Source organism: Streptopelia decaocto (assembly GCF_964273445.1).
Source record: "Streptopelia decaocto genome assembly, chromosome: 6".
Classification (NCBI taxonomy): domain Eukaryota; kingdom Metazoa; phylum Chordata; class Aves; order Columbiformes; family Columbidae; genus Streptopelia; species Streptopelia decaocto.
Window position 1 is genome coordinate 65,018,175 of NC_138660.1, and position 72,089 is coordinate 65,090,263.

A 72,089-nucleotide genomic window follows, 5' to 3' on the forward strand; every position below is an offset into this window, starting at 1 on the left:
CTGTACGTTTGGCCTGGGGATTCCCTTCCATTTCACTGTAAAAGGAACAAACTTATTTCCTAAAAAAAATAAAAAAGGAATCCACAAAGTACCTCTTTTTTTAAGGAACGAGTTCCGCTCAGCACTGGTCAGGAGCACATTTCCCAAAAGTAGCTGGCACGAGACCTCGCATGACAGAACATGGTGGCACGGCGCTATAGAAAAGCAAAACAAAACCACGCTTTGAAGCCGAGTTATGTATGTCCGCTGGTTGGACAGTCGCTTCTTTATAGCCTGAATAAGCGCTTACAGAGGAAATACTGAGTCTGAAGGAGGGCTGCAGCTACCGAGCAACAGCACATCTGTTAAAAGTGCGAGCGGTGACGTGGTTCGTGCTCAACGTCTAGAGGATAATACAGGAAACCTAAAATTGGTTTCTGGTGAGCCGTTCTTACGGCAGCAAAAACGTAGTTCAGATGAAGTGAACTCTGAGATTGCGCTGAGCACCATGAGAAAGAATGAGGTTGGTAAGGAAACATCAAAACCTGTGTGCTCGGTGAGAGCCTACAGCTTTGTTAGTGGCGCGATAAAACCATCCTGGATAGTTGTGTGCATGTGTCACCAAACCACCCGCAGCCACAGCCCATAGACCCAATCCTGCTGGGGAGGGCTATTTTGTCACCAGAGTGTTTGTGGCTGGCGGGGCTCAAAGAGGTCCATCTCCTGGTGCTTTTAGGATTTTGGGTACCTGTGGTGCACAGCTGAGAGCTTGTTGTCACTGATGCTTAAGGGTAAGATTATGGAGAGTTTCCAACCCATCCATCTGACATTTCTGAGCTCCTGTCCTTAAAAGCCCTTTAACTGCAGAAAAAAAAAGAGTGCTATGAATAGCTTTTGAGAAGTTATTTTACCTTTCAGGCTAAAATATCGATTGGGCAAGAAAAAATCAACCTAAGGTGTCTATTGGGTTATGTTTAGTGACACATTAAAACTACCTGAGCACATTTTCAGGTGTGTTTTCTAGTAGGTGATGTGTATGAAATGAGGTTTTCTATGTGTATGTACAATTATATGATTGAGTAATTGAACTCGGTCAAATTTTGCTCAAATTTGACCCATGGCCAGCAGACACCATCAGTTTCAAGAAATAATACATTAGGTAGAGAGATTTGAATTGACATCCTTGCATGCCATAACTGTGAGCTTCTTACTAGGTACCTGAAAGTCCATTTCTGGAAGCAAGAGGAAGGAGAAAGATGCATTAGAAATTGCCCAACAGTAAGAAAATCCTTAATTTAAATGTTTGCGTGGCTTCTCCTAAGTCTAGTAAGTTATAGGGCCGAACTTTGTCCCGTGTGGGAGTTTTCTACTAATCACAGTCCAGGGAAGGATGCCCAGCCAGCTCTAGATAAGCACGATAAGCAGAGGATTAGATCTGGGGGCTAATTTCCATGTAACTGTCTTTTCCCATAGAGGCAAAGGGTTCCTGCAAGGAGTTGCATCTGTCTGAGCCAGACTTCACAAACACACTTGCATCCTGTAAGTTTTACTGCCAAGTCACTCTACCTTAAATCACTTGAAAATAGGGTTTGAAGTGTAATTCACGTTGGATCCTGGCAAAACCAGGAATGAAGATGTAAGAAGTGTAATGGTTTGGTTCCTGAGAGAAAAGGCAGGGGAAGGCGAGGGGGTACTTCACAGCCACGTGACAGTTTCTCCATGTGGGAAAAATGTCTTCCTGACTCTTAAATAGCAAATTGCAAAATCCCCAAGCATTTCAGGGAGATCAGTCATAGCGAAAAACAACATAAAAGGCTGGGGAAGGAAAGTCTGAGGCTTTAGGAGCAATACACAGGCAAAACAGGGGAGCTGCTCAGGGCAAGGGGTGCAAGGGCAAGCATGAACCCCTGAATTTCCTCATCACCAATAAAAGGCTAAAAACTGCAAAAGCATCTCCCAGCCCAAGCAGGCAAGAGGACCCTGACATCATTTCCCATCCACCACGCAGCCAAGTGAGGAGAAAATCAATTGCTTTGGATAGGAGGCACAATAAGACATGAAATACAAGTGTGTCTTTCGTAGAATTTGTACGCCATAAAAAGTATTTTAATAACATGTGGTGCAGGGGCGTGTTGAAGCTTAATTAATTAATCCTTGCAAAAGACTCAGAAATTCTGGGATCAAAGGTGTTGCAGGAGTGCAAAATGCCATTATTATACCTATAAACGTGTGCTTGTTAACTTAAATGCTGTTTATTTATTGCCGCTATATACTTGTATAGCAGTATATATCAAGTATATTACGAACATTTTAAAAGTACACTTTTTCATCACATAAAGCTGTCCCCGTCTCAGTCCCCCTGCGCACCGGCCGTTGCGGTGTAGCGGTGGTTGGCAGGTGCTGCTGATAACGAACACATAATTGACCCCAATAATGCCTCAGTTTTGTTGTGGGTTTTTTTGGTTTGGGTTTTTTTCATGTGTCTGTGGTGTTTTCCACTCTGTAATATCTACATGGATGCTGCGACACAAGAAGCAGAGATTACACACAGCAGCCAATAGCCATGACTGAAGCCTAAGAAATTAACTTAATTTCAGCATGGTATGTGGCTGCAGTTTTCTGTTTCCTCTCTCTTCCTTTCTGTCCTAACATCTGTCCTCCACAATAAAATATATCAGGTTTAGGTGGGTCTATTCCATGGATATCTTGACTAGATTCATTGAATCGAGGTCTCCCGACCGCCTGGAGTTTGTTTGTTTGTTCCTTCTTCACTTTGTAGCCATTTATAAATAATAGAAACCATAAGCAATGCTGTGTTCCCACTAATTCAAAATTTAGCATTGGCGGTTGTTTACAAATCAGAGGAGCAAAACACATGCATCTTCAGTTAGAATGCAAGGTCTTTTTTATCTCTGTGTTGGAGTATATAGTAAAATTGTTCTTTCCCTAAGAATTATTTCAGCTTTTGTTAAATGTTTGGCTTTACAGCTTCCCATAGTTATATGGAATCTTCTTCTGACTTATACTGGAAGACAAAAAAAAAGTTTAGAAATACACTTTCTGCGATCCACAGCACCGTTATTTAGACTAAATTTGTAAATTCTGTGCAGATGACAATAGCATCTTCCTAGATCTTTTTAAATATGGATGAAATATGAGTTTTCTTTCAAGGTACAAAATGTCATTAAGGGCTCAGGTGGTTAAAATCAACATGAAAAATACATGCTGCATTTTCCCCCCTTAAATGCAATAATGTAATCAGATTTCAAGTCATCTTACCTACCTCACTTACAGCTTTATGGAGATTAATTAGTTTTTAGCCCCCAGTCACATGATCTTTTCTGACTGCCATTTAGCTACATTTGCTATCTGACTTGAACCTGTAAGCTGTCTCCAGCCCCAGAGGACAGATTAAATTTTAGTATTGGTTGCCTTCTTCCTTTGATTTAAAGGTAGATAGTTATAGCCATAGTTCAATTACTCTTTGTTGTTAATTAGCCATGTGTTGTCATCATTTCTTTGGAAAAGGCACGTGTTTGAAGGAGGAGAAGAAAAACGACTCGAAAGCTGGAGACAACTTCTTTAGTGTGGCTGAGCTAAAAAGGTCTTTTTTCCTGATCAGGTGCCGAGCCATAAAACTGCTTTTAATTCCCATCTATATCACCTCTTGCTGCTTTGTGTATGCCTGGCTTTTATGCACAGCTAATCGATAAGGTTACCTTCCCATTGCAGTAAAACAAGCTGGGCAGAAAGGAGGAGAGGAGATATTTCAGCTTCTCTTCCTCAAGCGGGAGAGGTGCGAGTTTGTGCATGGCTGCGACTTGGCTTTTGTTTTCTAGATTTTCTCCTTAAATTAACTTAAATACTTATTCTATAATGTGATTTTATGTAAAGGGGACGTTTTATTCCTTGTTGAGAATGATTCTCAAGGCCATTTAATATCTAAATAAATTTTCTTCTCCTCCCCTGTATAGATGCAATAAATGTACAGTGGATAAAACAGTGTGTAGACAAAATCTTGCCCTTAATTCTGGGTATCCTGTTTACTTTAAATAAACCCTCCTTTCTCAAGATAGAAGAGAGTGTTTTGGCCCATACTGTGAAAAGACAAGAAACAGGTTAAAAATAGAAGGATTTAATTTTTTTTTTTATTGCTGTTTGTGATTAAAAATAGAAAAGTAAATGATAAAGGGATCTGACTAGTGTTGTTGATTAGGATGGTGTATACCTGGGCTCCTCAGCAGCATATTACAAAAGATCAAAGGGATCTCTGCTTCACATAAATAAACCAGTTCTCGCCGTAAAGGCACAGGCTGCGTGGCTTTTCCTCAGGTGAGAGCTGGGAGCAAGTTAAGATAATGAAAGTGTTATCTGTTACACGTTGAGAAAGCTTTGGAGCCAACACCGTTGAAGCCTTTATACGGACGTTCCATGTGGCTGCCTATTCGCCATTTGTTTCCTAAATTTTCCGTAATTTGCTCTGCAGCGAGCGTTCACCTTGGTTAAATAGGGCTCCGCTCAGCAATATTCAGCAGAACCGCGGCGTTTCCTGGCTCCGGCCACAAAGGCTCCACAGGATTTTCGCTGCTCAGGTGTTGCAAAGTCTAATCCTTATTCAGGAACCAAAACGATCCACTTTCCTTGCCTGCGGTGCTTGGATCCCTGCCTTTGGCAGTAGCCCCAGACTCCTGCAGAAGATGAAGACATCCCTCCATGCCTATAGATGGAAAGGCGCCAACATGGATGCCATCAGAAGGACGCAGCTGAGCATATGCTGAGAAAATTGTGGCATCCATACTGTACATGGGGAAGGGCTGACTGAACACACCAGTTTGTTGAAGCTTATGGCCCTGAAAAGGAAACATAGGTTTCCTGTAAATGTCATTCAGGGATATGCTAACTGTTATTTCCTGGCGCTGGATCATGATGCTTTCAACACATTCTGTTCATCTACCTCTGCTGCCTGCCTGGCTGCGCACAGCGATAGCTCTCCTGTCTTCTCACCTTTCCCTCCTCCCTGTGTGAGGCTAAGGTAAGAGAGACTCAGGCAAAGTGAAAAAAAAATGGCTTGGGGATGGAGCACCAAGGGAAAAAGAAAATGACAAAAACTATAAAAGGGATGGTTTGGTGTTGCGTGCCTTCCCGTGGCTGCCACCGGTGCAGGACAAGTATGTAACTGGTGTGTTTGGGCTCCATTACTTTGACTCCATTATGAGTGAACTGGTCCCCTGGTGCCATTCTGCCATGGCATTTCATTTGTACAGATTGCTTTCAGCCTTAGTGCCTACGCTGTGGCTGCTCCGCTCTACAGTCTTAAAAGGTTTCCCTAAGTACCTTCTGCAATATGAGTTGTCTCTTCGGCTGCCTGCATTCCTCATCTCCCTCCCTTCCTCCATCCTTCAGGTACCATGTTTTGGAGCGGAAGTGTCAGCGAGTGAGATGGTGCATCGAGGAGAACTGCATCTCTGTGGGAGAGACGGATGCTCAGCATCGCACCCTCCACCTTCAGTTGGTACCCAGGCCGTGTTGCACCATCCCTCCAGTGCAAAGCAATTAAAGGAAAAGAGGTAAACGCTTACAAATCCATCAGTTTAGGCTGTTGAGGGCATTATTCCAAGCCAGGAGCATAGACCCTGAGCTTTTGTTCTGGTGATAAAGAGGATATGTTATCTCTATTCCAGCTCTGAGCTGTATAATGTGCCGCTGAAAAGCAAGTTTCTCTGCCTAGTGAATAAGGATCATTGTTTCGGGGATAATGAGGCTCCACTCCCTTTTGGCTCCCTCTGAAAGACCACAGCACTGGCGAAGAAACGGTGCCACGGGTCCGCCAAGTGTCTGCTGAATGCAGCGGTGACAGGCGCGATTTTCACAGTTATCATTAAATGGCATGTGAGGGATTTTGTGCGCCATGTTATACTGTATCAACCCACGATAAACAAGCAACTGGCTACGGGACTGCAACCTCCCACCATCCACCCTTTGCCATAACGCTATTGTGTTGGCTTGATTAGATTTCCACCCCCTCCCCCTCCCTGCGCAAGTCAAGAAAGGAAAGAAAATAAAAATGGCATATTATACATACAAATAAAAACAGAGTGAAAAAGTAGATTACAGTTGGGTAGCAGTATGCTAATTTACTTTGCACAATTGGAGTAAGTAGGGCTTTTATTAACACGATGAGGAAGTCATGATAACACAAACCCAAGCAGATGCTCAAATCATGTCAGTGAAATCAGGGAAACTCTGGCCAAAGCTCCAGGTAAAATATAGGGAAGTTGTATTGTCTGAAAATTTGACATCTCTTTTTACCTGCCTGAGCATGAATCTAAGTACTTTTACTTAGGGCTGTCTGTGTTTGGGAAGCTCAGACCTAATTGCTGACATGTCACATTCAGTTAGAATAAGGAACAGATAAAAGTATTTTTATCATGATTACTTTCAAGAGATATTTTCGTGAAGAAAAAGAAAAAAATAAAGAAGTCGTGGGTTTATGAAGGAAAAGTACTCTGATTTAAAATAGAAAGCGTGACTGGAGAGACCACAGTAAGACCCCCTGTGGTGCTGGGCAGAAGGTGAGGAACAAGGTGACAATATAATTTTGGGTGGTGGTTCTCTAGACCAATTAAACAGAGAAAATGTTGGAAATGCATGAAAAAAAATAATGCAGTCAAAGGAAAAAATAGCAGTATCGATTTCTGTGGGGAGCACAAGCCCAGGGAAAAGTCAGGTTTGTTTGGGTCTGGAGGCCTATGGGGTCATCAGTGGCCACCCCAGGGGGACACAACCTGAGGGGGACAAACCACTCTACGTGTGTTCCTTGACTCACCCTGTAGTTTGGGGTGACGGTTTTGGGTTACCTTACCCATCCTCCTGTTTCTTTTTTGATGCTAGATGCTCAAAATTTTTTGCGGATGGGGTCTCTTTGAAGTCTTGTCTTTTCTCCCATTGCCTGGAATGCAAACAGCAACAAATAGGCAAAAAGCCAAAGGCAGGCAGATTTAAACCAAATGGGTTTACTTTACAACTGGCTCTGAGTGCGACCAGGTTTATTGGGAATGGAAACATCTCTAAGGGGAACAGCAATGCTTAATGCAAGGATCCAGAAGAATCGTTGCCATAAGGATGCCTCTTCCAGCCATTTTGAGATGCAGAAAAAAGCACAAAATTCACTGTGTCACCCACTAGGAATGATTGCTGGTGTAGGATGCATTATTTGATACCTGTTATTTACTAATGCAGTTGAACTAAAGACCTAGGCACTACTGGAACTAGTTCACGAATATTTATTGCACCAAATCCAATCTATAATATAGTGTCAGCCTTGTACCAAAGCAGGACGCAGTAGTATTTATGATTATTAGTACAATATTGAATCATCCTGAACCAATTACTGGTCCAATTACTGTGTCATTATTATCTTCTGAATAGGGCTTGATTTGTCTGTGATAAATATGATGCAATTAAACTACCTTTTTACATAATAAAACACTGCAGGTGTTTATTCTTAAGGGTTTACGGATACCAACAACCAATAGATTTAATTAAAAAAATCCTTGAAATAAATGTGAATTTCATTAAATTGTTCTAACACTGGTGAGTATTTTAAGACTATATACCAAAAGATTCTCTCTCTATAATCTGTCTTAAAAGCTATGCTAAGTTCACAAAAACAATTACTTCAGCTTTTTAATGTTTCAATAATAATAATATTTCTTTAAAGAATGTGTTGTAATTGGTCTGTAATAGTATAACTTAAGAAAAAAAAAAAAGTACATGGGTCAAATTGGTGTTATTGTTGGGTCAAAGTGAGGGATAAATGTGTGCTGGCCTAATGAAAAATCTTATTAAATTCAGATTCTTTGCTCAATAATTTAAAATTTTATCTTACTTTTTTTTTGTACTACAGCCATAAACATAATATTGACTCAACTCCAGTTTGATACTAGCACTAGATACAGAACTACGGTGTGCTGGCGTTACATCATAACAAGAAAAGATCATTAATGTGAAATCCTACCTGTGGTAAGTAGCTATAGCTTTAGCTATAAACCAGCCTAAGTCAATACAGTATAAATGTGTATGAAACCCATTGCTGGGCTGTTTCATGCTGGTTTTCAGAAAGGCAAATTGGGAATTTCTTCAGCTGCTGGCCCTCCCCATTGTGCAAGGTTCAAACAAATGGTGATGCCAATATTGCATTTCTCTATCCTTTCTCCCATGAATGCAGGGTATATGCTGTATATGTTGGATTTGTCTTTTCTTTTTGCTACGTAGATTGCAGTAGCATACAATATCAGGAGAAATAGTAGGGCTTCTGGACATAGGCCAGATGTTTAGCGCTGGAAGTTTTTCTTGATTTGGGGCAGAGAAGTCTCAGGGTTTCTTTTAACAACACATCCATCTGAATCCAGGACAAGAGCTCATAATCCAATTTCCCAAATACAGTTAGGGAAGGTTGAAGCAGAGTTGAGCTCCAGAACATGGTGATGCTGATCCTCACCAAACCAGGCTCATGGACCCACAGCTCCACAGCGGCAAAGCCCCCAGGTCTCCAGGCTCACGTCCCGCTCCAAAATAAGTCATTCATTTGCAGAAAGTTTCCTTTCATATCAAAATCTTATTTGATCATTATCAGCTAGATACTTTTACATACATTTTCAGTTATCTGCATTCTTTCAGCTGAATTCATTATAAGGAATAGCTGTGAGATGCTTTAGGCCATGGGATCACTCTTGATGGCCTAATGCTTAACAGGAGGGCTAATCATAGAATCATAGAACGGTTTGGGTTGAAGGGACCTTCCCAGCTCCCCCAGTGCCCCCCCTGCCATGAGCAGGGACATCTGCACCAGCTCAGGTTGCTCAGAGCCCTGTCCAGCCTGGCCTGGGATGTCTCCAGGGATGGTTCATCCACCACCTCTCTGGCCAACCTGGGCCAGGCTCTCACCATCCTCATGGTGAAGAATTTCTTCCTCATGTCCAGCCTGAATCTCCCCTCTTTTAGTTTAAAACTATTACCCCTTGTCCTACCATTACAAGTCCTGCTAAAAAGTCTGTCCCCATCTTTCTTATTGGTCCCTTTTGTGTAGGGACAGGCCACAATAAGGTCTCCCTGGAGCTTCTCTTCTCCAGGCTGAACACCCCAACTCTCTCAGCCTGTCCTCACAGCAGAGCTGTTCCATCTCTCCGATCATTTTTGTGGCCTCCTATGAACCCTCTCCAATAGGTCCTTGTTTTTCCTGTACTGTCTTTCCCAGTGTCTGTGTCTGTTGAGCAGCATTTCCCTACATCTTTCATTGGTGGCCGGGCAGGATACCCACTCCTGCCACCCACCCCACACCCGTGGGACCTGCCTTAGTGCCTCTGCCTGTTCCCTCCCATCCATCTTCCCTATGGCACGGGGCAGGCTGAATGATAAAACAAAGCTTTTGCAAAAAATTTATTAAGCAAGACATAAGGTCAGGCTTTTAGTTGCAAGGCTGGAAACTAAAGGTTACAAGCAAAACAAATATAAACACAATTCCAGTTTAAGCTTAAACAACTGGATTCCTTTTCAATTGCTTAGTCCGGTTTCTCAGATCCTGAAGACATACTGCAGCTGTCAGGATTTGAAGCATCCTAACTTCTGCCCTAAATCCTGATCCTATGGTCAGGCACAGGCAGCCTGGTTTCCATCCTCCTCCTCCTCTGGCTGTAGCTCTTGGGGCATGTTCACACTCTTTTGGTCTGTGATGAGACCTATTTCTTGTGAAGTGACCCTGCTGTAGACACGTCACGTAGCCGGCATGCCCTTCCTCCTCCTCCCTATCACCTCTTTGATCTGCTTTGCTGCTTTTCACCAGCGCCAGAGCAGATCTATGTGCTTCAAGCCTTGGTGCGCAGCGCAGGAGCATCACAGGGCTGCAGGGCTTTGAAATGCTCATAAGGGTGTTGGGGGATGCTGATGCCTTCAGTTCCACTTCTGTTCCTCATTCCCACCCCAGAGGTTGCCCACTGACTGTCCTCACCCATCCTTTCTTCCTAACATCCAGGAATGGAGTAACTCCTACAGCACTGTTCTTGTTCACTGTGTAGGATCCATCCACTGCACTGCCCCTCCTGCTTAGGGCTCTTTGCACCAAAACCAGGAGAAGGGCTGAAGTTTAGTAACATTTTTTACTTGTTTGCAAACTAAAGTCAAGACTGATTAGGCCTTCTGATCATAGGAGCAATCAAAGGTCAGCTTTGTGCCTAGCGTAAATCAGGGATGTTGCCCTCCCTTTGATGATGATGCTCTAATTTATATTAGTCGCAGCCCTACATGGAAGCATGGCTCAATAAACACTAAACATAAACACATTGAGAAGGAGAGTCAAATTATGGGTGGCAAAAAATAGATAAACCCCAAATGATAATCTGAAGGAAGCATCCTGTATAGCTAATTCTGATAACTATTTCAAAGCAGCCAATACATTTGGGTTTCTACCACGATCTCTCTGCCATCAGGAGTGGGTTCCTGTATTGGTATTCAGCATCAGTGTCTGAGGACTTTATCCCTGAGATGCCTTGTGTTTGCCACACAGCACTGGGTAGCACAACAGGTCTCAAAGAAAAGAAGTATTAATGGATGGATAATTGCCCACCTTGTAAAAAATTTACTGGGAACTTGATACTTTTATCATTTGTCACAAACAACTCCACGGTGTAATAATGTAGGAAGTATCGCTGGTACTATAAAAAAAGCGATGGTGCAAATAACACTTCTCTTTTGCTGAATAGCGCTAAATAGCAGGGAGTTCCCATTTCTTCATTGTCAGAATTTCAATAATTGTAGATGTACATTTGCAGGGATCAATTGATAATTTGAAACACACGCCATCAATATTTCATTTTCTCTATGTTTTTAAACGAAAGAAAGAAGCCCAATTTCATAGTGTTAAGATTAAAAAAAAAAATCTCATTTTGTTTCCTTGTCTACTGTTAAGGAAGAAAACTCATTTCTTGCAGCATAGAGGGATATTAATGAATGCAAAGAGCATTTTCCATATTGCAAAATAAAATTTACTGTTCTAACCAAAGATATTTTATATAAATTAAGAGTTTGTTTAAAAAAATCGAAAATGGGAACTCAATTCTAGACAATTCTTAATTTAAACTAAGTGTTAAAATAAAAGCAATAACACTGAGAATAAATTAATGCACTACAATTAACTATATTTACAATAAGTGGTTTGGTTGGAAACACCTATTCCCTACACTGATAAAATAAAACCTGCATTCTGCAAAAGCTGAAATAAGTTAAATGAAGATGCTTTTAACAAGGTTATTACTTAAGCAGTGACAGGTTTACAGATTTTAGCACCATTGGGTTTTCACAGGAGCTACAGCAAGTGCTAAAATAACACACACCTTCAGGTTCATTAAATTCACCAGTATGATGAAATAACTGATATTTTTCTGTATTACTATAGTGCCTCAAAGAACTGACTATAAATAAGATACACTAATAACAACTGTTTGCAGTGCTAAAACAATAAAATAATTCTTCCAGGCTTATATGCAAAGGAAGAAATAAGTGTAAGGCAGACTGTTAGCGTAGTTATATCTGGTGGCTTTTATTCTACTGGTACCATGCCACTGGCCATTTATTTATCATAGAAATGCCCTATAAAACGTTTTATCATTCATTGTGGCAGGAAGAAACTTGTTTAAAGGCTACATGAAGTGTGGGCTCCCATCCCGATACATTTACTTTCTAATCTGGTGTTTGCTGAAGCATTTCTGAAGGCTAGCTTATGCAAAGAACTGGTTTTTGTAAAAGGAGCATTTCAGATGACAGTAAATCCCACATTATACTCTGTTTTGGAAAGAACGAACGCTGAAAAAAGCAGATTTCTAATAAATCAATGGAGTATGGCCTTTGGAGACCTGGGAGACATATGGACAGTAATAGAGCATCTCAGGTTGTTGCGTGAATGATTCCATCTGGATGAAGGCTCCGAGTAATTCGCCGCCTCCTTCTCCCCTAAAACACCTTCAATCTTACCCGCAGCCCCGATCTCAAATGTCAGACCACCTGGGATCCGCAGCTGTTGGGCTGAAAGCGGAGCTGCCGGGGCAGCCGCGAGCCCCCAGCAGCCGCAGCCCCGCTGCCCTTGGGTGAAAATTGGGGGAATTTGGGCTGCGGGGTCTGTGCCGGGTGTGGGGTTTAATGCTTCTTTCCATTGTATGTGATTAGATATTTTTAATATATATATGTACGTGTGTGTACATATATACACACACATATGCATGCAGGCATATCCACACACACCTAAAGAGTTGGAATAGCTATTTCCAGTGCCTGGTTTTGGTCCCCATAGGGACACTTGGGTGTCCCCACACTGATACAGAGGTAAAGCAGAAGTCACTTCACAGCTGTTAGAAGGTGCAAAACCCACGTAAATAGGGGAATCATCCCCGGGATGTTACAAGCTTGCCTAAATTTTGCTATGCTATATCTTTCCTCTGGATGATTTGCAATTTTGCTCTCTGGAAGCCATAAAATATGTTTCGGCAATAAGTGTGTTTGCACTGATGGGAAGATTTCCTTGCACGGGTTGTAAGCAAGGTTTGGGTGACAGTAATTGTGCTGCAAGGTTTGGGTGATAGTCATTACTCTGCAAGGTGTAAAACCCAGCCACAGGGCTCGATCTATCACACCACAAAGCTGGTGCGTTGTGCAGGGAGTCCGGGAACACAGGACAGGAAAGTAGTGAACTTGCCAATTTCTTGCCCTCTCATGCGATGAGGATTTTGGAGGATGAGTCCCATCTATTTCCCAGAGCTCTAACAATGCACACACAGGAGGTGTGTGAAGTCTCAGCTGCCATCTGAGCTCCAACAGCTCCCAACACCTAAAAGTACAAGGAGAAAAGAAAACAAACCTCACGTAACACCAGATTGCGTATCTTCTATCAGTGGCTCCATCCTTTCTTGCCAACCTAAACTAATTCTTCGTGTTTGAAGGCTGTTTGCTATCATCAAAAAAACACCTAAACTATCTGTAATCTACTGGTTTTGCTCACACCATAGGGATGTGTCGTGCTCCAGAGGCACCGCTGAGCAAACAGGCTGCTGGACACACATTTCAGATGAGCAGGATGAGAACAGCGTGTTGCACCTACGCAAAAACCTTTTAATTTCTCCACATACTTCATAAACCCCTTGGAACATCTCTCTGAGAAGAGCAATATGACCATTTTATTGGTGAATAAACAGTCACAGCTCTACTAAATGACTTCTTTGGCCTCAGGCACAAAATAGCTGTGGCTGACCCATGAGGGGAAAAAAATGTTTTTCATGAGAATTTCTTTATTTCAGGATTTCTCCTCCCACCTCAATTTTACGTAGCCTGCACTTACTGATCTTTTAAGTTATTAATTTATTTAGATTTTTTTGTAAACTCTGGGAAACTCGGGGAACGAGTTGGTTTTGAGTGCCTGGCGGTTGTTAATAATTCATGCTTCATGTGAGAAGAAAATTGATCAGAAGCATCCTGGAGAGACCAATCCATGCTGCCTCTGCGATCAGCTGAGGTACGAACTAAAATACGAGGCACGAACTGAAAGATATCGCTGGGAAAATCTGCGCAGACCCATCACAAGCCAAGTGGCGTGGCTGACGAGGGGCGTCAAAGGGAAGAGCAGCACGGTGTCCTTTGAAGCCCGGTCATGGAGACAAGGATGTAGGGATAATAAAAAATCCTGCAGTGAAAAGTGGTCAAAAGTTCTCACAAGGAGGACGAGAGCAACTCCATTTCCTGAAGGCAGCGCTCCAGATCAAACAGTCCTTTGTGGAAATGTTCAAGTAAAGAAAAACCACCTCATCCTGGGATGAGAATGAGCTCCAACACCTGGGGCTGGATGGGAGGTCAAAGCGGGAGCACTGGGGGATGTTGGTAGATGCTGAGGTTGAAGCTGGGTCGGAGCTGATGAGGTGGAATTGTTCTGTCAACTGTAAGAGTTTATATTTTCTGCTAAAAATATATATATATGTATTCAGAAATTATTCCCAAATGGAATTTGGGAAGCGTTTGCTGAGCTTTAATTTCATCCCGGATCTATTGATTCATTTTCTATTTGTCTGTACTGTTCTTCCACTTAAAGTTACATTAGAAATCACACATATGTGACCTGGAAATACAAGAATTTCAGAGTGTCTAAGGAAATGTGTTTAAGGAAGGTTTTCTGGAGCCCAAGCCTTCACTCGACTTTTCAGCTGGGAATGGATCCTCCTGTCCCTGTGCTGACCACAGAAGAAGGATGAAGGATGGTTGTGAATGAGGGCGGGAAGAGGCACCTGCCATTTCTGGAAGAGTTCTTGTTTCGGGGCACGTTTTGGATAGGTAAGCCATCATGTACTGGTAGAATTTTGTTTCTCTCTTTTTTTTTTTCCTGCATATTTTAATTGCTACACATGAATAAGCATAGAAATTAACTCTAGATGTACTTCTTGTCAGTGTAAGTGTGAGCTATATAGATACATACATGTACAAATTTATGTGTAGTTGTCAGTCTTGGTTTCCTACTTGTTAAGGTAATTGTGTCATCTAAATACTGTCATACTTAGCTCTGGACAGATTCATTAACTGTTCCTATTACCCTGACATGCAAACACCTATTTCATTGAGGTAACTCCAGAGTAAATCCCTTAATTTCCAAGGTTCTTTTGCCATTTTTGCTTGGAAATGACAAGAGCTGCTAATACTCAAAGAAAAATGAGATATCTGACACTGAAAAATATAGTAGGTTTGATTATTATGGTATACCAAGGCAAAATAATTGAATTAGTGTGCTTGTACAAATTATTTTCTCTGTATTGGCCTAAGAACTGACACTGATCACAGTCTATTACTACCGCTTTATCATCTTTAGTATCGTATAGATACATATTTTATCGCTATATATGTATATATGCTTCCAGCATATCAACCTGAGGGAGGACCTCTCTAATAGAAGTTTCAGGCTGCATGTTACTCTCCTCCACATCCAGGTAGAGTGAGAGGAGAGGAAGGAACTATGGATATTCCTACTAACAATCTCTCTATCTATTTATTTTGCAATCAAATTAACAAAAGGAAAAAAAATAATCCTTTGTAATGATACTCCCCTATTCATTACTGAGTAGTTGAACACCATGAGATGTTTGACAGCCTTCATGACAGACGTAACTGAAATGTCGTTTTGTCACCTAGGTAAACAGATTACATTGTGTATAGTTTCTCTGTTTTTTAACATGACACTGATATTTGTGATATCTGGGTACTGTAATTCATACAAACTATTTTTTCTTACCCTACCATGTGGCTGTTTTTAAATAGTGGACTATAATACACATAGCTAGGCCAAAAATGGATTTTCAATTTCCTTGTTACAAGAGAGAAGTCCACTGGCATCCTGAACCAAATATTGCCCAGTATTATTGGGTAGTCTTCAACAACCTGGGGAGAGCACTTTCCTTCTGATCTTGTAACAGATTCACTCCAGAGACTAATTTTCCCCTGCACTGAACTGGAGCACATCTTTTAGGGCACATCAACGCTGAGTGAACCACTGTCTGTGCAATCAGGGCTAATCTAACGGTGGCGTGGTGCAAAAACTTCACTGCCCTGGTCCACGATATACAACGGCTTGGCATAAAACAACTCAGTTTTACATCCTAGAAGCACTACATGCTAACCACGAAAAATTGTTTTGCGCTTAACCCACCTGCGTGAAGCACCGATGAGGGTCACTGCACCCCATGTTTATCTCTCTGTCCCCAAGGTGTTGGACCATGAGGAGCAAAACCAGCCTGGGCACAGGTGACTTGTCAGAGCAATAAACGCCCCCCTGCAGTTTGCTGGTCCTTGGCCTGTCTGTTGAGATGCCAGACGGGGTGCTAAGCGGTTTCTAATGATTTTGCCATTTTGCTGCTGCAAACTGAAGTAAGAGTGGGAACATGTCTGTTTTGGCCAAACAGCAATCAGTGCTTGAAGCCTGGAAGCACCAAAGTACTTTTTGGCCACTGTTGATTCATTTTCTCTAAATTCCAAGGGAGATTTATAATTTTTTCTGTTTTTTTTTTTTTTTTTTCCTTGCAGATTCAGTGTTTTCTGCAGCTTTTGTAGAGTGCCGTGTCCACAGGCACTGTTTTAGCAAAGGCTCTGTGACACGCTCCCATGGAGCCCGCATGAAGACAGGAGCCCAGGCAGAAGGTATGTAACCTTGTTGTCCTTTACATCAGGGTGCTGGGGCTGTCAGCATTGTCAGACAACTATAAATTATGCATCATTGTATCCTGGAAAATCATGCAGAGATCTCCTCTATTCCCAGGTTTTAATTATTTCCATGAAGGTTTATCCTACCTCCGTACACCCGATGCTCAAATATCCTTCAGGAAATGCACCTTGGTCCCTGGATGAGAGTGTGGTAGTCTCTGCAGTGGTTTTGCACAAGCTGTCTAGAAAAGAGACAACGTTTCACTGGCAAGGATTTGTGGGATGAAGGTCTGAGGAAGAGGAACAGTACTTTCCGTTGCATTACTCTACCTCGCAATTCAGCTGGGAGGTTTCATGCATCTCATAAGCTGCTCCGAGCCCCTGCAGTTTGCAAAGCGGAAAAAAAAGAATTGAAGAAGCAAAAATAAATATTAAAGCACGTAAGAATTAAACATCACCTATTCAAATAGCAATTATGCCGTTGAAAACAAGATCACCACACCTGTACAAGAAAAGACAAGCAAGCCCAAAACATCTGTTTGGATCCACCTGCCAAGCACCTGTTTCGCTGTTTCAATGCCATTTGATTGCTGGAGATGTAGAGGCTCTTGTGAGGTAATGAGTGATTTTATATTATGCATGATTGAAAACAGGTGTTCTAATGCTGTACAATTCTATGCATGAATAATTCAGTTTGTTTAGAGCAAGATCTTTCAAAGAAGTATGGTCTTTATTTTTTTATAAATATTAAGGTTATTCTCTGCAATGTATGGTGGCTGGTCTTTTCAGCAGGCTCACTGATGACCATTTTTGTATAATTTTATGGGTAGGAAATAACACTGTGAAAGGTAAAAAAGAAAAAAAAAAATAATTATACCTAAAGCGCACTAGCACTGAAATTGAAAGGTTTCTTTAGCAAGAAGGGGGGAAAAAACCTGTCACTGTTTTAAGGGAGAAAGCCAGATGACTTTTGGCAAAGCCTGCTTCTCAACACTAACAAAACAGCCCAAGAGCTTAATTATATAGAGGGGTGAATGTGCCTGAGGGATAAGTAAGAGCTAGTCCATCTCTTGGTCCGAATTCCAGCTGAGACTGAATATGTTTAAGAATTTGGGTTGTGTTTTTCTCTCTCTCTCTTTTTTCTCACGATTACGAAAGTGTTTCTTGCACAGCTGTATGCTTTGCGCTGGTGGAAGATGCTGTGGACTCAGGCCTTTACCTGCAAACCAGCTCCTGTGTTGGGAACTGTGGGATCATCTCCCAAAGATGAGGAAGATGCAGCAGTCCAAACTAAAGGATGCAGCTAAGCTTGTAGCATCCCCTCTGCTTCTTCCCAAGGTGAGCAACACAGCTGATATGTCCTCGAGGCTGCACCCAGGAGAGTTTTGACATGGGGTGACAAGAACTTAAGCAGCTGAAGGTTTTTCTGCCACAGTGTATATTTTATCCCTCCTTGCTTCCTCAGCTAGGGCTGTAATTTAGTTTAGGAACAAGATTTGTAATTGCTGTCAGTCGTGGTGTTAGTGTTTATTATGGGAAGCTTCTATTGGAAGCAGTACTGGGATCTCCCATGCGCTTCCCAGGGAAGGTCTGTCACTTTGGCCAGTTCCCCCACTTCCATTGCAGCTGCTTCAGCAGCTTCAGTGGCCCATGGTTGATTTGATGCCTGGCTTGAAACAAAAAGCGCTCAGAGCATTGTTAGAGGGTTTATACCTGATGTGCCAGATCCTGCACATCCCAGGACAGGCAAGGTTCAAAGCAGACAAAGAGGATGCCAGCCCTGCCAGGATATTGTGGCAAATAAAATCTTGGTGAGCATGAAGAGAGCAGAGAAAGTGAGAGTGAGCAGAAGCTTTCAGGTCTTCCAAATGGTCATGTAGTGTCCATTGCCATTGATGAGACGATGAAAAGAGTAAAAGCGAAAAAAAGGGAATGGAATTACTGATTTGAAAGGAGGAATGAACAAAGACAAGAGGCTGAAAGCAATTATTAAAGCGTGCTACAGTGCCCTGTGCTAATTAAAAAATGCTCCATAGTGCTAGAACACCAATATTTATAGATGCTGATACACAATCTGAACAGATTTGGATCCAGCAGCAGTAGACGTTGGTGGAGTGGAATTCAGCACATTGTGTGGGGTCAGGCAATAGAAGGAGGAAAACTTGAGAATCCAGAATAGCCAAGTGTGACCCAGGACCTCACTGGGTAAATGGGATAGCTCAAAATCCATGGCCCACTCTGGTCAGGAGACACCAAGTCAGGGTTCATGCAGGACTTAAAATCAATGGGTCTATGAACAAGTCTAGACAAGCGTGCAGATATTTAGGGGTTTAACTGAAGTAGATCTGTCATCTGTCAGTATTTAAAACACAGAACATTACCAAAGATGGTAAATTAGAGTTTATAACATCCTATCCATTCAGCTGCTGCCAAAGTAGCTAAAGTTATCTGACCTGCTTCAGAGACCACAAGAAAAATTCTCGTGTAAGGTGCAAAAGATGCATTGCAGCATTTTACAGAGAGGTAGAGGAACTTGTCTCAGCTCACATGTTAGTTCCCATGACAGGTGAAAGAACGTTTCACCACGCTTTACACAAAACAAGCTGGGGAGGTTTAATAGATGCAGCCCTATTCTGCTCCCTTTAATGCTTTGGAGCCAACGTCCATGCCATCAACAACAGGGTGGTAATCAAAAGGAAGGAAATAAGGGAAGAGATCTCTGAAGGAAGACAAGCAGTAAGGACAAAATACTGTAAAATGTCTAAAGTGTGAGGAAAACGTATGTTGTGTTTTGTTTTCTGAGCTGATTAGGAAGAGGAATACATCCTGGTACTCTGAGTCTCTGCAAGAAGGAAAGCATTTTCTTTTTATTGGGAATTATTGTTCCTCCCTTTAACAAGGAGAAAATAAATGAATTCTCATAATTATAGCATGCTGCTTGGGGGGTAAAAATTAAAAATGATGATGTGGCATCTCTTCAAGGTGCTGCTGCTTGGGCTCCTGAGGGGTTACCTGTCCTGGGGCAGATGATGGGAACTCACAGCTCCCACTGAGCAGCTGCCAGAAAGGCAGCACATTACTGCTCCTTCCTGACTCCTTCCCCATGACAGCAACATGCAAAATATATATTTACCTTATATATATATGTATACACACCTCCTGTGATTTATTAGGTAACTGTTCCCCGCCGTCCTTACCCTCCAACTTATTTGTCTTTGGTTTACTTTCAAGAATTAATCAGGTTCTGATGAACTTACGGGAAATTTTCTGTTGCTGAATGGGAGATGTAATTCCCTGATATTTCTGTCGCTACAGCAGAGGGGACATAACAAGGTCCTTTCTCTAGGTACCAGTAGCCCCATTTCCTAAACCAGCAGCGCACTCCTTCTTATTCACAGTTGCAATCGTGTTGAAACTGTCAAGTGTTGTTTCCACCTCTTTAATTTTCTTCTCGAATGAAATCTTTCACTTCTTTGTATTCAGAGGCTGCTGTGGCCTGGATCTCATCTTGTCTTCTAGTAACATCTTCCAGATTTGTTTTAAACTGATTAGACACTGCTGAAGAATCAGCTTCTCTCCCCCGGACAGTACAAAGCCAAGTGTTGACAGAGCTGGCTCCTGGCCATCAGTTATGTGATGACGCAGCATTGCATCTTTTGACAGCCCCGATTTCGTTTGGGGCGCTCTGAAACGTTCACACACCCCGACGAATTAAAATAAAATAAATCACACAGTGACAAGAGGCTGCAATTAAAAAAAAAGAAGTGTCAGCTTGACCAGAGAGTTCCTTTAATTAAGGGACTTATTCTATACACTGGAGCAAAGAATCTGAAAGTTATTTCTGCCCTTCTCATGTGGCTGCATTTTCCCTCTGAATTTTGATTTTGAAAAACACAAAATGATCCTTTTTATTGGGCTACTGAGAGAAATTATGGGGAATGAGCTGAGTGAATTTAAAATTCTCTCAGTAGGAGTAGGAAAGGAGGGAAATACTCGTCCTTTTGTAATTAAATAGCTTCTAGTGCAGGTTTAGACATAAGGACACTGGTCTTTGCTACCCACCTGGGCACAGGGATGCATTTAAGTCAAGAAGATCGCATGTATTACCACCATGTAGATTCTTTTCTGGATGGACATCATCCCCTTTTTAAGCATGATGAGGAAATACAGAAGGTTACAATACCAAATACTATTTCTGAGATTCATTTGTCCCTGAAGGTCAATAAAGCTCATCAAGAAATACATTGAAATGAAGCAAAGTTAGCTCTAGCGTTTGAGTCTTCCCTCCACAGTGTCCTAAGAGATGTCCTGTGGTTTGACACATAATTAATATGTTTATTTATCTTAGCTTGCTTTTTTTCTTGCTTCTTATTAATGGCTACCACTGTAATAGCCAAATACAAACATTTCATCCTGTTTCGTAAAGACCCCATGGTCTATTTTACTGCAACACTGGTAATTTCCCAGCTCCCAGCAGTGACATGGAGTAGATGCATTGACCAAAAAAAAACCAAAAAAAAATCCAAAATTTTCTCACCACTTTTGCTTGAAGCTGCGTTATGTTTACACACTTGTGGGAAATGTGTCTCTTTTGCCTCTTTCGAGTGTCATGGGAACAGAAACTGAGGTCTGATCCGGTAGCACCGCTCGGTGCTGCCTGGTGCTTCTCGGGGGTCCCATAATCCACCCACAAGGTCATTTCAGTGTGTGACTTAAAGTTATTCGCTGTTTGCCAGTGTCCAACATCCCAAACACGTGGAAAATAAGGCTGGCTCAAGTATTTAAAGCTGACAGATTTTCAGACAAACATAACTAATGTATTTCTATGTTAGTTAATACATTAGTTCAGATTCTTTTTGTTATTTGTCATGTTAAAACATTAAAATGTCCTCATTACTCTAAATGACATAATTTTAAAGTTTTGGGATTCTCAAGGCATATTCGTGAGAATTATTTGCTGTAGCTTATGCCATTTGTAACTCACTTTTTATAGATTTGACCTGTCAGGTAATTTCCACAGTATTGTTTTTGGCTCCTTAATTGGATCCCATCCAAGTTTACAAAGTGCTTCTACAGAGATAATGGAGCACATTCCAGCATCCCATGAAATGTCAGCTATATATCCAGTGTTAGATGTGTAGTGATAACCTGGGTAGAGCTGCCAGATGCTGTAATTTCTTGCATGGGAGTACCAAACACCCTGAAGACACCAAGACAATTCTGCCAAAAGAAAAAGGGGAAAAAACAATAAAAAAAGAGAGTGAGCAAGAGAGAGAAAGTGTCCAAGAACTCCTGTTTGCTGCTCTTGATGCTTTACCTCTATCTCCTTATGCAACACTATTAGTTTACATTGAAGAATGGTAAGTTGATATCAGTAACAAGTTTTCATTGTAAAAAGTACTAAATATTTTTTTGAGGAAATGCATAAATCTAGTAAAAAAATAATTAAAAAAAAAAAGAAGGAATACAAATGTAACTCTTATCTGAGTCCAATCAGCTGAGAAAAGCATGATGATACAATAAGATTTAGCAGAAGCACAAATTGAAAACGGCGAATAATACTTTTTTAGAAGGGGCCTACAGGAATAAGTAGGTCTCAGAGGTATTTGATTTGGAATATGTAATCTTCTCCTTTGAGGATATTTGTGGAAGTTATTCCTGAATGTTCAGAGTTTTCTCTGCTTTTCATTATCTTCCTCTTTTTTTTTTCCTAACAAGGGCCAGAACTGTATGCATGATTTTCTGTGATATATTCACATGGGAGGTATTCTTGAACTGGCCAAGGACACATCGTTTACAAGAAGGTCCTGTCAAGCATCCAAACGTCTTTGCTGAAGCTTCCATTTTAGATGACCCCACAGAATGTGAGAAAGATTTCTTTTAGGGGAATGGCATCTTCTGGCCAGAGTTATGTCCAGAAAGTCTGTGTGCTTAACCCGTCACTGAAATGCCCAGCGCAAATGAATTTAAGGGTGGAGGTAGGAATGACGTATTCGTGTTTTCTCAAGAAAGATGCCAGGAGAGGACTCAAGCCCTTGCTCTGATTTTTTCCGACACGCAGAACTACCTCTCTGGTAAATATGGTTTCTGAGGAGGTCAGTTGGATGTTTGAGCCCTGCAAGCTGGAGAAAACAGAAGAATTTGGGTCATCTTCCTCTCTTAGCTTAAAAATATCTCCTTTGGAAAGTGTATCTCTTCCAATGCAGTCTTTCGGTTGTGAAGGGGGCAAAGTTTATAATTTTGGGTGGAAACCATGTGAAAGTTAGCTGTTTCATCAGGGGCTTGTTTTGACTTTTTTGGATTTGTTCAAACCCAAAAGTCAAAGTGAAACTCGGGGGATGTGAACCCGCTTGAATCAAAACCAAAAAAGCAACGTGCCAGATATCCCATGAACCAAAAACCTCTGGGTTCTCACAGTCCTCATCCAAACAAAAATGCACTAATATAAATCAAACACTGAACCAAATATCCTCTTTTGCTCCTTGTAGCTTTCATGGAAACAACGCAGAATATTAAAAAGATCTGCTCAGTTTTGCAGCAGCAACTACCAAAATATCCTGTGATCATTTGATAGCTGGCAGTTAATATCCTGATCTATTCTCTTTAGTCACTAATCCAATCCTTTCCAACTAACACTCTATGTTGGCATGCACAGCATAACCCCTTAACATCTTCCTCGGTTGTACAATTTCACAGAGAAGACTCTGTGTGCAATTCACAGCCCTTTACATTCTTGCTCGAAGAGCCAAGGAGGGAGATGGAGTTGCAATTATCTGAAAACTGCAAGCAGCGTGATCAGTACAAAGACAGGATGCTTAGCCAGTATATGACAGGCTGGAGTACTGAGAAAATATTTAATGATATTTTTCCCTGTGGTTTACCTTGTTTGAGAACATACCATGGCTCAGAAATGAGAGAAGGGTGGAAAAAAAGGAAAAAAAAAAAAAAAGAAAATCAATGTTTTGCAGTACCATCACTCATCATGTACCAAACAGTTTCTAAAGCCATAAAAAAGTGCTAGTCATGGAAGAACAGCAAAGGTTTCATTTGTAACTAAGACACACTTGTTTGTAATAACATGTGTGCTTTCAAATGTTGCCAAGTCGCTGAGGCTATCTCTATTATATACAAGCGTTAAGTATGTAAGTGTTAAAAAAAACAAGGTAATGTTAAAGAAATGTTAAAAAAAGAAAGTTTGATCAGATGGTTAAAATCCAGTTAAACCAAAGACAACCTGTTTATGACCTTTTTATGCTAAAAGCTAAAAATGTCATTTTTTTTCCACAAGATTAATTACCATCACTCTGGGAGTAGTGAGCTGGACATTATTATATGATGTCAATTAATGATTAAAAAAAAGGTGGTTTGCAAATGTAGCACCATAGTCCCTGGTGCATTACATCATTTCTGAAAGATCTTAACACGTGATAAGCAAAGAACATTTTAACCTAAAAGTCTGAGTGTTACAACCTCCTTTTTGTCGTAACACCCTATGCACAACCTTTTGGCCTAGAAGTCATTTGCAATAAAATTAAGAAGTCAAAAAGAAAAGGAAAAATAACCTCTAAGAATGAGAAGACACCCTCCCGTTCTGCTGTCTTACTGTTAATGCAACAAAATGAGTCACTATATATGTCGGTAAACTTGGTGTTGATCTGAGCGTGTGCACCGTTCTCAGCAAGATCCATCATAAAAATCTCGTGCTTGGAGTCGTAAGGTTGCTGTGATTCAGGTATTATAAACTGTATAATGCAGTTATCTCTGTGAGAGTGCCTTGAAAATTTCATATGCTGAAGAAATTACGACTGCACTTGCCCAGACTCTGCTTTCCCAGATGGGGTGACAATGATCATTTATGTGCCTTACTGAATTCACTGAAATATTTAGAAGGGGTTTAACCTATATTTTTACATCTCCTTCTGTTATAACCATTTTTTTTTTCATCAAGTTTGATTTCTTTGTCAATAACATATATGACCCGACACATTTTCCTAGGAGCTCTTCTCCACTTTTAATATCAAAACACTGAAGAGATTCCTTTGTAAATGAACGATATGCATTTAAAATACCTTTGTAATAATAAATACCACATGAACATATGTATCAAGCAAAGGATTTCAATTCCGATGACACTTGCTTCTCAAGAACAGACATTCTGGAAGAAAAAAATGTTGCCAGCCCCAAATTGATTGACATTTGTTTACTTAACTCTCTCTTCTTGAAAGTCTGCACACCTATTTCAACCTTGAACAGTTTCCAACTGTGGTATACTGGAACATTTTTTCATTTATTAAGTTCAGTGTTGCCAACCCAAACAAAGAGTAATCAGTGATGATCCAAGCAGACCAAGCTGTCTAGCACCATACAATGTATCTGCATGCTAATTTTCAAATTCCCTCACATTTCCAGAGAACTAATGTGATCATTTTCATTCTGTTACAGCAACTCAACAGTTACCAAATCACCATCTGTGTTTTCGTTAACCTGAATCAGATATGAATTCTGTTATTGCAAGGTAGAGCAGCTTGTTTAATGATTCTTAATCTTTTCTTTAATTAAATCATGCAGCCAACCTGAAAAATCTATCTTAATGCAAATTAGGAGCTTTTTTGGCATTCGCTTACAGTAATGCACTAATAAGGTTAATTTATGAAGGTTCTCTTCCAGTCTGTACAGATGATATTTGTTCACTGCATATTTTTAGCATATTGTCCCTTTTTGTAATATTTAAAAAAATAATAGTAAAAAAATGGTTATTTCCACTCGCACAAAAGAGGGAGGCTGTGATCGGCTTATTGTTTATTAGAAATTAGAGCACAGAAAATGAAAATAAGTCTCTCCCTCCTGCAAGTATCAGGCTATGAGGATGCAAAGGCACAATTCAAGGGCCTATTGAATTAAAGGACCTCAGACGAACACTCTCCTTACTTTGGCTGCTGGAGAAAATCAGGCCTCTGTTCAGATAATCATCTTGATGATATCAGGGGAGATAGAGAGTTTTTATCAACCTTTTTTTTTTTTTTCTCATAGGTGTGAATTAATAGTTTAAAGAGTAAATAATTCTTGTGAAATAAGCCTGAATACATTTCTCAGTTGCACAATTGCTTCAGCTCTGGGCTCTGATGATCTCAGTCAAGAAAATCTCTGTCTTTGTGAGCATTCCTCACAACTACAAAATGAGTTGAAATCCATTCAAGTTGCTGAGTAAAGAGCAAACTGTTTTTTTTTTTTAGGTTATTTTTCAACACCCACAAGTAAACGGGGATGGAGACTGAATTTTGACACATGGCCTTTGCTATTTAATTAAAATCACAGAGACTGGCTGGAAGGTTTTCAGCAAAGCAATTTTTTTTTTTTGCATTGGGAGACTGCAGATTCCTGAAATCAGGAGTTCTTTCTTTTCATAGAAATCGGCTTGTTCGGATCAGGAATGATTATTTTCAGTTCTAGGGAAGGACTCCTCCTCTTAGCTAGAAACTGCAAACCATCTTTCCTCTTTTGCAAGAGGATTGCCCAACTGCAGGAACAGCAAGGCTGGGTTTGAGGGAAGGGGAGACCCAGCTCAGCCCTTTCCTTACCCAATCTCGGTGTCGGCCGTGCCTTGCCCTACCTCTTTCTTTTCCCTTTCTGCCTTTCCAGTTGGCCTCGCTCCATGGCTGACTCTATTAACGATTTGCATGGCCCAAGACAGAAGTTTTTGCCCAAGGAACTTACCCGAGCTGTAAATCTCTGTGTTTAATTAAAGTGAATAGCGGGATGGAACGGCTTGGGGACGGATGATCGAGAGAATCTTTCATTCGAGTTCCCTGTAACTGGGGACTGGAAACAATATCTCACACTATTTGTGCAATGATTCCTGGCTTGTTAAGCATTATGGAGTGGTTGCTCTTCTCTGGCTTTAGGAATTTTGCTTTGCCCACTTTCGCATGGGTTTTTGCATCCATAGAAATGGCAATATGGGAGTTTTTCATCTTCCGTTTTCACCCTTCAGTTTAGAAAACTGTTTTTCAGCCATTGGTAGTCCTTTCTGTGCAATATTAACACAGTGAGAATGAAAAGTAATTGTTTTCCTTCCTGCTTAATTGTACCTATGTGTTCTTAAGTATATTACATGCTTCGCTTCATGCTTCACCCACTCTTAAAATACGCAGGTAAATGAGTACCAGCATAAGACTATTTTAATTCGAACCTATTATCCTGTACACAATCTTCTCTACTACTGATATGAAATTCTGGACATTTTCCTGGGGAAAAAAATATAGACAGATCACTTTTTTCTTCTCCCTTCAGCAACACTTAAGAATACCTGATACACCCCTTGGTTCCTTTTGGCAGTGAAGGAGAATGAATATTTGACAGTTTCATCCCAGAAAACAATATTGGGGCAATCTTCGGTGTCTTTTTGTTGTCTGTTTTGTCTTCATTTTTGTTGTTTTGCCTCTATTTCACGGAAGGGTGACCGGTCTCTAGGGGATAGGGCAACACTTGACATTGACAGTGTTTCAGTTACATCACATTACAGCATTTTCTCAGGTATTAGAGCAGCACTGTGCTCAAGCAATAGGACTTACCAAACTACCTCCTAATGAAGGTGCTCTGTAAGGAACCTCAAGATGGGAAACTGAGCTTCTGATTCCTGAAGACCTTTTCTATAAGGCCACTATGAGGAAAAAAAGGGATGAAGACTGTACTATCCAGTGGAGACTTGTCCACCACAGGGGAGGAAATGGAAAGAATATGATCACATTTGACACTAAAAATCTTGCTGGGTTAATTACGACCCACAAAGCAGAGAAATTAAGGCAGGGAGGGCATTCTCATGATGACAACCTTTACCCAGCAGCAAGCTTTGCATTTTCCCAAGGCTGAAGACAATTTAGCCTTGACAAATCCAATCAGTGATATGCAGGCATAACCTCTGGAGATAAGCTCAATTTTTTTAGGATACACAGGGCAAAAGATGGACTGCAGTAGGTCACTGTTAAAATATTCACAATATAGCTTGGCCAGTGCTGAAATGGCACAGTTGGCCTCAAGTCGCATCAAGGTCTCCTGGCATTTGCGTGTTTACCCAATGGCGTTGTGCAGTAAAGTGTTGAGTTCTCCTGAGCATTTTATGTATTTAAGGCAGTAACTTTAAAATAAAGAACTGCAACCTTAGAGGAAAGCTGCTATTTTGAGAATTTTAAAACATTATTGACTCCTGTCAGATCAGTTTCTAGACTTATTGACTCAATAAGTAAATATAGACTGAGAGAAACCGAGGTCAAGTCAATATTTATCTTGCAGATCAATACATTTTGATACTAACCAAAAATTAAGCTCAATAAATGCATATATTATATGCAGTAAGGTTAGAAGAGATCCATTCAGAAAATTTGTCAATTTGAAATTTCCCCATGGAATCCAGCCTTTCAGATTCAATTTCCATTAGAAGGTCTGTCCCTTTAAGGATGTTTAGGTGACAGCAATCACGATCCCCCATCACTCAATCGGGATTTCATCCAGTGGCTGAGGACCAATGAAAGAAAAAGGAAAGAAAAGTGAAGTGAGAAGTTATGGAGGTTGTATGGGGACTAAAGCAAATACGTAATGTGATATACCTAATGTAATATTGTAATGCAAATCTGAAGAAAGGATGGAAGAATGTGGGGGTTGACTTGCAGGAAGATATGGTACCAACTTCTACTAATAAAAAGAGGTCTCAGGAGTTTTTGAATTGTAACAAAGGGGATGCAGCAGCAGTGCATGTTATCACACTTCGCTTCTCAAATGCTGTAGCAGATGTTCTGGTGCTTGGTGGCCCCATGGCTGGGTTGGCCCATGCTGCGTGCATCATCTGGCCCTGTTGGGACATCACAGCTCATCTTCATGGGCTTAGGCCAGTTTGGAGGTCTAGTATCAGAGAACAAATGAGGACAGAGAAAAGGTGATCATCTCTATAGGAGACCTAAGATGACCCTCCTTTGTCCCCCTTGTCCCAGGGCAGGCAGGGTGGCAGAGGAGCGCGCTCTGTGCTACACATTGATCTATTCACCTGCCCAGACCCAGCCGCAATCTGTCCCTGCTCCATCCTTCCAACACACATTTTCCTGAAGATCTTTTAAGCTATGAAACTACCCTTTGGGGAATACACATGCTCTAGTGAAATATGTGTCAGGATATATGTGAAATATTTTCAAGAGACCTTTTTTCTTTTCTTTTTTTTTTTTTTTTTAATTTTTTTATCTTCTTGTTTTTATTTTTTTTCCTCCTTAGGCTTCTGAGCACGACACTGAATGCATTTGCACCCCAGATAACGGCGCTGACCTTACGTTTACATGGCACCTCTCACCCCAAAGGATCTCCCAACGCTTTGCGAATTTAGCACGAGCCGCTCTCCCCGCTCGGAATTCGCTTCACCTTCCTCTGGAGTCCAGCACCTGATTGACACCACACACAACCCTACACAGCGTCCTGGGGAAAGGGAGAGAAGAATATCTTCTCCAGATGAAACTCCAGGAAGAGTTTGGGCTGAATGTAATTACCCGAACTGGAATTTGGCCAGAGCACTGCAGGTACGGTGGATATTTTCCCTGGAAAAGCTGGGAGCGCGTGATCAGGAGGAAAAGGCATAAAAATGATTGAGTGTTTCTTGCCTTTTCAGAAAACATTGTTCTTGTCTTGTGGCTCATCTGGAAAAAATACGTTGGTTAAAAAAACCCCAACAACCTAGGCGGCTATGCAAAAGCCTTCCTTACGGATAATTTTAAAGTGAATGAAGATGATAAAATGACGTACTAATTGGTAAAATATGATTTCATTTGAAATAAAGTGGAGAATCTCACCAAATTTAGCTCCACAAATGTAGCAAAGTATATTTCTCATCCAGCATAAAAAGGTGCCATTTGTTTGATATCAGTTTGATGAATTATTAATTTTATCACAGCTAAGATGACAGCTAATATTAGAACATTGAATTATTAATTTTCAAATGTGGCAATAAAAAAGCAGAACAAACACAACTTGAGACACATTTTAGGTGTGAGTTGACTTGCTTACATAATCCGCTTGAGAAAACAAAGTGGTACAGATGGAGATCTAAATCCTGCCAAGCAACTGCTTTTACCTTCAAACCTCAGGTATGATTTTTCAGCCTTACTTTAGAAATAGTATTCCTGGAGTGTTCTATTGAACTATAGTTATTGGATATTATACACCTCCTGTGCTTGTCAGCCAAAACAGGGTCTCTGTGTAATTTTCTTGGCTGTGGATATAATTTTTAGGGTACTCAGGCCAAGGAATAATAAGAAAGGATGTGTAACCTAGGTAGAGAAGTCATCTTTTTTTTGGGGGGGATGGAGGGGTTATGGGGATGAGCAGGTTGAAAAATAGAAGTTATTTGTAGGGAATAATATTTGGTTTAGTCTTTTGTTCCTCTTCTTTCCTGCTGTTTTTTTTCACCACTGCTTGTCATGTGGCTGAGGGTAAATAAGCACTTCAGGGCTGGTTTCCTTAAAACTGTTTCTATGAGGTTTCAGCCTTAAGAGCCAGCACAGGATTTATCTGGCTCCGCTACTGCCCTACAGGCTAATACTGATTTTCCTGTCAAATGTCTCCTTTGCAAATATTCTTCCTTCCCAACTCTCCCAATGAAGATGGGAGTTTCAAAGTCTTTCTTATTCCATGGCAAAATAGTCAACAAAAGCTTTCCAAATGTCATACCTTTTCTACTTCTTTTTTTTTCTTTCCTTTTTTCCTTCTTGTTTGAGCAGCAGACACTAGTGCAACGCTGCCCCGAGTGTGAACAAGAGCTGAAAACTGAGCACGACTTGTGTACGTCAGGGATGCTGACTGGTAATAGGTGGATTTTTGAGGGCAATATTCCCAAGCAGAAGAAGAGAAACAGCTGTCTGTCCCCAAGGCTCATTGGGAATTAATCCAGCTCAAAGCTGGATTAACTTCTATGTAAAAAAAAAAAAAAAAAAATTAAAGAAATAAAAAGGCTACAAACTTGTATTCCACTGCCACATATGGCGATTATTTAGACTACAAATATCAGGCAGGGCTAGCTGGTTGGGTACTAGAGAGAGACTCATTTAAATCACTTATTTTTATCCTGCTGACAAAATGGGATGGGGGAGAAAAAGCATCTGTCACCCATCTGAGTTTGGAGTGAGACCGTGTTACACTGAGAAGTGCAGGAGGGTGCAGGAAAGTTGCTAATGAGTTACACCCTTGTGCTGAGCCACTGGTTATTGCTGCAACTGGTTAAAGTGGGAGGTGAAGACTCCGAGCTGGATCACAGGTAACCCTAAAGTACAGCTTGAACAGGAGCAAAATGCCTAAAATAAACCTCACTCCCACTGAGGGAACCCGTTTTGCACTTGGATGAATGTTGATTTACTGTGAGTTCATCTGCAAGCTGTTTGCAGGGACGGGTACATTGTAAATATTCAGATGCTTTGCAGGTACAGTTATTACCTATGGTACGGGCGCAATTTGAGTTAAAGATAACGGCTGCTACAGATGTGTGAACACTCATGGTGAAATCAAAATCACTGGATGAAGCTTTTGCTGTAAGTACAGACTTGGGTCAGGAGAGCAGTGTAGGGGAAAGGGACCTGGGGGTCCTGGGGACAGCAGGGTGACCATGAGCCAGCACTGGGCCCTTGTGGCCAGGAAGCCAATGGTACCTGGGGTGGGTTAGAAGGGGGTGGTCAGTAGGTCAGAGAGGTTCTCCTGCCCCTCTGCTCTGCCCTGGGGAGACCACACCTGGAATCTTGTGTCCAGTTGTGGCCCCTCAGTTCCAGCAGGACAGGGAACTGCTGGAGAGAGTCCAGCGCAGCCACCAAGATGCTGCAGGGAGTGGAGCATCTCCCGTGTGAGGAAAGGCTGAGGGAGCTGGGGCTCTGGAGCTGGACAAGAGGAGACTGAGGGGTGACTCATTAATGTTTACAGATGTATAAATGGTGAGTGTCAGGAGGATGGAGCCAGGCTCTTCTCGGTGGCAACCAATGATAGGACAAGGGGTAATGGGTACAAACTGGAACACAGGACGTTCCACTTAAATTTGAGAAGAAACTTGTTCCCAGTGAGGGTGCCAGAGCCTGGCCCAGGCTGCCCAGGGGGGTTGTGGAGTCTCCTTCTCTGCAGACATTCCAACCCGCCTGGACACCTTCCTGTGTAACCTCATCTGGGTGTTCCTGCTCCATGGGGGGATTGCACTGGGTGAGCTTTCCAGGTCCCTTCCAATTCCTGACATTGTGGGATTCTGTGAGGAGGGGAAAGAAGTTTTATTAATGCTCTCCCAAGGAACGGGGTGTATTTTCCAACATCCCTCCTTCATGGAGGTGGTAGAGATGCTCCTTCCTGGGGTTCACTTTTCCATCCATCTCTACTTCATTCTGTTAACTGTGGAAGAAAAAAAAATGCACGTTTTCTTTTCTTTTTTCTTTTCCCCTTTCAGCGGGGCATTCAGTGGTCACGTATCTGCCATAGGAAGAGAAGTCACGGTGGTGTTTCATTCATTCTTGGTTTACATGTTCACACACCAGAAATCCATTTCTTTTCCCCCATGCAAAATCAGTAGAGTTTGTAATAAGTAAAAAAAATCCAGAACACAGTCGGTCATATCAGACTAATTTTCAACCTCTACCTGCCTGTGCTCAGCCGAAACCCCAGGCAGCTCCGCTATGGGTTCGTACACTTTGGTGGGCATTATTTTTACTCAAAATACCAATATCTGCCATAGAGCAACTGTTTCCCTAATAGACCCCAGAATTTTTTTGAGGGTTCTCCTCTCGCTGACCCATCCTAATAGAAAGAGCCAGAAAGAATTAAAAGATACCCTACTCTCGCCACCTTTTAAAGGTGATTCTTAGTATGCGGTTTTGAATTTCTCTGGTTTCACACATTGCTGGTTATGTTGCCTATTATAAAGGATTCAGTAAGACACACTTTCTCCCAGTGGTATTTTATTTTGACACATCTCAAATGAAAATACAGCTCATTATTTTTATACAGAATTCAAATATGTTGTCACCTGGTTTTCATGCATTAAAATACGATTCATTTTTACTATAGGTATATGAAAAAGCAGAATGAGACTGTAATGAGTAATTTATTTATGTATTTTGGGTCATCCAAAAATGGGGTAAATGTCAGGCCTTGTCTACTTTTAAAATCTCTTTGTGTTCAGAATGCAAGTGCTTTCTTGTCTGGTCCTGTTGTAATCTTTATCTTCACGGTTTGGCTCTCAAGAGGCATATTTAAATTGTCATAAATGTAGTAAAACTTTACAGGGAAAAACATTGAGAGACCTTGTTTATTTGAGTTTTTAAAATATTATTTATCATATCCTGTAAAATATCCTGTACCAACCCTCTAGGGACAGGCCAGCCTTTTCAAATCAGTTATAAGCTAAAACCTTGTACAGGATGCAAATTAGGAGCTTGATTAAAAGGGAACTAGTGTTAAGACTGTTTATGGTGAAGTTTCTGTAGGCACAGCAGCAATTAATGTGGGGCCAGCTAAGCAAATCTGTTGTGAACATTTTTGCTGTTTTACTTTCTGCAATATATACACATAAAGCAAGAAATTTTGGCCCAGGTGGGTGTGCCAGTCTGTTGAGATTACCTGATTCAGAAGGTGTTTTAAATTATGGAAACCTCAAGCCATCAATACGTCTCAAAACGTCTCTGGCACATTGAATTTTTTTTTTCCAAAGAATATATATTTTTTGCGAGGTTTCAACAGTATCCAATCCACATCTGAGAAAAGAGTCTGTTTAAGCTTTCGATTAACCAGGGCCAACATTGGAGAGGTGGCCTCTGATCTGCAAGCTTAAATTTCAGTCTTGGAACAGGCTGCAGAGGCTGGATTTAAAGTTTGATTTTTGTTTCATTTGCAGTAGAACGGAAGAGCTGGCAAGCTTAGACACTGCCAGTGCTTTGTGGAAGCCGACATATGAATTTGTTCTACAAATGTGCCAAGGACACACTGATCCAACAGTTAGATCACTTCCAGAAGACACAGAGTTAGATCTCCGAGCTTACTTCCAATTCTTTCTCACTACTACCCATTAAAGGAAAAATTCTGCATAAAGCAAACCAGGTAATTAATTACAGCACTGAGTGATATTCCAAGAAGAGCTCCCATATTCAAATGTAAAAAAATAAATAAACAAATAGACTAAAATATCCCAATCCTTCAAACAAAGAAGGTCACACTCTTCTTTGGGGACTTGAGGTGGCAGATGGATTATGGGTTTGCCAATGAAGGTGGGACAGAAGTAACTGAGATGAGGTTTGGTTCCAGGAGGGCAGAGAAGGAGTGTCCGTGGGAAGGATGGAAGGGACAACGGGGGGACAGAGCTAAGTGAGCACCTTAACTTCACCTGAGAATAGGTAAGGTAGAAAACCTCTTGAGCATTGTGGTGGGTAACTCACACAGATTTATTGCATGGAAGAACCGTTTTAGCTCTGATGTCTTGTTTGTATCTCTAAAAAAAAAGGCTTAATGCTTATGTACCACAACACTCAGTTCCTTTTCTGCACTTTTACTGAAGACACCAACTTTATGGTCTGGTTTCTTAACTCTGATTCTATTCCTGAATCTAACCTGTTGATAGCAAAATATATTGGAAAAAAGAGATCCCGAGGAAAAACACCATAATAAAGGAAATCTAACAATAGTAATGAAATATACCAATAACAGTGATGTGATATCATTTGTTCTTTATTTCTGAATGGATCAGAGGATGCCTGCCTGTCACTGCAAAAGGAAAAGGGTACGAGAATGAACACTGCCAGAAAAAAATACATTGAAAAATTTCTCCTTCTCTGGGATGAATACAGCGGAGTAAAGTGTTCCTGCAAAAAATGAATGATGTGATGATTTTAAATACAGTGTGAGAATGAAAGAAATACGAGCTGTGGAGAGAAACAAAGAGGAAAGCTACAATGCACTCAGCTGGGACGGTGCTTCACATGGCAACAGTTAGAGAGGTGGAGGAAAAAAGAGACCTGCTGTGTTCCGAGCCATTAACATCAGCCATGTCGTAAGTTTTCCTAAAGTGCCATTCATGTCCTGTCCTGTGAGGAACTGAATGAAAGGTATCCTTTAGACATGAAGGGATAACACTCTTGTCCTCATTCATCAGCTCCTTCCTTTTCCTGGTAATGCTTTTCCAGCCCAGTCCCTGTTGTATTTTTCCCTTCCTTCTTTATCATCCACATGACACTACAAATTGTTATAGTCTTCTTATTACGGATTGTTCTATTGCACAATATAGACTTTTCATCAAATCCTATGGTGTTCCTCAAACCTACAATGATACATTCTTCGCTTTCACTCTTTTTTCCTCATACCATGGCAGGTCCAGCTTGCATTTGACATAGCCAGTCTGTGCAATCCTTGTTGCTGGAGAAAAGCTTTGAGTTTATTGACTTGTAGTCCCTTGGTGTTTCATAGCTAATTACACTTTCTTCTGGTTCCTGGTTACTCGTAATGCAGTGGACATTCCACTTTGCATTGTCCCCCACAAATTGGAAAGCCATCTCTCTATGAATGACCAAAGTTTTAATATCACCATAACTAGAGAATAAATTTCCTTTCCCTTAAGCACTTTGTGGAGTAGGATGCTATGAGTTTTCAATTTCAATGTAAGGACAAATCCATGATAGGTTGAATAATGCCAATACCTACTGTTAAGCATTATTTTGCACTGTATGTATTATTTGGATGTATAAGCAACATCTAAACTTATGTGGGTTACGTCATCATTGTAAAATGGGTCTAGGAGTTCTTGGGTTCAGGATCCAGCAGATCAAAGGGGGCTGATGCCATCATAGCACCTACTGCATCCTTAGCCTATAGGGGATCCTATAGGGTCCTTCTTGGCCACCTCTGCATAAGCTTTTGGGGTCATGTTTGCAGGATGGGGTGTTGGTTTTGTGCTTAAATTGTTAAGTAGATGAGCTAGGCTCTGCTGAGCACCAGCCGAGTGGATTTTCTCCTATCTCTTCTTTTTTCAAGTAGGCATGGAGAAAGAATGGCTGGAAGCTGGCCTGCTGCTGGGAGCTCAGGGGACAAGGTAACCATTTTCTTACCATCACCTTATAGCCTCTCTTTCCAAGGACAACAAAAAGCAACAGAAGTGGTAGAGAAGATGAACAATTTTCCCTTCCTTCATGTAAATTCATTTCTTTTTTTTTTTTTTCTTCCCTTTCTTTTACATTTGCAAATGTTTTGAAAATTCATCATCTTCCCAGGTTGATGGCAAGACCCTTGTGACCCAGCTGTGAGTCATGATTCCCAGCTGGGTGCCTCTGAAGAGAGACAAGAAGCTCGGATGTGCCCCCGATCTCCCAGCAGCACGGGCCAGGAACATCTGTCTGCTCCTTCTTTCTCTGCAGATGGTCCCAAGGAGGAGGGAAGCAGGCAAGTAGGAATATGAAAGGCAAAGAATCAACTGGCCGGGTTATACTAGCCAACTTAAATAATTCTTCTTGGCTAATTCTTCTTGGCTGTGGAAACAGCCTTCCCATCCAAATTTGCCTTTTTTTTTTTACTTTCATTTAAAAAAAAAAAAAAATATATATATATATATATATATATATTTTTTTTCCCCCAAACAGGAAAAGTTTATTTCCACTTTTGGGCAGGTTCCTTGGCCAAGGGCCAGTTCTCCCCATTGCCTCTCATGTGCCACTTCCCGGCGCCCCCCAACTGACCTTACAAAGTGCTTTAGGGGACCCAGCTTTCCTGAATAGCAAAATCATAATATGAAGATCAAGCTCGGCTTATTACATATATAATCATAAAAACATTATTCTTCCACTGTTGCCTGTGCCCAGCTTCCTGCCCTACTGCTCTGAGTGCCTCAGCGCTGTCTATAGCTGTTGAGCTGAAGCACCCGAGGATGCTCTGAAGCAGGAATTGAATCTGCAGGATGGTTTTTCCAGACACATTCTTTCTCACCCTCCACAAGATAGTTGATATTCTTCCGGATTTCACTGTTATTATTTGGGTTGCTCTACTTGAGAGCGAAGTGTAGATGAATACCTTGTTCAGCCTCTTCAATCCACTCTAGTTCTATTTTAGCTTGAGAAGCCTGTGCTGCTTCGATGGATGGATGCAGTTCATGCCAACAGCTCAGTCTTTCTGTAAAGTTAAAAATCTCAGGCTGAAAAAATAAATAGAAGTTAAAGCTGCATGATGGGGAGCTGAGTCCTGCAGTCAGGTTCAGGTGATTAAAAAGTGGGTATCTTGATGGGAACTTTCATTCAGAGGAGAAGTGATGAGGTTCACGTAAGCAAAGTAATAAAACAAAGGATGCATAATGATTCAGGAAATCCCACCCACCTTAACAGTTAAACAGACATTCAAAGTCTGAAGCCTGAACTCTCTGCAAAGCCAGTAAGGAAAAGTATGTGATCTTGTTAGTGGGTGTGGGGGAACACTTTTTATTCTGATATAAAATTCATTTTTACTCATTTTTAATGCTCCATACAGTATTTTGAGGCATACACAATTAACAAAAATCTGATTTTTTTTTTTATTCAGGACAAAACAATATTTTCCATAAAAAAGTTTCCATTTTAAATCTGTAAAGTAGAAAATACTTTGAACTCCAACAAATTTTGCAATTAATGTAATTTTGCACAATTTTTTACATAGCCTTAATGACTGACTGCAAGTCTTCTGTCCAAACCCATATAAACGTATTCCCTGTGCCATCCTGTTGCTGTGGAGCAAGTCAAGGGGAAGTGTCATCTACAAGATACGAACAATGAAGGGAGCACCTTGCCACAAAGTCAACTACCCATTTGGAGCGGCCATCGTAAGTGCTTAGGAGCCAGATGTTGGATTTGTGATATTGTGATAATCTAAGGGGAAGCTTGAAATTTATTTATTTATTTATTCTTATTATCTTTTCTTTGTTGTTGTTGGCTTTCTAAGGATTAAGTAGGGTATTTTCAATGTAGTTGAAAGAAGAAAGCTACATCCCCAAAATCCGAATGTTCCTGTTTCCTGTTTGGTTCAAACTCAACCATTTCTCTGTGGATGAAACGTGAAACGGAAAGCCCACTGTGAACCTCAGAATACCCGATTTCAGGTAAAGTACCACTTCAGCTGATCTTTCACAAAATACGCATGCACCTTTTCATCTGTTTCAGCCATGAAACCTATGATGTCTACTTTTTCTTGGCATAGTAATAATTCAATAATTCGATAAGTAAAATTCAGACAACCGCAGCGTAGAAAATGCATTATAGATTCTTTTTTAATATCTTATATCACATGTCTAAACCTGGTTCTGGTGTCCAATGACCAAAACTCCTGCTGACTCGTCACTGGTCTATGTAGATTGAACATGCTCCTCCCTGTGTGTGTCCTTCTCCCCAGTGCCAAAACAAACCCTTCCCCTCTGTATTTTCCTGGTAGTGCAGAGGCCAGGGACTGACAGCCTTTCTGTCAACCCTAAAATCCTCTGTTCCAGTAGGGGAAAATGAAAATAATTGAGAAAACTTCTCATTCAGTTGGGTTGCCAAGCTGGCATCCCAGCAGCCCAAATTCTCTGGGTAAACATGGGCAGAAATGGAGGACAGGAAAAGCTTTGCAAAAATAGTATTATTACAGAATATCTTTATAATACACGTGTTTTACTTAAAGTAATATTTTATAACTGTATCAGCCACTGTACTCACCCAGCAACGTTTGTTATTTATCTGGTTGGACATACTAATTTACTTTTATCATAATACTTGAGAAGTAATTGTCTTACCTCTCTCAGGACATGCTACAGGGTTTATTCTCCCCTTGCTGTCTCAGTAGTTTTACTCATAAATCCTCATGCATTGAGAGCAGAATAGACTTTATACGCCTAGCTATTTCTTATGGTTTCTAAGCTATTATCCCCAAATCCTAATTAACCATTATTAAAAATAATGTGGTCTTTCTAGAGTGTGAGATATAGCAACATGATAAGATACGATGTGAAAGTACCAAGAATCGTATAATGTAATTTTGCAGCTTTACTTTTTCTCTTTTATTAGAGATTTCTAACATAATGCTGCATTTTCATTCAAAGTGACAAGATTCAGTGGTATATATGTTACAAACTGCCAGAACAGAGTCATTGGATTTAGTTTTCTAATAATCAAACCACCGTATAACATGCCTGTACATGTCAGAAACTGAAGAAAGCAAATTTATACACAACAACGTGTATTTTGTGGATAGTGATAACCCACCCAAATCTAATTTAATCAAATATTTAAAGAGGTAATAATTAATTTTTAAAGAATTGAAGTGAACCGTAACTAGGAAGAAATGTTATTGTTTATTTTTAATGCCAGAACAGTATTCCTGATGCATTTTTAATATTTCATTAAGGCAGGAACTTTCATACTATATTTTCTGAAGTTTTTCTCTCTCACTGCTACTTTTTTTTGCTCCTGAACGAAGGTGAAATATAGTAGGAAAAGGTAAAGCTTGAACTGAGACATTCTTTGAGGATCTTTTGTCATAACTAATTAAACACAACCAGAAGTATTTTTAAACAAGCTAAGACTCAGCACCTGGTTGGGAGCTAAGCAAGTGCTTCTTCTTTAAGTCAGTGAATGTGTCCTTTGCATCAAATACTACTTTCCATCCTCTCTTTTGAGCTATTATTTATCATTCCTACTTTTTTTTTTTAGGTGAGATATTTGCAAGAAAGGTTTTTAAAGCCCACCGCTCCCTGTGCCTTTCAAACCTGCTTACCCCTCTGTCTTGGTCTTTTGTTTTTTTGATGAAGTGTCTCTCACATTTTGAGCCTTTTTATACTCCAAACTGTGGAAGGCTGTTTATTGCACTCTGGCTCCAGCCCTAGTTAAAGGTGTGAACTACCAAAGTGGAAGGGGGCACATGCACATTAACACCGCTTCGGAAAACATCGCTTGACAGATGGATGCATGTTAAATGGATGTTTGAAGAAAGGTGTTTGCAATAAGAAAAAAAATATCTCGGGTATGGCATCAGAGCAAGACCACACACAATTTTCCAGCTTTATTTTTGTAATAGACAAGGGTCAAGCTTGTTATAGTCCCTGTGCTTTTCATTGTCACGTAGTTTTCTCTGTTACTTTAAACTTTGAAGTATCGGGGTTCAAATGCCGTCTATAAATAGGTTTATATGAATGCATGCATACACACGTACCTACTTGATATTTCATGGTAATATTTAATATATTGATATTTTGCCAGGGGTTTCCACTGGAGTGTGAGGATCTCAGAAATGGTGGTATATACTGTCAGTTCATTCAGTGAATGGAAATCAACACGGTCCAAGGTGAAGTTGAGTTTCTCCAGTTCCAGTTGCCAGTTCTGGACCTTGAGGGGGATAACAGAGGTGCTCTGAACATCACCCACCTGGACAGCTGGGAACTTGATGTGCAGATCTTCCCTTGCTCGTGAAAAATCTGCCTCTGCACAACTCTAGGTGCTGAAGTGTTTAAATCTGGGTTGAGAATACGTGTCCAAGATTAGGTACAGCCAAGTTCAATGGAAATAACCATCTGGGATTTCCTTGGCACTCTGTCGCTTTTTTCATTTCTTTCCATTTTTTTTTTTTGTTGTTGTTGTAAAACACTTGCTACCTGTAGATTTTTCTTTCCCATTTCTAGACTTCACCTAGTCCAGCGTGCAAGGAGCCAAACGGGGTGTGTGGTGTGGCAGGGAAGAGGAGCTTTACACAAAATCTCTCCTTATTTGATACTAAGTTGATGGAACACATGGCTGTTCCCTGGAGAGATAATAGACTTTCCCAGGCAGAACATTGTCTTGTCTATATTTTTGAACTTTTCCCAAAATACTTCTGGCTCAACCATGTCCAGCCTAGGCAGGGAAATAGTGCATCCCCTGCCTTAGCTGAATTGTTCTTTATGTATGTTTTTGTTTGTTTGTGGGGTTTTGTTGTTCTTGAGCTCATAATTGCTATTTCTATTTGCTTCTTTGCATTTGCAGATATCTGGTCCAGAAATCCATCTATCTGAGGTTATCAAGAGAAAAAAAAAAGAAATACATGAATAAGAGCTATCCACGGTTTACAATTTATAGATTCAAATTTGTTTATAGGAATTTGCAAATTTAAAAGGATATGTGAGAAGACCTTGCAGGCAAAGAACGCACCGAAACTGTCAGGTAATTTATATGCTGTAACTTGTTTGCTCAGCTTTATGGAGACCTCCTTAAAAGTGGTTCTTGTGCTAGACAATAGGTTGTTTATAGCTTCTTAAAATGTCCTGACTCGATGGAAAAGAGGGCAAATTCCTCCTTCACAAATAACATTTGACTTTGAAAGGAGTATTTAGAGCCACAAAACTGGAGTATGAACATTCACACCCACTGTACAAATGGTTTAAAAATCCCGTCCTCTCCCTCAGGCCCAGCTCCAGTAAGCACTTACACACATGCTTAACTTTATGCACACGAGTAATCCCATTGATTTAATGGGATTATTCCCATATGTGTAGTTACACACACATAAGTGTTTGCAGGATTGGGGTCTATTTCTCTCGCAATGATTTGAAACCTATGGAAGAAAATACTGTATGCAAGTTAGATATTATTTAATGGCCACACATTAAGCCTGAATATTTCTGCTGAAATCAATGGGGCTGTGCCAGTTAGTACTGGCTGAGAAACTGCCCTCTTTTGTGTAGAGTGTGCACTCTCTAGATGCAACACATTTGAGGATATAACAGCATAAAAAAGGGAATGGAAAGATAATTAGTAGTAAAAATATCAAAAAAGAAAATTTGCCATGTCTAGAGGATGCTGTATTCCAAATCTTAATTTATAACTTGACTTGCATGTAGAAATTATTCAGCTATGTGCAAGATATGCTCCTCACTATCATAATTTGTAGCTATTTCAGTGATGTAGAAAATGTTTACCTTTTAAATGTGTAAATAGAGAAATCTATATATGCAAATATATAGGAGAAAACTATTTCTAAGCGTCAGAAAACTATTCATATATAAAAATATGGATGCTTGCATGCATGCAAACTTGCATGCACCGGATGAGCACTCCAAAAAGTATAAAATCCAACCAACTTTGGTAAAAATAACTGAACTTAGACTTGGATAGTTTTAATTTGCAATTCTGCAGCCAAGATATTTTTTAAAAATTTAAGGCAAGTAACCATCTGCCATAAATGATAGAAATGGCATATAAATAAAATAGTACTTGTAGTATTCTGATGGAAATTTCATGCCAAATGTATCCACAGCCATGGAAGCAGGAACGCTTTCAGATGTCAGGAACAAAAGCAGACAAAAGGAGTTGGTTTGGCCAGGATGTGTTTTGCTGTGTATGGTGTATCTTGTTGGCTGCCCTGAATAACAACATTATTAAGCAATTTGGGCTGGAACATCATTATGCCCCATGAAGAATTTAAGGAAGATCTTGACTTGAGCGTGTTGCAAGAGGAGTCATGCTGTGCCATTTGGTACAAAACTATCATCATTCTTATGCCACTGGCACACTCGAACACCAAGTGGGATATGCTGGGCATCAATGTTCAAGTTTTTATATAAGGTAACAGCTGCTTTGGTCAGGCAGTTAATTAAATGTGTTAATTTTCCATACAACCAACAGTAGTGACAAGAGATCAGAGTGGGATTTTTTTATGACATTTCAGGGTTCCCTTATGTGATCACGACAGTTGAGTGCTCCCCACATCATCTTTCACATCCCTTCGCTGAGTGATGCTGCCTTTCCCCTTTGGAAACGGCTTCAGGTTTTGATTCTACAAACAGCGCAATGGTTAATGCTTTGGTACCATGTACCGAATGTTGCCAGTTGACCCAACTCCAGTCTTGGAAAGCTGTTTGGAAAGCATCCTGCACTGATGTTGGTTTAGTCAGAAGATGCAGCAATTAATTTACAAGGTAAAAGTATTCCTTATTTTCTCTCTCCTATCTTATATTCCTTATTAGAAATGTTTAATGAGCAGATCTGTAGAATGGAAACAAAATTGGATGATAATTTTTAATAGCTAACGTATTCTTCAGATAAAGAATTACAGAAAATTATTTCCTTGTTCTTGATAGTTTGGTTTGTTGTACAACATTGCAAGATGACAAATTCAGCCTTTTCTGTACATTGTCAGTTTCATAACATGAAAATAACTCAAATGCATCCAGAAAGAGAAGGTAAATGGGGAAGATTCATGAAAAGGACTAGAAGAACATATTTAGAAATAATGGACTGATGAATGTGCTGATTAAATAATAGAAATGAACTAGTTTCCTCCCCACCAAAAGGATAATACAGTGTGAAGAAATGTGGAAGAAATGTAGAACACCAAGTTAGGCATGTACGAGCTGACCAAAAATGAGTCACACTCCCACGCATCTGGCTCACAATTTGGAATATTTGGTTTTGGTTGATTAGGTAGCCATTAAAAGTATATGGTAAGCTTTGTCTGAATTTGATCTGTCACTTTTTTTTGATGGTTGACAATGATTTTATGACATATGTCACATCGTGTCACATCATTCAAAACACATTAAGTTGTGCTCCATCCCATCACATCTGAAGGCAACAATGCTATTCAACATGACGTGACATGACGAGATATAACACAACTCAACAGCTGAAAAAAATACAAGGAAAGTTTTGTAGGTGTGACACAGAACCTAGAAATTACATTGTAATGAATATTAGGAAGATCCCAAGAGCAAAGTTTCCAAAACGAGTCATTGACTTACTTATGTCTTCATGAAGATAGGCTCTGAGTTACTCAGTGTAGAGAGGCAGTCAGTAAATACTATAATAGTGATAGTACTCTGTCATTAGACTTGGTGATAAAAGTGAGTTCTTCAAGAGAAACTTGCTGGAACAATGAGTCCTATGCCTGAAACGACAAGACTGGAACTGTCTCTGACCTTATGTGTCTTAGAGTATTTAAGATATCTCAAACCTCAGGAGATGTCTCAAGCAGAAACCATTGCGTGTGGTCTTCTAACACATTTAAAGATGACTGCAATCATTATGAGCTCTGCTTTTATTTATTCTTATCCATTGCAGTGAAGTCATGCCTATTCGTACTCACAAAGGAACTTCCACTAGATTGTCGATGGGATTATCTATATTGAAACGCAGCACCTAAGCACAAAACTGTGAAGTCACTGGAGCAGCTGAAGCTTTCACTGGAAGATCCCAAATTCCTTCACCATCAGGACAGCACCATACACGTTTTTCAGGTAAATTAAAGTTCTCTAGTCAGATGCTTAATCAAATACCATATGCTTGCTAATGATGATACTGAAATCCTTCCTTACCTGACTGACCAAAAGAACTGATGTGAATTTAAGTCTCCCACCTGAATTGAAGGCACCACCTTTTAGCCGTGTTTCTAACCACTGGACATTAGGGCCACCAGAATGACATTTTTTTATTAGCAAGTCCTGATATGATGTTCAAAAGACTGCTTGTAGCTCTGAAGCCAGACAGATGAAATTAGTTTTCTGAACTTACGCACCACCCTCTTTTCAGAATTTCCTGTTAATTAGCTTATTTGCTGTTATTCTTAAGGCCCAATTTTCTCTGTTAATTGTCTTGGAAGACATTCTTGATATCTGGAGTTTCCATTATATGCTAGGGCAGCTGAGAAATGAGCTGAGTAACACCCACCCCACTTTCATTGGGGACATTTTCCCACCAAAAAAAAAACCACTGCAGTTCTCTTTCTTTTCAAAAACGTCGTTAGGTAATTTACAGACTGACTATCTTGAGATTCTTCCACCTTTCCTGCATAAACTGAAGAGAAACTTGTGTAAATTCTCATTTTATTACCACACCTGTTAGAAATCACTGTTACAACTTAAGGTGTAAAAAATGTGGCTGCGCTATACCTAGTAAGAAATATATACGTACCAACTTCAATGTAAGTGCATCACTACTGCTATAAAACAGACACAACTACTTTGGTGACATTCACTCTTACTGTACGTTGACAAGTTCCCATTTAATTTACTACATATGGTTCTACGTCTCCATAGCTACTCTTGTGAATTCATTATTCATTAAATAAGTGATGAATTTACTCAAATATTGCAGCCACATGGCCGACACAAATGCATTCTAATATTATTAACACGTTGCCAACTTGCAACTCTTCGAAGTCTGAGTAAATGTTTTGACAAGAAGAGGCAGCAAGAACAAATAAGTAGTAGCAGCCTAGATGAAGTTCAGCCATAGTTCTAACAGCTTTAAAGTCTTAACAGTGTTTTCGCTGGGGCAGTACCAGATAAATTGCTCTTATGTGTGCATACAAGAGACTAAAATTCCTTTGAAAGTTTATAATTTCTCATGGGAAAACACAACATAAAAGTTACTTTTACTCATAGAAAAACAACACCATATTTTCCTGTCAACCTTTGCTGTTGGGAATTTCAAACTTTTTGCATTTTTTCCCTGTGATTCTTTGGCGACCCAAGGGACAGGCGTTTACAACATAATTTACTTTTGGCGTGTCTCTGTAAATCATTGTAATACTTTCTATGGCTAGTGAAAGAAAAAGCAGCACTCTCAAGCTGGACTGACAAACCACTTTTCCAAGCCTTCAATAGTGAAGCAGAAAGTGCCCCATTTCAGAAGGGCAGCACTGACACGGAAAGATATGCAAAATAGATGTATTTTACACTGGCTTAAATAGAATGTTTGTATTTAGAGGTCGTAAGATTTATTGGAAAATATTTCTTGAACTGTATTTATTTACTCGCAGTAAAACATGCAGAACATGTGGAGCTTAAAGCGTGTCTTGGTGTCAGGCTTATGGGTGCAAAGTGAAAACCACTGACATTTCATTTTTGGAGAAGGCAGTATTTTCTTTCTTACTGTTTTTAAGGCCTGTTGTTTTCACTGTTGTTGTAAGGCTTAACGGTGTTGTCTCGGATTAGGTACTATAAGCCTAGCCTGCCATAAAAAGGCTGGAAACCTGTAGAGCCTTTCAGCCTCACTTTTTGAGACTGCTGCTAATATCAAGGCTCATTCAGTTTTACATTAGAACTTGATGACTTGCACATTGGTTGAACCTTCACCTTTTACAACCTTAATGGGGATTTATTAGCTATTTCACAGTGTGTAAATTTGAATCTAGGTCAGATGAGGAAGAAAAATAGGGCAAATCTGGGACTTAAGTATAACCTGCATATAATATATCAGGACAAAAAAAAAAAAGGTGCAAAATTAAACAGATGATTAAAAGTGTCTAGAGCAGTCAGAGTCTGAAAAAAGAGCTTGATAAATTAGGGGTGCATGTAGAATTTTTTTTTGAGTTCATTCTCAGGTGACCGGTGAAAGTCTGGTTTCCACACAAATTCAGCAGATTAAGGAGTTAAAATAGCTTGTTAACCTGTTTCTGCTAACTGCTCGCGAGAGGAAATGTAACACAGGTGTGTTTGATATTCACAAGATTAAAGCTTTTGTCTACCATCAAATGTTCACCACATTAAAGCTGTTTTAATGAGGTATTGGAAGATAATGAATGTAAGCCTCTAATTCACTGCAGAAGAGACAGCCTGACCCTGTGGTGACCCTGCTGCAGCCAGGTATCTAAACCAACATATTAGTCACACTTGGACCGTAAGATGTGTGCGTAATGAAATAGCCACTACCTGCTGCCGCTCTCATCCGCTAAAAATATATCTGGTTCAGGTGTCTGAACTTTTTTTGCTCGGTACTCTGGAAGTTTGATGTCAGATATTCCCTGGGTGATGGAACCCAACCCTTACCAACTCTTTCAGAGGGTCAGACAACACAACTGCCATGAGAAGGAAGGATTTTTACGGTGTGTGTGCATAGGGAATGGGTAGCGGGAAGAAAAAAAGGGTACAAATTAATGTTACAGCTCGGTTATCATTCATCCTGATACTCAGCGATGTTCAGAAAGTCAATAGCCAGAGTGAATAAAGGTTGGAAAGGTCGTTCTGGTTCATCTAGTTTTGTAGCTGCTTTTCCACAGATCCACCCTCCCCCCTAAGATAAGGTACACTGCCTGTTTAGTTATTCTTAATAGAATAAGCTCCAAATAAAAATAAAATAAAGATCTTGAAAGGTTCTCCAAACCAGATTTATTTTGGCATGCATATGCAGGAAACTATGTACTGTAGCAAGTTTTAAATACTGTATTTGGACACTAATTCTCAACTGCCGTCATCAGTTTGCTGACAGCCATCTGCTTGGACCCTGCTCCTTCCTCCCGTTCAGCACCGTTAAAGTAAAATATTGACAGAAACAACTTCTGCAGCAAAAGTGGAAAAGTTAATAACATAACTGAAGTCATACAGGATTTTTCTCTAATGTTCTGGCGCTCTCCTACAATTTTGTTTTACTCATGCCTTAATTTAGAAGTGTCCCACCCGGCTTAAAAATAGGAGGTTGTGTAGCCGGCTATCTTTAAATGACGCAGGTTACGGAGGAGAAATCTATAGCCATAAGCACCTACCGGATAGCTCATCAGCCTTAGCACTAATGAGCAGCACGTGTGCTCCTGGAGAAGCTGACACATCGAGGTGTGTTGTCAGAGCTGGGAGAAGAAGCCATCACAGTAAGGTTGTCACTGCGGCAGAGTGATGTAATTCTGATTTACCTGCAGAAACATTTTGGACAGTGAAACAGCCCGTGCAACCCCTCGCTCAGCGCTCTCAGGGCTGCCTTGGCACTTCCAGAAAGCCCCTGAGCTTTCAGTACATGGCTTGTGATGTTCCCCACCTTAATGAGTCTGAGCTGCTCCGGTTCAGCACAGAGCAAGCGCTACCTTCAGCTCTTTGCATGGAATGTCATTAAAGCTCTTGCACAGGTCACAGGGCAATGCACAATAGAAGACCTTCCCACTAATTATTTCAAAAAGAAAAGCGAAGTTGTGCTCATGTACACACACACAACCAGATATACATTAATATAAATAATTTATTTATCATACCCATTTATAATACATGAATCTTTTCTATTTTATGGTGATATCATAGCTGTTGGTAGATTTACATCTCTTATTAAATTCCCCACACAACAAAACACAATACTACGGAAATATATAGCCCTACAAACTGATTCAAGACTTCTAATCCAAGTGGTCTTACTGTCTGCAATATTCTTTTCTAAATTGTGCCATTACGTCCCACAAATTGACTTGCAATGAAAGGTAATTTCTTTTTATTCTCTCACAGCTTTGTGGGAGAAAGGAAGAAAGAATGTATCCCATAAAGAACAACACCGCAGTTTTCAGGCTGAACTCTCTAACATACACATCAAACCTGCAGTCAGCCCTGTGAGAAGATGGGTATGTTTACTAGGTTGAAGAGATCAGCCGTGGATTTAGTGCAGAAAGCAAAGCCTTTGGGCAAATGAAAAAAAAATTCTAAAAAGTCTAGTTTCCAAGCAGAAAATTTGACTAGCGATGCAGAGAGCACAGCAGAGGCTAAAAACTGTTTGCGTGCGAAGACAACGCCTCATTGTCAAACCCAATGCTTGAAAATAATAGGCACATCATTACAATTCTTTTTTTGAGAAATGGTTTCAATATTTTACCTTTTTTCTTTTCTTTTCTTCCCCAATGAATCTGTTCTGTCACTCTGAGAGAGTGACACTGACTCCCACATGTCACCCTGTGCACAGGTGCGAGTGGGGGTGCGGCCGGTGAGCACTGAGCACCCTCCGTTTGTCCCCATGTGCTGAAGTCTCCAAGTCCCCACTCTCCACTAACTTAAGCACAAAACAGTTGTTTTCTTCCTTGAGTCTTTCTTGGACTCAAAGCTACGGGTTCACCAAAGTAACAAAATGTATTTTAAACCTCCTGCCGCACGTGTGGTGAGGATGGCTTACCAGCCTTACCAGTCTACCTTGCAGGTTCTCCTTTATGGGCTGCAGCTGGAGGGGTTGAGGCATCCTCAGAAAGCCACAGGCAGAAACCACATAAAGAGATTAAAGATGTGATGGGGAGAGGCAGGAGGAAGCGCTCCTGTTCATTTTCTCACGCATGTTCCTCTGGAGGTACATCCAGCAGCATCTCCTGGGCAGGTCCATGAGTTTCCAGAAGGATCTTTAGAAGTTTCTGGGTATTTTTCAAAAGCCAAAAAAACCCCACCAGCAAACCCAAAGCCTGGAAAAAAAAAAAAGAAACAAAATCAAGTGTGACACAAAAACTATGCAAAAAGTCATTGCATATTCTTCATTTATAAGGGAGGAGTACAAGAGATGCAACACAGCTTTGCTGCCTCTTTGCATTCTGGTGGAAGACCAAAGTCTTTTCTCAATTAAAATCCTTGCTAAATGTTGTAACATTTAGCTCCACATATTAAAGATGTTACTTTCTTCTTTAGCTATCGTTCTCGCCAGCTTTGCCTGTTCCAGTTCCATGTGACTACAGAGCCAAGAGACAATTTTTTTCAAAGAAGTCCAGCGATTTAGAACATTTAGACATTTTAGAAGCCACAAAGATTTTTGAGACACTTTGGAATGGAGATGGCATTTTTCGGTTCGAATTAAACACTCTGAACTTACAAAGACAAGTATAAACAGGATTATAGTGATGAAAAAGTCACAGGAGGAATGAATGCCACACTGCAAATTATTTTGCTTTTGAAACACCTTTTAATGCAAAGAATGAACTATAAGGTTCCCTAATTCTTGACGTAAGAGAATGTCTTCACTAAAGTGTTTAATAGGACACAAACGGGGTTTCAGAATGGTCTTAGAAGCCTGATTTAAGCCTATAAATAATACAACAAAGAAATAAAATTAATACATTTTAGATATTAAAAGAAGAAAATCTGTTGAGCATCTTATAAGAAAGTCCAACTGTGAAAAACTTTGTTGCGTGTTGAGATGTGGTGACACCAGAGAGGTTTGGACACATCTCCATCACTGAGAGCCAGTCATCTATTTTCCCAGCAAACCAACTTCTCCCTGACAAGCAAATGATATAAAGGCATATTCCGCTCTGCAGAACTGTAGCTAATTGTAAGGCCACACCTTTCTTTAACGAGTTTTCTAAAAGTTTATAGCAAGTTTCCTTAGCGACACAGGTAGGGTTTCATTCACCTCCAGCCGAGGCTGTCATTATAAGAGGATGGGGTTCCAATTTCTGATTAATGAAATAGATAATTATGTACAGATAATGGCGAGAGAGAGAGAGAGATGTTTCCATGTTACTTTAAACAAAGAAGAGTTAAGGCCTTATCTTAACTATGCATTGGCACTGCAATGCGAAATGGTCATGCAAAATTAATTTTTAATGTATTCAATTTATATTAAAAATTTCTGCAAGTGTGTGAATTTTTTTTCTAAGGCTGGAGTGCTACTTCATTTACAATATTCCCTCAAGGTTTTCTTTTTTTTTTTAAAGAGACTCTTAAACTGAAGCCATTTTAAGGGTTTTATGAGACATTATGTGAGCTTTCATATGCAAGTTAGTTGTTAAGTACCAGATATTATATTCTGTAATATGTTTAAGTGATATTAGAGGCTGTATATAGCCTGCAGTAATGGCTATTGCTGCTTTTTTAATTTATCAAGAAAATGTTGCTTAAATAAGGAGCAAATCAGTGCTTGGGTGTAGAAAAAATAAATGTAAAGGAAGTAACAATATTGTTGCGACTTACTTTACACTTTTTACAATGGGGAGCAAAACCAGGGTCTACTTTTTCTTCCTCCTATTGACACACATGGTAAGTCCCGTATTTGAGATGCTGGAGATCTGTAAAAAGAGAAATTTCACTGAGTCTCACCCAACAGTTTATGGTCATTGCTCCTCAGGTCTTCAAGAGAATTAATATTATGTTCCTGGTAAGTGGATTATTTTGTATGATTCCTGGCAGTCAAATGAAGTAGCAGCTAACATTTAGACTTAAATGAGTGAAGTCTTTGAATATTCAGCCTACAAAGGGAAATGCTTTTGTTCAGCTGGATGCACTGGTCAAGCTATAAAAAGGATAGAAAAATCAAATAAATAAAAAACCAAAACAACAACAACAAACTCAAACCAAACCCAACAAAACAACAATAAAATAAACCACGACCAAACCAACCTTCATATGGTGAACAAACTTGATTTTTTTTTCTCATCCCACCCTTCAGAGGAAATAATAATAATAATAATAATAACAATAATAATAATAATAATAAAGAAACCTTTAAGCTGACAAGCTTGTAGAAATATAAAAGTCACTTGACTTTCCTTTCAGATGTGCCATTGGCTCCAAATCCTGACCCAGAAATGAAGCACTTGTGTAGCTGAGCTGCAGAGAAGCGGGACCCAGGCATGTTTCATGCTGACAGCCGTGAGCAATGACACTGTATTTTGGCCACAGGGTCCCCCCCACCTGCCCCCACCTCTTTGTGGAGCCCCAGCTGAGGGCACAGCTCGTTTTGGGTAAAACCTTCCTCCTCTAACCAGGGACCACTCTGCTGTGCCCAGCTGCAAACTCCCACTTCCCTGCAGAGTTATGACTGAAGAAATGTTTTTTGTATGGAAAATAATCTTTTCCATTTTCTTTCCCTCTCCCAGCTGCCGATTCCCACTCTGATTCCCATTCTGGAGCTGTGATTCATTTTTTTAAGTCACATCATCTTTCTCTTCCCGTCCCTGCCCCTCCTCCCCCTCCTCTTCCCCGTCCTCCTCACAGCTGTGGATCCTCACTCCTCCTTCCATCGCTGTCATCCCCGCTCTCCTCCCTCCTCTCAACTCACTTAAATATTTCAGAGAAAAATAATCCAGCTTCATCCAGGCTTCGTGTTATTGCCTCTCCTCTTGTCTGCACTTATCCTCACCTTCTGCCTTTGGGAGGAATGATGCTCGGCACTCTGGAACCCCCCTCTTTAACAACCTGCTTGCAAAAGAGCACAAAATTAGGCACCAAATTGGCAATACGGACCTCAGCAAGCCCTAGCAGAGGGATCTGAGGACCCTCCACTGAAGAGCAATTTTGCAGGGACCACATGGGCTCCACCAAAGCGACGCAGCGAAAGCCCCGGGATAAACATCTCCAGACTCCCTCCGCCTGGTCTCCGCCTGCTCCATGACCTCACGCAAAGCGCCTGAAATCTGGTGAATGCAAAAAAATAATCAGTGGCCCAGAGGGACCTTCCTGGCAAGGAGGAGTTGGCCAGCGAGCAGCAGGTCTGTGCTCCAGGGGAGAGGAGGTCAGGACAGGGTTGGCTGCTTTCTCTTGCAGGATAAAGCCTCCCTTGGCCTTTTTTATTTTTTCCACAGTTTATGACTATTAGGAATTCTCTTCATGGACCAGGAAACTTGGCTCCAGCCTCCCAAGTCTCCAGTAGCTAACAGGAGAACTATATCTTCACCAGATGACAAAATATTCCTCCTTTCATCACAAAATTCTCACTGATGGCTCCCAAGTCTATGGATGACAAAAAGGCAGTAGTCTCCGAGGGAAATACGGTAGTTTTTTGGTGTCTACACCCCATGCATGGTGACTTCTTGTGGTCAGAGGACAAGCTGCTGCTGTGATCTGCCCATCACTCCTTCACCGTGCTTTTGCATTCCCACCTTGTCCGACCCAACAAGTCACAGTGCTGCCGGGTCTATCCAGTTCAACCCTTTCTGTGGCAAATTTGCAGGGAGCTTGCACTGAAGACTAGCTAAGTAAATGAAAAAAACCCAAAAATACAAAGCAGTAATAAATATAATAAATCTATCAACACCTGAATGACCTCCTGTTCCCGTTCTGTGCCTCGGTCCCTCCTTGTGGTGACCCCCAGCATCATCCCAACCTTCTGCAGCCCTTCTCCAGCCACGCCTGGGCTCCAGTCTCAGGAGCCAACTTTTATCCACTTAAAACTCTTTCACATGGTCCGAACCATTTTTACCTTTTCTCCAAGGACATCCGTGGAAGTCTCCATATGGGGGTTTCCTGTGAGTGTCCATGTGGTCAAAGGGCAATTAGGCTTTTCCACGGTTACCAGCTCCAGTCCTGCAATTTAGAGCTTGAATTGGCTCAGTCCTTGATAGGCAACACAGCATCTGCTTCTCTTCACATGCACACACAAAGCCTCACTATATTAATAAAATACTTTCCCACTCTTCACCTGATTAGTCTGTGTGTATGTGCCTTGGAGTCTATTTTATATGTACTACCTATGTGCGCATACGTATGTACGTGCATAAGTGCTCTTCATGTGTGCAAATGCACCTTCCCCTGATTATATACAAACAGATGTTTATATATATAAAATGCGTATTATAAATTTAAATTGATACAGGAACATAAATCTGAATAAATCACAGCTAAGCTGCAGCTTAAAATAAACATTCTGGAAAAAATAAGCAAATAAACGTGTTTTTTTTCTTTTTTTTTTTTGGCAGAATGTTTATTTATTTAACAACAGCGATGCAGTTGCTTACACTTTCTACAAATGTTTTATCTCTTCTTCCTCCGCACCTGTCCCTGAGTGAATAGAGCCACATCTGTCTCATCTTGGCATAACAAGTACACATCTACATCTGTGAAAGATGATTCCATTTTTGAAGGAAACACTGTCTACTTTTACACTCCTGCAGTCTGCTAGAAATTATTACACAATGGATTTTGTGTCTTGCAGGAAGGCTGCTAAATAGTGAATAGCGAGTTTGGAAATGATACAACAAAAAGTAATGCCCTACTTTAACAAACAGATAGCTAGATAGAGTTATAAATATATGTTTTGTCTAAACTTTACAGATAAGATAGATTCACTGATTACTGCTATCTTCAATTTACTGTTTCTGGCATAGCAGATTCTCACTTGAAAAGCTGAGGAAATGGGAATTGTAGGGTACGGGGATAGTAATGGGATGTAGATGCTTTCACCCACAGCTGCCGAGTCAAAGCCTAGAATGAAGTTGGTAGCGACTGAAAAAATACCTGATGGTTGTTTAGTAGCATATATGAGAAAATCATTCCTGGCCTCCCATGGTGTCACCATGGCCAGTGAGCTCTTGGCTTTGGGTCCACTATTGACAGAGGGTTCTTGGTTGAGAGCAGCCACACGCTCTCTAGGGTTATGTTATTAATGATTTTCAGTAGCTCATTAAATAAATGAGGAGGTGAGCTTCAGCTGATATAGTTAAGGGTTTAATGAGGTAAAATAGCAAAATGGCCAAAAGCCCCTTGCTAACTGCATCACCGGTGACACCAAACTGGTGAGCAGCAGTTCTGCACTTCTTTTATAGGCTCAGCTATCAAAGCTGAAGTAAAAATAAAGGAAAGGTGAAGTGTCCTGAAGCTCCTCTTTCACTGTCATGTTTTCCTCACCATTGCTTCATTAACAACTCTTGTATTAATGTTATGGAAGCTGTAGAAGAAGCACAAGAGGGGGATTCACCCAGGTGAGGATACTCAGCGTCTCACCTGGAGGGATCAGCCCAGGGAGAGCGTTAGCCCAGCACACCTCTGGGTGTATTTTCAATCTCTATTGGCAGAAATTTCACAGAAAAATGAGGTCTGGCCAAGAAATAATAGAAACTTAATCTATGGAAAAAAAACCTGCTGGTAGTAAAATTTCCACTCACCACTTTCCATTGATTCCTGGACTTTTTTGAATCCTTTGCCAGCCTGGAGATCTGTGCAAAGCATGAGAAGTCTTCCTTGCTTCTCAACCACTGAGAGCTTTCAAACTTGGATAATAAAACCTAAATACAGAAGAGACAGCGTTGCTTTCAAAAGTGAATGTCATTTCTCAGACTTTGTGGCTTTTCCTTCGCTATGTTGCAGGGCAGAGTGAGAGCAAGACATTCATTCCTCTGTCATTTCAAAACAGTCCAAAGCATGTTAAAATCAAAAAGAAATCAATTAGTGTTCATGAATCTGATTTCAGAATTAGATTATTTTACAAGGGAAAAGAATCCAAATCAGAATGCATTATCAATTATAATTAATGCAATGCTTTAAAACATATGTGAACATTTAATGAAAAATCATTCTTGTCTCTGTATCATTCTATGACTCTTTGCCTTGTAGAAAAGGTTGGTTCTTAATACTCCAACAAATAGAAAGGAAGATTTTCTTTTAAGGCGAGTATGGAGGAGACAGCACAATCTGTACTCAGCTGAGCAGCTTTTCCATATAGGATATTGAAGTATTGATACCCAGGTTTCAGAGGCCACAATGCCAACCCTCTTTCCTCTTTTTTTTTCAGCATTTCATGTACTATCTTTAGGCTTACTCAAAATTAACTGCTTGATTTACCCATCCTTCCTGGGAATCTATGATTCATATCTTCCCTTTCCCCCCCCCTCTCTTCTGCCAGACCTTTCCAACTCCCAACTGCTGTTCTGTCTTCTATATTAAGCACCCCAGGCTCTGATGTACTTGACAATGCCCCTGTACTTTAAACACACACACACACACACACACACAAGGATATTAGTGATCTGAGATATTTTCTACAATGTGACACGCATACACCAACTTCAAATTCCAGACCTTTCATAATCGTAATAAATACCTAACATTTAATTTTTATCTGGTTTGTCTATATTATTTTTTAAAAGGAATGAAAAAAAAATCATTGACAGTTATATAATGTGTATTATTTACTTAATAGCTGTTCTGGTCTATTGGGTAAATATATAGTCAGGCAGTTTTTAAAAACACGTATTACGTACCCAAGAGACCAGAGAGACTCTGAAGGAGCTGTTCCAGTCTATTGGATAAATATGTATTTAGGCAATTTTTCAAAATATGTTAAAACTCCTTCAGTGCCATTCTGGTCAATTGGTTAAATATGTATTTAGGCTTCTTTTTTAAATGCCTTTTATGTAGCCGATAGACTGAAGAAACTGTAACTGCTGAATACGTTTTCATAATCTTTACCTTTGGGTATTGCTTATAGTTTCTTCCTATATTTCAGCTCTGTCCCCTGCTGTTGCATCTATCGCATCGCCAAGGAAGAGATACATGTGTCACAAGCATCGTCACTGAGAGCAGTGACACAAGTGAGGGCTTATACAAATAGTTTTATATGTGAACAACGTTATGAATGACATTAGTCCTTCTGATCATCATCCTCGCTCACTGAAAGTGATGCTCTACATACATTTTCCCTGCGTTTGGCTCGCTGTCAGTGGACTGACATACTTTGCATTGTGCTGTACTGGTAAGACTGATGGATATTTTTAAACCAGCCACATTTTTCAATATTCAGAGGCACAAAATGGCATTCTGAAGCCCTGCTGTCAGTTCTGGGGTTGTTTATATGAGTGAAGTTTAGCACATGCTTTAAAGTATGAGCTAGATCAGGGATCAACCAACAGCACTTACATCACTTTAAATCTAAATACATCATTTTCTTTTACATATATATACAGGCCTCCAAAATCTTTTTAGGTGTTCAAGGTGATAGGAAAATCAAATCTGATGGCTGAGCTGTAACACAAGTTTCTGAAAATCATAATGTAAAGTAGCTGTGACAGATGTTAGCATGCTGGGGTTTGTACAACTTCTGCTGTATTTCAGCTCAAGATATATATTTACATCTAGTTCTTTCTGAGTGAGCTCTGGTGAGAATTTTATACAGCGGTAGAAGCAAGGGCTGGGTTTAGCACAGCGGCGCAAGGAAGGTAGATGAGGAAACTTGTTTGTATTAATCCGCAGTTTTCAAGACAATTATATTTGCCCCACGGTTCCCTCTTTGCCTTCCCTCCCTTTATGGATCAGGTACCTCCACTGAACTACTGTTGTAAATTAATCCAATTTTTATTGTTGTATAAACAGGACTAAACAAATATTTCCTCCTTTTATCCCCATTGCATGTACTAAATTCCTTCTCAGTTTATTCCTTAATGATAAATTATTAACTCCCCACACATAGAATCAATCCTGTTCAGCCTGCCACAGCCTGTTCGTCCCCATAGTATCTTCATTTGCCTGTGCTGATAATTATTTCACAAAGGAAAAGCCTTTACCTGCCTTTTTCAGGTGGGTCCTCAGCTTTCCTTGCAGACTCAGTTGTTATTGCTGGGGGGTGGCTGGTTCTGATCCACGACTGAGCAAATCTGGTGTTCAGAAACCAATTACTCACCCATCCAAGCGTCTCAGAGCTTGTTCTACCTTGATTTTTTTTTTTCCCCTTCTGCAGAAATTTTGAGATAGGTCACTACAATCCTTAATAATTTTCATTTTCCTTGAAACACACTCTTTTTCATCTGTGGAGATGGAAAAGACAAAGAGGCCAAAATGAGCATGGAAAAATGAGGATTACACAGGTATGCTCACACCAAGGACAGGTAAAAGTACATGTGGAGATGGACATAAAAATGTGATGGGCTATACATAGTTTAAACAGGCACATGCTAAGCTAGAAATATTCCTGTTGAAGTCAGTGGGGACTCTTCCATTTAAGCAAAGTGTAAACCTTTACAGATTGGAGTAAAATGATGTCACCATTTCAAATAAATCAACTACTTCGTTTTGCATTAAGACGAGTATAATACAAACTTAAGTCAGAGGATTTTTTTAAAGACAAACAAATGTGGAAAAATATTGATAAGAATTCTGACAAGGAATATTAAAAAATGAAAATGTTGATAAGAATTCTGGATAAATTTGATGAGTTATTGCCAAAATAAGTAACTTTATTATCCAAATTATTAGACCAGCTGTAATGTTAGTATAAAAATAACAGTGCATTTCAAGTGATGCTATGTCACTCACATAATTTCATAAACAATGATCAAATCCCATCAGAATAAGAAACATCTTGTCTGTCAAACATTACGAGATGCTTTCCAGATCCACAAGCATACCCAGGCCTTTCCATTAATCAGCACTATGTAGGCTTTTGTTTTCTCTTTTTAAATCATTGAGCTGGATGCTGGGAGGTGCTCTCGACAGGAACTGTTGCTGTGTAACATACTCAAGCCTGAAATGTGATTTCTATTTTTATAATACAAGGAGCCCTGCTGGCTTAGGGGAGTGCTGGTTCGTGCCGTCTCCAGATCCGGATGTTGACCTTATTCTGTACAAAGGGTAAAATTCCATTTTTATTAATATTCCAGTTTGTTTGGGTTGGCAGGGGCAAGGAGCTATAGATCTATCTATCTATCTATCTATCTATCTATCTATCTATCTATCTATCTATCTTTTTCACCAGCTTACTTCAGAAGTTATTGGGGAGGTTTTCCTTTTCAAAGGATACTCACATGTCGCCAGGTGAAATGCAGGTAAAGTGTAACCGGAGCTTCTGAAACAGCTCTGCCAAACTGCCTCACTTCTGCCTGTTTAATCGTGTTCAGGGTCCTCTCCTGGATGAAAAATGAACTTATCAATTTTTGTACCAAAAACATTACTGCGCCAAAGTGCTTTAGCAGATTAAATTGCATAAAAAAAAAAAAAAAAGATTAAACTCTTGTATGTATATTAACCATCTTTACAATACACAAAATTATCTATAAAGGAGAAATCGTCACTGCTGCTCCAGAACCAGGAGGTTTCTCTGCTTGTATATGGCAGTAACTGTAATAGAGAGCAGGATCCTGGCTTAATGTACTATCAGCATAATTTGAATTGGCAATTTCAGTGATCCTAAGAATATTTTTATTGTATCAAAATGTGTGACAGCCTTGTGATGAGCACAAATGGGGGGTGAGATCAGACCCAGTTGCATTCGATTAAATGGAAATGTGATGTTTTCAACAGTCAAAAAACGCTGGAGACACCATCAAAGTTATCAGTGCCCATCTCTTCACAATCTCTACTATGATCATTATGTTCCTGTACCATTGATCTACTACAAACAAAAAATTAATTTAAAGGAGGAAAGATCTTCAAATATTTATATCTGAATATATGTGTGGGCAAAATGCAGACTGGGAGCCAACAGCTTATTACAATAACCCAAATGAACACTAAGGCTAAATCTCAGAAGAAGGACTGATATTAAGATTTAGCCCAGATCTTGAGTCCTCCATCCAGATCTGTGCCTGCACACATTTTCTTCTTGTTCATTTCTTTTTCCTGTTGTAAAACTTGTTGCTTCTATCACCAGAAAAGATTCCACGTGCAGCCATTTGATTTGTGAGTTTGTGCCCTGTGGTCAAAGCACCTGGAGTCAAGAAGTGAAAAATGCCCATTGATGCGGAGGTGCATCCATCAGTGACTCCATCAGCTTAGCAGTAACTCAGCCTTTTCTAACAGGAATTTCCTTTTTTCATGAGATAATAAGTAAACTCAATATCATAAAAATGATAAAATAATTATCTATTAAATCTCTATTGAAGCTGGCTGGGCTCAGGCCACTTCTATACTCCGTCATCCCCTGCAAGAGAAAATAAAGTTGCTACAAAATACCCGAGTCTACTAGTCCTGACATCCTGATTTTCCCCTTAAAAGCAAATATCACCATATCCAGGGTTTCCTTTGCCTTTGATATATGAATCTTTGCTTTGTTTTGTTTTTTCCTTAAACTGCTCTGGACACCACTCACAAACAGAAATGTATATTCTCCATTACCATCAAATTGCAGAGTTTTAATGTTTTTTCTCTGAACTTTGCAATGCAGCAGTGAAAGCACAGAACCCACCTGATTTCTCTCCCTAAGGAAAAAAATGATCTTAGTCATGAATAAGTATGGATGTGCACACCATCAGTGGTTCTGGGAAGACCAAGAGAAGAAGACTTGTCCCCTGGATACCGAGATGGGTTTTAAGTTATGAGCAGATCCTGGTGAAAATGATGCAGATCCACCATAGCCAGTGGGAGCAATTCCAAAGGGGATTGAACGAGGAAATAAAAGCCCTCCTGGTGTCAGAACCTCCTCTCACCCTCCTATGTGTGAAACACATGGATGGATAGAGCTCCAGCACATCTTGAGCTCAAGGCTTCTGCCTTCAGAAGCCCAGGGCTGTGGTAACAACTCAGCATCTCCCCATCAGGGAGCAGAGAAATAATCTGGATTTATTGCATGCTCTTATGCATATCTGAGAATGCAGATGTGTTTTTTTTGCAGGATTTTTCTTTTTCTTATTTTAGTAAAATATTTAGAAAAGGGAGGTACTTCCTTACAGTACGTCATGCATTATAAACTAATAAGAGGTAAACATAAATCCTGGGGTTTTTTTCATCTTACACCATATTATTCTGAAACCAGCTTAATAAGCAATGAGAATGATACCTTATGATATCAAACTTAAAAAAAAAAAAAAACAAACAACAAACAACTTGTAAAATTGTTAGTGAGAATCCATTTATGGGAACCGGGTGATCAAAGTCATCACGTTGATTGGCCTAAAACTAAGTGACATTGTTATAAAATACATTCAAGGTCCTTCATTTCATTTTTAGCTACAGTCGCAGCACCTGAAAAACCTATGATAGGCATATTTGTATGATATATAAAAACTTAAGTATTTATCTCTCTAAAAGGCGAGACTCCTTGCTTGTCAGGAATTTTCTTACTGGGAAGGTTTCCAAAACCCCTCTCCTGTAGCTTCATGGAATTTTCTCAGCTCTTGTGTTTTTGCTCCTTCTCCACACCTCTTCCCCAGTGCAGGGAGGCACATCTGTCTGTTTTCTGCCTTATCAAGCAGACATCTACATCTGTGAGGAAAACTCCACTTCCTTAGCAAAAAAACCTGTATCTGATTGTGGTAATAAAGCACGACTTCCTCAGTTCAAAACATACATCAGACAGGACCAATTACTTCCAATGACTCATAGCAACAGGCAAAGCAATAGTCGTCTTTTCAAAGCCTTTGAACTTCTACCGCTTCAAAGGTGTACTAAAAAGTGGTTATGAGGCGATTGTCTAAAATTGCCAAATTACCAATTTCCAAGCTTTTGACGTTTGTTATTTCGAGCAACGAAATAAAGGAAAGCGGTTTGTTCACTCGCTGAGAAACAGAGAGCGAAACAAAAAGACATTTCCTAGGTGAAGAGAGCTCTTAATGTGATACATTCTTGAATGCAAAACAGAAAAATACTTACCCTTTAATCAAATAACATAATTAGATTACCAAACAATACACAATAATAATGCAAAATGCAAACAATATGATCCAAAGCTACTGAGTGAATTTAACAGGCTTTTAATCACATCCTGGAGGTCAGAGAGGCTCCAAGTGTTATTAATGGGAATCAAAGCTATTCACTTTTAGGTCACCAAGTTGAACGTGGCACCAGTTGGTTCTGACTGAATGTCATTAGTAATGCATTGTCCTTTGTGGTGGTGGCTTTCTCCTGACAAGAACCGCACACATTGACCAAGAGATGCAATAAAACTTTTCTTACTCTAGTTGGTTAAGAGCTATTCTTTGGATGGACTGATCTGCTCTCTGTAACTGTCATCATCATGAAACTAACTTTAAAAAATTAAAGAAGAATCCTATATACTAAACATCATAAAGCATACTGTTACTACCTACTGCGTCAGAGACCTTTTGGTCTTCATGATGCGACTGTTATTTAAATAAATATAGCTCTAGTTCAATAATGTACTTCTGATTGCTTCACTGTCTTATTGAAACACTGAGTTTTGGCTCATCATGATTTATTTTATTGACTTTTTATCAGTTTTCTTAAGGATGAAGGTGACCAAGCATGTATTTAAACAGCACTTAATACAACTTACCATGCTTCATGTCAAGTGACAAGGAAGCTCTGGCTCATTGACACTGTGGTACCACTACAAGAAGACCAGGAAACAGGAAAGCCGAATTTATCCATGCAGGTGGATACTCTTCGTAAGCTCCTAAAAAAACAAGGGAGAGTTTCCACCCTCACCTGTTTATGTCAGAAAGTATGGTAATATATCCTCCAAACTTCTTTTGTAGAGCTCTAAATCCGTGCAGATTTATGTTCAACTTCCGTCACAGCACTTTCTAGCTCCACTAGGTCACATTTATTAATGCATATCATTGAGCACTGGTCCTCAATATCAGAAGAGCCATAACATTTTTGTTCAGGAGAATGTGGATCTGCTCTGAGCCCATTAGGAATAAACACTAGAGAAAAGGACTCAAACATTCCTAATTTTTTTTCCTAGAAGTCTGGGTAGGAAGATATGGGCAAATGCAGGTGAATAACTGCTGAATAAATTATTATCCTTTTCATTGGACCAGACATATTTATTCATTATTTCACTTTTAATAAATAATTGGGGTTTGTTCTCAAGAGAGTTTCTTGTCACAAATCAACACTAAGACTGAAGTTACCTCACTCAGATGTTACTGAATATGGCAAACATGATGCGGTGCCATTCCCTAATTGGTGTAACTGTTCAAATCTGTCTTTTCATGCAAATAGTTATCTATATGGAATCAAGGAAATTAAGGTTCCATTAAGGTTTGGTAATATCTATATTAAAACTATTTTTTCTCTACAAATCTTGCCAGAAATATGTTCACACGACTCTTCAAATAGAGAAATCCAACAAAAGAGAGGTAGAGAAAATTCATTTAAAAATCCCAGTAGTCACAGTGGAGATCTGTTCAGGGCTAGAAGTCACTTCTGGCTTTGGTAGGAAGAAAGCCTACAGGCACTTCTTTTTATGAGTAAGTTACATCTGTTCAGGCACTGTACTTTCCTAACACCATACTTTTGTTTTTTAGACTGAAGATCCTTCAAGTCTAGCAGCTCAGATGCTTGCATCCGTCTGCACACTTTTGGGTAAATACCTGTCACTTTAGGCTGTATTCTTTGATTATCTCCTCCACAGTGTGATTCCAATCACCCCACTAACACACCGCTTCTCTCCTCTAGCACATGGTCAAGTGCCACCAAGCCAAGACCTCGGGCTTCACTCCAGTTAAGGAAATAACAGTTTGCGTCCAACAGTTTCTGCCTTTTCTTGCCAATAACACTCAAAGCATCTCTGAGATTGATTGATGGAGCAAAGGAACATGGACTACCCAGTCAGTGTCTAATCAACTCGTTTCTTTGCCTGTCTCTTTGCTGGGAAGGAGTCAAACAGCAGGTACTTTTGTATGAAGCCACAGCTTCAGCTTAGCCTTGTGTCAACAGAAATGCACCGATCTCTCCAGGGAAATGAATTTTAAAAAGCATATTTTCTTCAGCAGCTATTGGTCACTAATCTGGAAGGACTAAGGTAACCTAGTCTTGGTCTGTGCCAGAGGATTTGAATTGTCACTGAAATCTAAACCAATACCAAGTAATTTCTCCCATGCACCATTTTCTGCATCAAGGTCCAGTCTGTATTTTCCCATTCTCCCACAGCACACTCACCCATGCCCATAGAGACTTCACTGGTGACACCCTCGTTGCTCCTGAAACATGTTCTAATGCCACTTTCCTAGAAAAATAAGGTATTATCACTATTCTTAAGCATTGGTAGAATCTCTGAAAAAGGATCATCAGCCTGGAAAAGACAAGAAGCACCATCAGAGAGCATAAATTGCCCATTAATTTCCTTTCATCACAGGACAATAAATGCAAAGAACCAGAGTATAACCATTTGGAGGAACCACTTATGGTCCCTACACTTTGGTACAACTCCAAATGATGTTTTCTGTCATCCACTGAGGATCTGAATTATGAGCACAGCAGCATGTACATTTAAACTGAGGATGCCCAGATGGGGAAACCTTCTCACCAGTGTTATGAAATACCCATCTGCTGCATATTAATACTCTTCAAGGGATTATCGTTTCACGCTGCCTGGCTGTTGCGGTTGGTGTTTGGAGACTGGGATGTAGGAGTGCAAACCAGTGTGGTTCTGGAGTGAGGATTAGGCTGAGCCACCGTGGGACACCATCAAATCAGGGACAGTCTTTGAAAGCTCTGACATGGCCCATTCTGAGCAGAAAGAGTTTTGATAAGCAGAGCATCGCCTTACGGTATCAATTTGGTCAAATAATATGTTTATGGTACTATTATGAGATCAAGAGAAACGGTTAACTGAAACATGACATGTAACTGTTAAAGATTATCCACTATCAAACACCAGCCAGGGACATCGAAAGGAAGAGTTGGTGCTTATAAATAAAAAATGATGTGGAAATTAAACAAACAACCCATGGAGACTCTTTCAGGTTTTTTCTTTCCCCCCATTTCTTACATTAAACCACACAATAAATGTTCTTTGAGTTGGAGAGGTTTAATCTATGTGCAGAAAGGGAATTGGAGGCCAATTCAGGGTTTTTTTTTCCTTTCCTTTCCTAGAGGCCTCTTCTTTATTTTCTTTCCAGGTATTGATTGTGAAAGTGATATCACACCAGAAGGTGCATTGATATGGTGTTGAGTAACAGAAAACTGCAAAGACTCCTTACAGTATAATCAAAGCTTCTGTCCAAGCCCCACACTCTGATGAAATCCAATCAATAGGGACGATTAAATGACACATACAGAGCCATCAATATTAAATACAGCCCATTTCCTGTACAAGAGCAGGGCAATGTAAAGTGGACAAGATAAAACTTGAATAGGCAGGTTATTTACAATGCCTGTACAGCATTTAAGCAGCAATGAAAGTTGGAAGCATGGATCATTTACATATTAATCAAAAAAGCAAATAAGCTTTTCAATGCCCATAAAATATAGTTTGTTGGGTTTGCCATGTTTCCAAACAATAAATGGTTTTAAGTTATAATTTGGAGGAGCAAAGTCAGAAGGGAACTGATTCCAAACTGAAAAATCGTTGATTCTACAATCTGTGATTTTAACAAGTCATTTGGTTCTTACAGAGCTTATTTAGAAGTCCATATCATTTCCCTTTTGCCTGTGCACTGAAAGATAGGGTTTATGATTATTCACAGAATGACAGAATGGTTTGAGTTGAAGGGACCTTCCCAGCTCCCCCAGTGCCCCCCCTGCCATGAGCAGGGACATCTTCACCAGCTCAGGGTGCTCAGAGCCCCGTCCAGCCTGGCCTGGGATGTCTCCAGGGATGGTTCAGCCACCACCTCTCTGGCCAACCTGAGAGGCTGTCCATTTCGACTTCAGTCTACGTTCTGCCTCTAGAGTTGGCCAAGAGCCTTCCAGGTAGCGTTGCAATTTCCCACCACAAGCAAATGTGCAATATTTGGATGGTTTTGTTCAGAAACATGTTCAGGCACATCCACACTGAAAAGCGGGACAATCTAGCCAAGAGCCAGTGCAGCACTGTGCCATGCAGGATTGGCGGCTTGGGTCCAAATGTGGGACAGTTACGTTGGGTTGGCACTGCCCTTGGCAGGACCTCATCACTCCCAGCCCCAGGCTGCCATAGCCTCAGCTGGACCTGAACAAGCACTTCTAAGCTGAGGGATGTGGTGGCAGAGCAAACCCCACTTGATTTGAGTGCACCAGTTCACAGCCACTGACACCCAACCAGATCTATTCTTATGCTGAGCGAAGAAAATGTTCACCTTCTGGAGTGATTCCAGAGAAGGGAACAGAGCTGGGGAGGGAGCTGGAGCCCAAGTGTGATGGGAACGGCTGAAGGACTTGGGGAGCTGAGGGGAGACAGGGACACAAAGAAACGGCCTCAAGTTGCACCAGGGGAGGTTGAGGTTGGATCTTGGGAACAATTTATTCCCCAAAGGGCTGTCGGGCATTGGAACAGGCTGCCCAGGGCAGTTCTGGAGTCACCATCCCTGGAGGGGTTTAAAAGATACAAAGATGAGGTTCTCAGGGACGGGAGGTAGTGCCAGGGTTGGCTTAATGGTTGGACTTGACGATCTTAAAGGTCTTTTCCAGGCAAAATTATTCTATGCTGCTCCTGACATCACCTTTTCTGTCAGAAAACTGATCTGAGGAAGATAGAAATGCAAAGGTGACTATAGATATGAAACAAAGATCTCAGAGGAAAAAAAAACACTGACTTCCAACAGTCACTCCCAAAGAGGACAGTGGGTGGTCCAAGCAGAGGTCAAGCATGTGTGACATTTGCCATTTTCATATCTCTCAGTGGTTGTCAGGGTTACCAGAGGGTCCATCAAAGGAAGGTTTTCCTTCACTGAATTCCCTCATGAGCATGTCTTCAGAGATGCACTGTGGTGCTCTCCTTGGGCTACGGAGAGTCCATCACCCAAACCCATCAGTTGAGATCAATGTTTTTGATACATTCTCTCTATTTCTCTCCTGTGCCACTCAAACTGCTTTCACTAGTTCTTAGAGAGTCCTTGTGTTGCAACCACTGAAAACCACATCTAATGAGCTGGTTTCCTTCTGACACTTTTCTTCACACCATGACTTCATGATGTGCAGATGGGACACCAAGAGAAAATCAGAGATCTACTAGTGAAACCAAAAAACTGATAGATGCAGAGAAATAGGTTAAAAATATGGATCTCCAGCAAAACAGGCACTGATACCACATTGCCTTTTGTTCTTGAAAGAGAAGATAAAGGATGGATGAATTCCCTGCAGAGGGAAGGCAGACAAAAGCAGCAGAAGATTGGTAAGAAAGGTGCTGCTGTGCTACCTCTTCATTCCACATTCTTCATTGCTTTTCACACATGAATCCTCATCCTATTGATTGATAAATGCGTCTTCCTTTCTCCTTTTTTTAAACATTAATTCATTCTTTTTCAACATGAAGCTTTCCAGTCCCTTTGAAGCTAATAGATAAAATTATTTATCACCAAAACCTGCGCTGGTTTTAGTGGAAACCTAGTAGGACTGTTGAGAAGTTTAAAGTTAATCATATATTTATGTCCTTTGTTGTACTGGGCCATAAATATTTGGTATCTCCAGGATGAAAACCCTTCATCTTAACAGAATTTTCTGGGATTTTTAAAAAAAACTCCTCAATAAAAGTTTTGCCGAGAAAGTGAGCCTGAAAAATGTTCTTGGAGGTGACACTACTCTCTGCCAGGACACTTTCACAAATAGTGTGGGGACAGCAGGTTGTTTGCCAATGAAAAGCTACTTTCTCTTGACAAAATTGAAAATTGATGACAAAGTGATTGGGTATTTCTCAAATTGCTGTCAAATGTAATGACATTGGGTGTGTTCCAATTAGTTTTGTAGGCTTTCAAGATACAGCTCTCTGTCCTTGCCTTATGTGTAAAAACTTTGTGTTGCGAGTCTATTCTGCTAAAAGACAGTTATAGCTGCTACAGCTCTCAAAAATGTCCTAGGGAATAAGACTGAGCTGACATATTTAGTCTTGACTAAACAAGCAACTTTCACTTTGCAAAGCCTGAGCTTTCTTCTCTGGTTTGATGTGACATTATTGGCGCACAGTGTAGGCTTGTAGGTCACTTTGCAGGCAAGACAGTATAGCACAGGTTGCTGATAGGATAATGAAGTTCATTTTGATTGACCAGTAATTAATTATACCCTTATGAGAGGTATCACAAGTCCTGGGACATACTGAGAATGCCACCACCAAGAGAAGAGGGGAGAAGAAAGACAAAAGCTACAGCAACTTCAACATCTCCCTTCTTCACACTGATGAGCTGGTAACCAAGATCTCTCTCTCTCCCTCGCTATCTGAAGTACAACCAACATAAAGCTTGGATTGGATTGATATGGAATGCTACATAAAATGTTTGCTTATAATTATTTCTAGCACCCTTTTGAAGCTTAGGGATAAAACATTTCTAATTATTCAGCAGGCCATTGGAACTCCTAGGCCTCTGTAATACGGATTTAGCAGAACAACAAATAACGTACAGGGATCCAGATGAAAGGAGTGAATTTGAAGGGATTATTACCATAAAAAAGCAAATGACTACTTGATGGAGTTACAACAATACAGAGAGTCAGACAGGGATAGAGAAATAATGCTAATTGATAAATACCTCGCTGCTTAAGCTTTCATTTGAGCTATGGAATAGTTGTAAAATGAGAGATACCTGTAATTTGCTTTTCAAAAAGATCACTCTGTTTGAAATACATATAGAAGGAAAAGCTCTCAAATGCATCTTTTCTGCACTCCTCCCATGTTCACCACTTGCCATTGGTCATTACCGTCACAATAAGTAATTCTTAAAAAGGAAGGACCAGATTTTTTTGCAGCTACAGGAAGGTTTGCACCCCAGTTCAGGATGAGAGCCCAAAAATCTTGACAGATCCTATAATCTGCACATACACGAATACCATGGGCCATAGGAATCAAGGGACATTCAAGGAATGAAAACCAGATTTTCTGCTCATTACAATATACCACCAAATTCCTATGTTATCTTGATCAGATTCAAAGCATTGCAAAATAAAAAGCAAAGCAAAGCAAAGCAAAACACCATCCCTGGAGGTGTCACCATCACTGGAGGGGTTTAAAAGGCATTCAGGCAAGGTTCTTAGGGACATGGATTAGTGCTAAACTTAGGTTAGGTTATGGTTGGAGTCGATGGTCCTATGATTCTATAAAGCAACCACAACAACAACCCCCTCCGCCATGAAATATAACCTAAGTCAGTGAATCATGATTTGTGAATAGTTTGAGGTGCCAGACCAGCTCTCCTCCCTCATTTTTTCAATAAGACAGACAACCTTTAGGAACTTTGCCTTAAATAAGGATCCATAAAAGTTACAAGTGGCACTTACAGCACAAAATAAATGTTTTGGGGAGAAACACGCTCAGGCACATCCACACTGAAAAGCGGGACAATCTAGCCAAGAGCCAGTGCAACACTGTGCCATGCAGGATTGGCGGCTTCAGTTCTCTTATAAGCAACGTCACTACAACCACACTAGTCATTTCCCGTACAGATAGTTTTTTGAGGATACAGAAGCTGTCTTGCCTAAAGGAGGGAAGGAAATAAATCTGACTTTGTACGTACATGGAAAAAGAAAACATTAATAGGCAACTTAGCAGCTACTCTGCAAGCTGTGTGCTTCATTATATCACAAATATTGTTTTAAAGGGCAAAGATATGCAAAGCAGATGTATTGTAACTATCTCTAAAGCGGAATTTCAATATAAGACGTTCTTCAACAGCTCAATACAGTCAGTTAGAAGCTTTCTTCCCCTCCTTAATGAAGGTAAAATGTTAGCATTATAAATTGCAGCTTAGAGAAATTATATTCAGACTTAAAAAAAAAGAAAAGAGAGAAACCCTACGCACTAGATTAGCAGGGGTGGATCGTCTTGTTGAGGGTTGTGCTGCCAAAGCCTATTAAAGTAATTCACGTTTTACACATAGACATTACCATTTTCTCTGAACTATAACGTCCTTGGAGTATTACTCCACAGAGACATCCAAAACCCACTTTAGATGGGGCACAAAGGCACAGTTTGAGATTTACCTGTGCGACTTGTCTCGCAGGTGACAAGCATTAAGGCGGAAAATCTACACTTCTGTCAGATAAGCAGGAATTCTTAGTTTCTTAATTCACTTGGAAAGAAAGGATAATTACCTGAACTTAATTTCTGTGCCCATCTCAAATGGACTCTAGGGACAATCCTACAGATTAATGCGCTAAGAACATAAGATTCAGAAAGAGAACATAGGGATGTATGAAATAGGATCTCTTTTAAAAACCTGGATCAGAAACTGCATCCTGAACCGAGGGGAGGGGGAATCAGAGGAAGGGGCAAATCCAGCGCAGCATTAACACCTTTTGCTGCCTCAGCAGATTCAGATTTTGACAGTAATACTGATGATTTTTAAAGGTTGGCTTTTTTCCCTGCGTTCTGGTGGATTTGTGAGATTTCTGTGACCTGAATGCTTCAGTCCTCAGGTGATGTAAATCAGGATTGCTTCTCTGAAATACAGACGGATTCACTCCTTCCCATCCACTAAAGCTTTTCTGCTCATCTACACTATCATAATAATCTAGTGACGTTAATTAATTTTTTCTGTGTTTTATGCAACACTGTGTCTGCCTCTTCCCCGCCTCAAATTGTTTCGGTTTTGTTCTTTCTTGTTGTTGTTATTGCCCTGTGTCTGCTAAGTAAATCTGCAGCGTGTTACTTTAACAGAAAAAATGAAATAAAGCTCATGTTCATAGTGCCAGTCAATAACACTACAGCATTATAATCAATTGCTATTTGTAGCAGCAGGACGAGCAATGGGGGCAGATCAGTGCAAATTACTGTCACCGTGTGCCGGCGTGTCTTGCAACCAGCCTGGATCATGTAAGACAAATGACACCACGTTCAATGGGAGAAGACAGAACTTAGTCATACCTGTACCACGGCAGAGAAGCCCACGCTGGCTCCAAACAGGATGAGAACGCGGTTATAAACCCCGCAGAATTGATAAGGGAAGAGAAATAAATTAATCCAGCAACGAGTTGTGCTGCTGAGATGCGAGGCTAAATGCTTCTGCTTTTGCAATGGGTTGAAGAATGGAGGATTACAAGTATCTGGGGATCTACAAAAAGGTTAGATAGCTTTTTAGTGAGCACCAGTGACGTCTCTGTTGTAGTTTAAACTGATGGTTTGTACAGGCGCCTGTAAGCCGTGGGGGTCTTCAGTTCAAAACACCTGTTATGATCAATAATAATGCCAAAATGAAATATAATAGCTCCCCACCCCCTTTCTATAGAAACAGGAGTGTTTGTTACTGCTATAGATCACAGTAATGTAATTTTTTTGTCTGTGTTTCATTTGAGAAAAGAGATGCAGGTTCTGATCTCGGTGGGGGAGCGAGCTGTTATCTCAGAGCTCGGCTCTGGAAGCAGCAGGTCAAACAGGTAATTTTAAAGATCGAACTACTCAGTACTTTTTGTTTCAACGCCTTTGTGTCTATGAATTAGGCAATTTATTTGGAACCCCCACGACTGCGGGGAAATGCAAATGGTGTTTACTGGGGAGAGAAAGAACTCGCTGTGGACTAAGACCACGTCCTTTGGAAAACAAAGCCTTGGCTTGCAGAGCAATGTATGCTTATGAAATTACATCTGATTACCTGGCCGAAGGACTTCTTATTGATTTGGGGAGGTGCTCGACAGACTGCACTGTGACTTGTAGTCCTCCGTTCAGCCTTCGAGCAGAGAGTGAAAGAAGAGGAGAGGAAAAACCACCTCCAGGACCCCCACCAACCTCATGTCCTCCAGCCCAGAAGAAACCCATCTCCTGGCAAAAAGGGGGATTCAGCAGCAACGCCAATGCAAACACTGAGCTCACTTCTGGGACTGCTGCAAAGAATGACAATTTATTGCCCTTTTTAATGATACAGTTTGCGATATGCATACTTGCCAACTGGGAACTGGAGTGAGATCAATGAGTTATTTTACGTTGGTCCCTGTATTCTGGGCCAGAATGAAACTGTTGACCTGGAGGTGAAAGTCTCTCATTTTATTTCTGGTCCCTCTGAGTCATGTAGTCACCAGAAATAACACTGAGAGCAATAAAACCCAGCAAACAAACAAAACTAAGCAAACATCAAGTATTAAGGAAAAAAGGTTTTGCCAAAGAGGCTCAGCACACGTTTTGTGAAGCTGCATAATCTCTGACAGCGAAATCTGGAGCATAGAAAAACCTTCTCTCCTGGAGCTCAGGATTCTTCTCTGAAGACAAATGTTTTATAATAAATATTTTTGCGTCTGTGGAGCTTTGTGCAAAGTTGGACATGATATTTTTGGCAATATCTGAATGCCAGGAGGAATCTGAGAAAGTGTCACGTACTGTACTGGAGCCGGTCGCTCGGTGAAAGCCCCGGCTGTGAATTTACACGTCACGTACGTGATGGGCTGAGCAGAGCAGGTCGAGAGAAACCGGAGAACGTCCTGAGTTCAGCCTTTTGCGCGAAGAATCTGTCTTTGTATCTGCTTTTATCCATGAGCTGAACTACTGAGGTCTTCACCTTTCTATTGCCAGTTCTCTCTGAAACAGAGAAGCGATGTCCTTGTAGATTTTTAGATCCAATATTTGTCCTGTTTAGCAAGACCAGAATTACAGTTTCTTATTATTACTATTATTAATATTATGAATCATTATAATGATCATAATGGATTTTTTGCTACCCTTGTAGACTGTAGTTTCCAAAGGAAATTTCTGTCTATTCCTGGCTAGCAAGCGTACTAGTTTGGGAAAAATAATCTTCCACTCAGATGTAGTTTAACTTCAAGTAAGAACTTGTTGGCTCAGAGATTACTAAGGAAAATTGCTTCGTTTTGTAACTGCAATTCCTATATTTAAACAAATGGGATTTTCCTTCAGAGAGGTTTGAACTATGGAATTTTCCTTTGTTGGACAAGAATCAACTGAGTGTTTGCTCATAATTAAACCAAATCAGTTAGCTGAAAATGAAAATCAGTGAATTTTCAAGGACCTTCATACTAAAATTACAGTTTTGAATTTAAGAAGAGGATTTAATCTGATTTTTTTTCTTCCTAAATTTCAGGTTTTATGCATTTCTATTATTTTGAAGACTATTAGGGATTCAGTCCCTCCTGGCATGTCAGCTTTACGTGATCTGCATCCAGGATCTGATTCAATTCTTTGTTGTCTGAGACCTTACAAACTACAAGGTTTAAACCTTTCCAGTAAGTGTTTTGTAAGGTCTCAGACAACAAAGATTCAGCTCTGTAACACCCCGAGATCAACCACGGATTTCAGAAAACCAGCACACATGCAATGAAATCACCACATTCTGCAGTGTTGGGATGCAGGGTTGGGATGCTGCTAGTGGCTTGTTTGACCTCATTTTACCTTACACAAACATAAGATGTAAATGGGAGACACGACAGTGGATTTCATAGCTTTGCAATTCATTATTATTATGTTTTTTAAAGTGCAGGACAAAAATGCATAACATTAAATGAATGCACTACCTTTTTCTTGACTTTTCTACTAACCGCATTTTGTTATGATTGCAATATTGAAATATTCTACTGCAGAGTAGAAACATTGAATTTCTAATGTTGCTATACAATGTCGACCCCTAAACCCACATAAATTGATAATTATCTAAAAAACCCCTAAACTTTTCTATTTGAGAAAGACTTTGGTTTTACTTTTCTGGTTTTCTGGCGTTTAGGGAGTTTTAGTTGAGAGACTGGAGCTGCACAGTTAACAAAAATCAATATA

The 72,089-nt window shown here is 40.3% G+C and overlaps 3 long non-coding RNA genes across 4 annotated transcripts; all 3 read left to right on the top strand.

The window, feature by feature from the left end:
* The first annotated feature begins 17,380 nt into the window (after positions 1 to 17,380).
* On the top strand, positions 17,381 to 29,038 carry LOC309441152. The gene is made up of 3 exons (XR_014184318.1): positions 17,381 to 17,535; positions 28,456 to 28,754; positions 28,844 to 29,038. It is a non-coding gene; the product is annotated as an uncharacterized lncRNA (long non-coding RNA).
* Positions 29,039 to 33,980: 4,942 nt separating this feature from the next.
* Positions 33,981 to 35,613, top strand: LOC309441151. Of its 2 annotated transcripts, none has more exons than XR_014184316.1 (3): positions 33,981 to 34,237; positions 35,215 to 35,272; positions 35,451 to 35,613. It is a non-coding gene; the product is annotated as an uncharacterized lncRNA (long non-coding RNA). The 2 variants fall into 2 exon arrangements; XR_014184317.1 differs by having other exon boundaries at positions 35,218 to 35,272.
* Positions 35,614 to 41,652: 6,039 nt separating this feature from the next.
* Positions 41,653 to 43,429, top strand: LOC309441782. The gene is made up of 3 exons (XR_014184471.1): positions 41,653 to 41,765; positions 41,869 to 42,118; positions 43,260 to 43,429. It is a non-coding gene; the product is annotated as an uncharacterized lncRNA (long non-coding RNA).
* Positions 43,430 to 72,089: the final 28,660 nt, after the last annotated feature.